Source organism: Caretta caretta, chromosome 20, assembly GCF_965140235.1.
Source record: "Caretta caretta isolate rCarCar2 chromosome 20, rCarCar1.hap1, whole genome shotgun sequence".
NCBI lineage: Eukaryota > Metazoa > Chordata > Testudines > Cheloniidae > Caretta > Caretta caretta.
The window spans coordinates 15,127,712-15,198,814 of NC_134225.1; the positions used below are offsets into that span (position 1 = coordinate 15,127,712).

General features: G+C 51.0%; 1 protein-coding gene and 1 long non-coding RNA gene across 4 annotated transcripts; one reads left to right on the forward strand and one right to left on the reverse strand.

The window, feature by feature from the left end:
• Positions 1 to 22,191: 22,191 nt before the first annotated feature.
• On the reverse strand, positions 22,192 to 43,702 carry SMUG1 (single-strand-selective monofunctional uracil-DNA glycosylase 1). 3 transcript variants are annotated; one of them, XM_048831916.2, is made up of 3 exons: positions 43,649 to 43,702; positions 32,809 to 33,044; positions 22,192 to 26,969 (listed from the first exon to the last, which is right to left on the reverse strand). In XM_048831916.2, exons 1-3 carry the CDS (start codon positions 43,695 to 43,697, stop codon positions 26,442 to 26,444), a joined length of 813 nt encoding a protein of 270 aa, XP_048687873.1. In that variant the 5' UTR covers positions 43,698 to 43,702; the 3' UTR covers positions 22,192 to 26,441. The 3 variants fall into 3 exon arrangements, with proteins under 3 accessions (XP_048687873.1, XP_048687872.1, XP_048687875.1); XM_048831915.2 differs by having other exon boundaries at positions 32,758 to 33,044; XM_048831918.2 differs by lacking the exon at positions 43,649 to 43,702 and adding an exon at positions 36,194 to 36,683 and having other exon boundaries at positions 32,758 to 33,044.
• A 1,071-nt stretch (positions 43,703 to 44,773) lies between these two features.
• LOC125627564 (uncharacterized) lies at positions 44,774 to 50,572 on the forward strand. Its single transcript, XR_007354054.2, has 2 exons — positions 44,774 to 49,015; positions 50,001 to 50,572. It is a non-coding gene; the product is annotated as an uncharacterized LOC125627564 (long non-coding RNA).
• The last annotated feature ends 20,531 nt before the right edge of the window (positions 50,573 to 71,103 follow it).

Sequence of the window (71,103 nt, forward strand, 5' to 3'; positions counted from 1 at the left end):
TGCCATCCCCACTCACACACACAGTCAAGAGCCACCCTTGCTGGGCTCAGCCTCATTGGCAACCTGTGCCTCGGTGTTAGGTGCAGTTTGGCTCCTGCCCATCCTCCAGCCTTGTAACTTTAGCCAGAGATCTTCTTTCAAAGCCCAGGCCCCTGAGCCAAGGGAGAATTTGTCCGGAGACCGGGTCATAGACGGTCATGCCTAATGGTTGGAGTCCAAATGCCAGAGCCCAAATGCCTGGTTCCAAGGCAGAGACTAGAACATGGCTGGCTGCAGGGCAGGGTCTAGGCTGGGGCAAGGCAGGAGCAGGGCTTGGAGCAGGGTGAGCCGAGAGAGAGAATCCCCAGGCATGTGCACTGAGCAGCCCCCGATCCCCTGCAGCTGCTGGGCGTAAGAGCAATCCCCCTGGCCTTAGCCTGTCAGGTGGTTGTGCTGCGGCCCAGGCACACTCACTGGCTGCCTGACGACTGGGCAGCTGCAGCTGCTGGCCCTCGTTCCTCACAGAACTCCCATCAGCACGCGGGCACTGCAGGGCCTATGGCACACAGCTGAGCAGCGCCAATTCCAGCCAGCAGAGGGCAGCGGCCCACCCGCCTTGGGGGATGTCTACACTGCAGCTGGGAGCGATGGCCCAGATAGGTAGACTTGTGCTAGCTCACGCGAGTGCACTAACAATAGCAGCGTGGTGCTGCAGCATGGGCGGTGGCCCAGGCTGGCCACCTGAGCTTGGACCCGGGGGTCCAGTGGGCTTGGAGTCGGGTGGCCAGTCCCAGCCGCAGTATCCACATCGATATACCTGCCCATGGCTGTGTAGAGGGACTCTAACACCAGGGGGGAGCTCAACCTTTTGCATATGGCAAAGTCCAGTTCCATGATATTTACACTCCGAAGCATATCTCCACAAACAGATGGAGTGCAACATCACAGCAGTGATCTACCCCATGGCCAGAGCTGGGGCTGCCTCCTTCGTACACTTCAGATATAGGACATCCCAGTTTAATTCCCCCCTCTGCCTGCTGTAGAGGAGAGATTTGCACTTGGGTCTCTCACATTGCAGGAGACTTCCTGAACTATGGGATGCTCCACAGTAGAAATCTCTCTTCTTGCAGCTGTTCTGCTTTTTATAACTAATTGAAGAGCCAAGGAACCACAGACTTGAACTTGGGCCTCCCATAGCCCTAGCAAGTACCCGGACTACCAGGCTATAAAGGCTTTAATGACAAACCGTTATCATCATGAACGACTAGCTATGAATGACAATGGACCATTCCATATAACCCCAGTAGCTAGGGCATGCTCCTGAGGAGTGTGCTGGAAGTGGAGTGGGGGTGGAAGGGGGTAAGTGGATGTGTTTTGAAGCCGCAATGGGGTGCTTAGAGTTTGCAATACAAGATTCAGCATATCAGATCTGGGTCCAATTTATCCAAATCCCACAATGTTGGATGGGATCATTTCTGGTCATCTGTCAAGTTTGGTGTGTGACGTGTGTGCACAGACCGACAGATAGATTGGTGAGTATAGGGATAGAAAGCAGAAAGAATAAATGGACGATTTTAGAAAAGAATCCAATATGCCAGCTTTTCCAAAGTAATTAGCAAAGCACCAGATGATCTTCAAAGCTACGTGCCCCTGCCACCCCCACCCCCCCAAAATAAAAACCAACAACAACGCTGGACTATAAAAGCTGTCACGTTCCCTCGCTGAGAAATTGCTGCCGGAATCGCTGAGGTGCACAAAACCCAGGGCTGGCAGAGGATTACACTTTGCTAGCTCACAATTTTCATCATCATTGGATGTTCACTGGATTGTTATGCATTTAAATGTTATTTAATTGGATTGCAGAGTAGCTGCAGGCCAGTGCGCGAGCCGTAAAGTTGATAGCCACTAACTGGTAATCGAAATTCCCAAATAGCAACGCATCCTGTCTGACTGGGGACATTTTTCTTCCCAGCAAGTGAATTTTTCTTTTCTTTAAGTCACAAGTTCTTTTTTTCCTTTTAATGCTGCCTCCCTCGGTCTTAAACTCACACCACACACTCAGACACGCAACACACATTCACACAGAGAAAAATACACAACTCTCAGATAGAATACACAACACGCTGTCAGAGATGCACAACAGACATGCACTCAGAAAAATACACAACACACACAGAATACACAACATACGCTCAGAGATCCACACAACATTGCACAAGCACAGAAACACACAACACTCTCACAAACACACACACACACACACACACACAAAGGCACTCCCACCTGCAGTGTAACTCACACAGCTGCATACACAGACCCAGCAAACCATCCTCCCACTCCCCACTGTGTCTCACTGGACAGGGAGGCTGTTTGGACAGATGAAGCCATGGCCTACCAGGTGCTGGGATCCAGCCCCGAGCGACCCTTTCAAAACCTCAGGCAGCTGCCCTCTTGCTCTGTCCCCGGGGCTTCCAGATAGGCTCACAGACACCAGCCAGACAACAGTGGGCAGGAGGGCTTTACAAACCCAGAGCCAGGGCAGAGCCTGTTCCCCACCCCAGGAGTTAGGGGGAGCATGAAGTGAGCCCCCAGGGGCTGGCAGGGTCACTGCAACAGGGGGGGGATACAGCTGATCCCCGAAGATGCCCTGCATGTTTCAGGGGCTTGGTCTCCCAGGCCTGCTAGATGGGGTCACCCAGCTACCCTGTTCTGACACTAATCCAGGGCTAGAAGTCGACTTACACGCCCATCTACTGATCGACTCATGCCCACCAATTGCTTCTCCTTGGGCTGCCCCTGGAGGGACTCCCTCCTCTGGCTTTAGCAGAGTGTCAGAGTGTTCTCTGCTTCAGAACCCTGTTCTGGGCCGAAACAGCCCAGGTCTGTCCAACTTTCAAGTATGCTGCATGGAGCGTCCCTTTGCTCAGCAGAGTGGGCACTGATGGGATCAGACCTGCCTGGGGTGGGAGGTCTGCCTGCCACAGGGGGAGCAAGTTTGGTAGGTGTGGGGCTAGCTGCAAATGGAACTTGTCCCTCATGCCTGTGTGAGACGCAGAGAGGGACACACCCCAAGAGATGATCTGAAGTGCTTTGAAATCTGCCCAGATCTATAGGAGGAAGACCCTGGTAAGCCTCGACCTCCACCTGAGCTATTTACTGTTTCCAGGATCTGGTTTCTCTGTAATGCTTTTGTTCTGATTACAATCGAACTTTGCTTTAGGAAGGCTGGTCGCTGGTTAACCCTGTCATTGCCCCTGAGAGAACAGGATGGCAGGTGCTTAAATGAAGTCAGACCCACTGAGAGGATCACAGCCTAAATTGCAGCCTAAATTCCTGGTTTAGAGAGAGAGTCAATGGACTCTGCCCTGAGAAAGGTGGTCACTAGAGACCTGACACCTAAGTGTGTGCCCTCAACGAGAGCATGAGGGGCTCAGAGGAGCAGTTACTCAGGATCTAGTGGGCATCTAGGCCAGCGGGTTGACATTTTCCCATTAAAACAAAATTTCAATGAAAAATAGCTTTTTTGGAAGAAGAAGGAAAAAAAAAAGAAAAAAGGGGGGGGACAGTTTTATGGGAACATTTCATATTTGATGAAATTTTCTAAAAAACAGAAATAAAAAAACAGATTTTTTTTTACTGAGAACACTAATTTTTATCAAAAACCAAAATTTTACCAAAAATCAACACATTTTGACTGAAACCTGAAATGGTCTTACTGAAAATAGTGCACAAGAACCAAATATAGTTACCAAAAGCTGATTATTATTTTTTTAACCTAAAACAGTTCAGAATCCAAAAAATGTTTCAGGTTTCATTTTTTCGATGAAAAACTGAAAACTTTTCATGGGAATTTTCAACTCAAACAAAAATGTTTTGAAATCCCTCCATGACAATTAACGCTTTTTGCAACAGCTCTGGAGTCTAGGACGTCAGATCAGCAGCTTGTGATACAGTTACATAAATTCAAATATTAAAACTGATGGCACCAATCATTTGACTCAGACACCGTAATGTAGTGTATCTTCTAAACGGAATCCAAAAGAATTGGATTTGACTTGACCTATAAAGCCCGACATGATTTGGGCTTTAGTCTCTGAGAACTCCCCTCTCTCCCTAAGCCATACCGTTGCAAGTAAGATCAGCACAAATCCTTCAAGTTTCTCCTTCGATATAACAAGAGGGGGATACTGGGATGGACTTTGGAACTCTCCTCCACTTGATCCTGGATTTTTTAACCACACAGGCATTCTGTGTAGCCTGTCGTCTTCCTCTAGCTGGTGAGGAGAGGAGGCTGAGGCAGTATTTTTGGCCAGCCCTTTATATTTATCTATTTTAAGGAGCCCACAGCACAGGATAAATTTGAATCCATAAATAAATATAGATTTGGTGGCTTCAGTGGCTGGGAATTTCCTACCCTGAAAGGGGATTCTCATTGAATGACTCTGAATCCCTGTTTAAAAAAAGACACCTACAACAAGAGGGGGGCTAGATGAATTTTAAAAGACAATTCACCTAACCTAGTCAATTTCAATGGGCACTGATGCTGAGCGGTCCCAATTAGTTTGTGCTGAGAACTCCCATCAAAGGGTCAGCCCAGCTTCCCCCAACCTGGCCTCCCCTGCCTGTGCAGGGCTGGGAGTGTAGATCCTCACAGACAGTCCCAATTGTGAGCATTAATCACTTTACAACTCACAGTGCATGGAGCAAAATTACCTTCTGCAAGAAAACAATTTCCCCTGATAAACTGTAGCTTGCAATAAACAGGCCCTGCTATTACATTTCAGCGACCTGATGCAGGGATCTAATTATTCTCCAAAATTGGGAGGTGATGCTTAAAAACAATAATTTGTCTAGTCCATAAATTTGGAGGCTAAAATATTTCCACTCAGAGCCAGGGAACGAGCACCCACTCCTCCACTCCAATAACAAGCCCAGCAGATGTGTGAACTAGTTGTAGGAGTGGTGAAACGGTGGCAAAGGGGACTGGCTGGTTCGCGGGGAGATTGGGAAGGCTGGGCTAGGGAGCTGTTCACCCCAGGAGCATCAGACCGGATCCAGCAAAGGTAATTGGTGGTGCAAAGGCATCGTACGGCTCTCGAGTGGCCTGAGTGAAATAAGTTGGGTGGGTCTCAGCCCAGTTCCTAGGGGCATCGGGGTCCCGCCACACAATCCACCCCCCGATCTCCCAGCAGTGAGGTGAGGAGTGGTGCCCTACGAGGTCTACATGTTGTGGGCGATTTGTACATGCGGCAAATATTAGTCATGTTACAGAAGCACCAAGCTCAGGGCCCATTGTGCTAGGGGCTGTACAAACTTAATGAGGCACAGTGCCTGCCCCAAATGATGATTTACACAGATACAGGGTGGGAGGGGAAAAAGATCCAGAGAGGGGATCAGAGTAACAGCCGTGGTAGTCTGTATTCACAAAAAGAAAAGGAGTACTTGTGGCACCTTAGAGACTAACCAATTTATTTGAGCATAAGCTTTCATGAGCTACAGCTCACTTCATCGGATGCATACTGTGGAAAGTACAGAAGATCTTTTTATATACACACAAAGCATGAAAAAATACCTCCTCCCACCCCACTCTCCTGCTGCTAATAGCTTATCTAAAGTGATCACTCTCCTTACAATGTGTATGATAATCAAGTTGGGCCATTTCCAGCACAAATCCAGGTTTCTCACACACACACCCCCATACACACACACACAAACCCACTCTCCTGCTGGTAAAAGCTTATCTAAAGTGACCACTCTCCTTACAATGTGTATGATAATCAAGGTGGGCCATTTCCAGCACAAATCCAGGGTTTAACAAGAACGCCTGAAGGGGTTGGGGGGGGGGTAGGAAAAAACAAGGGGAAATAGGTTACCTTGCATAATGACTTAGCCACTCCCAGTCTCTATTCAAGCCTAAGTTAATTGTATCAAATTTGCAAATGAATTCCAATTCAACAGTTTCTCACTGGAGTCTGGATTTGAAGTTTTTTTGTTGTAATATCACAACTTTCATGTCTGTAATCGCGTGACCAGAGAGATTGAAGTGCTCTCCAACTGGTTTATGAATGTTACAATTCTTGACATCTGATTTGTGTCCATTTATTCTTTTACGTAGAGACTGTCCAGTTTGACCGATGTACATGGCAGAGGGGCATTGCTGGCACATGATGGCATAGATCACATTGGTAGATGTGCAGGTGAACGAGCCTCTGATAGTGTGGCTGATGTTATTAGGCCCTGTGATGGTGTCCCCTGAATAGATATGTGGGCACAGTTGTCAACGGGTTCCTGGGTTAGTGGTTCTGTTGTGTGGTGTGTGGTTGCTGGTGAGTATTTGCTTCAGGTTGGGGGGCTGTCTGTAGGCAAGGACTGGCCTGTCTGCCAAGGTTTGTGAGAGTGTTGGGTCATCCTTCAGGATAGGTTGTAGATCCTTAATAATGCGTTGGAAGGGTTTTAGTTGGGGGCTGAAGGTGACGGCTAGTGGCGTTCTGTTATTTTCTTTGTTAGGCCTGTCCTGTAGTAGGAGACTTCTGGGTACTCTTCTGGCTCTATCAATCTGTTTCTTCACTTCCACAGGTGGGTACTGTAATTGTAAGAATGCTTGATAGAGATCTTGTAGGTGTTTGTCTCTGTCTGAGGGGTTGGAGCAAATGCGGTTGTATCGTAGAGCTTGGCTGCAGACAATGGATCGTGTAGTGTGGTCAGGGTGAAAGCTGGAGGCATGTAGGTAGGAATAGCGGTCAGTAGGTTTCCGGTATAGGGTGGTGTTTATGTGACCATAGAGACTGGGAGTGGCTAAGTCATTATGCAAGGTAACCTATTTCCCCTTGTTTTTTCCTACCCCCCACCCCCAGACGTTCTTGTTAAACCCTGGATTTGTGCTGGAAATGGCCCACCTTGATTATCATACACATTGTAAGGAGAGTGGTCACTTTAGATAAGCTATTACCAGCAGGAGAGTGGGTTTGTGGGGGGGGGGGGGGGGAGGTGAGAAAACCTGGATTTGTGCTGGAAATGGCCCAACTTGATTATCATAAACATTGTGAGAGTGATCACTTTAGATAAGCTATTAGCAGCAGGAGAGTGGGGTGGGAGGAGGTATTTTTTCATGCTTTGTGTATATAAAAAGATCTTCTACACTTTCCACAGTATGCATCCGATGAAGTGAGCTGTAGCTCACGAAAGCTTATGCTCAAATAAATTGGTTAGTCTCTAAAGTGCCACAAGTCCTCCTTTTCTTCCAGAGAGGGGAAGGAACTTGCCCTAGGTCACTCAACAGCCCAGGGGCAGGAATATCACCCAAGTTTCCTGAACACCAGTCTAGGGCCCCAGTCATTGGACCACACTGCTGAGGGAAAAGGAGCAAGAGATGGGCTAAGGAACTCCTCCAAACTCCTCTCATCTCCTTAAAGAGAGTCCCTGAGTCCGGATCAGGGTCCCAGCAGGCAGGGGATGCTCTGTATGCATATGGGAGGGAAGCAAGCATGCACCATCACTGCCTGGGCTGGTTTTACTGTGTGGCTAAAGGGACGGTGTCTCCAGGGCCTTCCCATGGGCCTCTTTCGCTGCCTTCTAATCACAGGAGAACTGCCGCCAGCTAACACAGGCCAGAAAGCACTTCTCAGAGCTGCAGCAGCTCCCGGCTTTGGGAGGGGCGGGTTAGGAAGAGCCTCAGAGGCAGAGAAACAGGATGGTGAGTGAGTTTCCCTCCAGGACCTGAAGCGAGGGCACTGCGCGGGAAGTGCCGCGCCCGCTCCAATTGGCAGACGGACGCGCCGGCACTAACGATCCAATCCAAGCTGCTCCCATTAATGAGGATGTAAATTTCATGCGGCGGAGAGAGACGTTTTGTTCCTCCGGCTCTGGGGAAAGCATCGTGCCTTGGTGGCATAACCATTAATGTGAAGTCTGTCGCCTTGAGATGAACAGAAGGACGTGGAAGGGGGAAACAGCGTAGGCAATTCGTGGTGGCGAGAGCTAGAGAAATGGCAGCCAAGCCCCGAAGAAGCTGGCCTCCAGCCGCGATCTCTGCAAACAGAGTCACCATCTGGACAGGGGCAATCCCAGCTGAAATGATCCATGGAGCAGAGTTTGCAAAACTGACATAGCAAGGGTGCTGTAGGTCAAATTTTAGGGTGCCGGGCTTACCCCTGTTATTATTCACATGACAGCAGCCAACCAACCCTGCTCTCAGCCCTGTTGTGCCAGGCTGCAGTCAGAACATCAGACAAGGCCTGCTCTGAAGAGCTTACAGTCTCCATAGACAAGGCAGAAAGCAACTTGCCCAAGGTCACTCCCCAGATTAGCAAGAGAACCAAGATACGTCGATTCCCTTGACCCAGGCTGGGCTGTTGGAATGGGAGGAAATGCTTTTCTCCTTTAGCAGACGACGCCCAGAGTCTCAAATGTCTTTAGGCACCTAACTACCTTTGATTTCAGTGGGAATTAGGCCCCTTAATACCTTTGATGATCTAGGCCTTAAAGCACTTACTAAACAATGCACCCCTTTTAGCTGCAAAAAAAAAAATTGCCCTTTGGGCCCCATTCCTTCATCTGGGACTCGGAACCTGCCTCCGTTGGTCTGTTGTGCTCCTTGAACAGGCTTCTGCTGGATTTTAATTTCCAAGGCCCAAACCAAAACCTTACATCAGACTGAGCCCAACCTTTGAGCAGCTAGTTCAAAATTCTGAATTTTGCAAAAGTTTGCCTGGCATTTGCAACCGGCTGAAGCAACCCCTGGAGCCGGGTGTCACCTCTGGAATGAGGGACACCTGAAAAGAATTTGTGTGTTTCTGCTGCAGGGTGCTAATGGCGGCCATCAAGTGGGTCTTTGTTCTCTAGACAGTCCCAGATCTGGTTAATGCCCATGAGTGTGCTAAACACCCTTCATTCTGGCTAACTAGCAGAAGGGGCCATTTTTGCTGTTGCTTTGCTGACTAGGAGGCCTTTCCAGGACATTCGGGTGCCAATTTGATGGCATCTGTTGTGCTTATGCATGTAACAGGGGAGAGCGTGAGCAGGGAGGGAATTGCCGAACTGCGACAGTGGCACGGTGCAAACTGTTGGACATATCACGGATGATTGTCCTGGAGGTGTCGCAGCCATTCACATGGCTACGCCCTCTGCTCTGGACTGGATAAGAGACCTAAAGATCTACCTGTAGTTGCAACATTGCTTTTGCTGTTTCACTATTGCCATAGGACAGAAGAAGACTGGCAAAAGCAGTTAAGCCCCATGTACACAGTGATAGCTAGAAACAATAGAAGCCACTGCCCTAGGCAAAGGGCTGCCTGGCGAGGCCTGATCAGAAGCTAAATGGTGTGGGCTGAGAGAGGTTCCCTGGTTGCAAATGCAGGGGCTGAGGGACAGTGTGGCCAGCTGTGTGGGAGAGAGGCAGGAAGCCAACAGAAATGGAGAGACACCGTCATGAGCCTGGCCCTGACAGACAGCGGAAGGACAGAGCTCCTTGGAGCATAGGACCACCTGGAGATGCAGGCTTGGGGATTTCTGAGCAAGCCAACTGCCTGCTGCTGTTTGTTCCTGCTGCGTTTCAGGCCCAGGACTCTCTGCACATTCTTTGTAAATAGACAGAATTGCACCAGGAATAGACCTAACTCGTATAATCCATTTCTCCCCTTAATGGGAACAACCGGCAAGGCCCCGAATATTGGCTAAAGCACTCAGGGCCAGGGGGCAATGTGCACCTCCAAATGCAGAAAGCAAGAGACACTCTTGCTGCACCTGATCTTTGATCTAGGAATCTGCGAAGCCATTTGCCCCTCTCGAGTCTCCCCATCAGCGCTCTGATGGCTTCCACCCCCTCTCCCCACCCGTCTAGTCCTTTCAGAGTCGCGTCTCAAGTTTCCGGTTAATGTCACATGAGATGAGAGGCTGAGATGGGGCAGGGGAGGAGGTAATGACTTCAAACAGTGGAGAGAGAAATCCGTGCAGACAAGAAGGGGAAGGGGAGTGCAGGGGCAGGGGGAATAGGACAGGACAGAGGCTGAGGCTTAAGCCTCTCTCCCTCCATCAGGAGCCGGCTCTGTTTTCTAGGGGCTTTTTGATCAACACTGACAATCCCCCCCACCCCCAACAGAGGCATTCCTCCCTAACCTCCTCCCCGATGCAGGGACCGTTACCACCAATCTCGGCGCTGGCAACAGACAAAATGCAAAGGAAGCAGCCAAGCTTAAGGAGTCATAATGTACCCGCTGGGTGATCCATCATCTGGCGTCATGACTAGCCTATTAAATGCCTCCTGTGAGGGTTGGGTGCTTCTGCCAGAGGGTGGGGGCGGGGGGGTCCTCTGGCTGCGTGTGTGTGTATGGATCATGCGTGCACATCTGCAGGACACAGTGTCAAGCATGAAAGTGCCACAAGAATAATCCTCTGCATTTCATCTCAGTAATTCTCTGCATCCACCTCCAAGGGCTTTACAGCCACCCACCCCTCGAGGCCAGAGGTAGGGACTGGAGGAATAACCCCATTGTGCAGATGGGGCAGCTGTGGCAGAGACAGGGAAAGGCTCAGGACTGGCATTTAGAATATCAGGGTTGGAAGGGACCTCAGGAGGTCATCTAGTCCAACCCCCTGCTCCAAGCAGGACCAATCCCCAATTTTTGCCCCAGATCCCTAAATGGCCCTCTCAAGGAGAGAACTCACAACCCTGGGTTTCGCAGGCCAATGCTCAAACCACTGAGCTATCCCTCAAATAGTTGAGGCAGCTGACTGGCCCAGAAAGGCAGGATGGTCCAATGGTTAGGGCCCCACGTAGCGGAAAGACCTGGGTTCAAGTCTCTCCTACGATGCAAATTTGCCATAGAACTTTGAGTACGACTACACAGCAAAAAAAAAATCTCCAGTAGCGAGTCTCTGACTCAGGCTCCATTGATTGGAGCTCTATGGTGCCAAAAACAGCAGTGTAGATGCTCAGGCTCTGAGACCATCACCAGGATACAGAGCCTGCAGTCCAGCCCAAGCAGGATTGTCTCCATAGCTTTTTTTAGCACTGTAGCATGAGCCTGAGTCAGCTGACCCAGGCTCTAAGTCTCGCTGCCGAAGGGGCTGTTTTGCTGTGTAGACATATCCTTTGGGTATCCCTACACTGCACGCTAAGCCTGGCCTCTGATTGGCTGGAAATCAAGCCCCCTGCCCAGCCACACCCAAATCGGTCTGATTCAGCTCAGCAAGCACCTAGTAGTTAGGACCCTGCTGGGGAGGGGGTGGGAGTCAGAGTTACAAGCCTGGATCCCACAGATCCAGCTTTACAGTGTAGACATACCCTTAGGCCCAGAGCCTCATGGGTATTTAGCCATCTAACTTCACTGAAATGATTGAATCAATGGGCATTAGGCAGTTCACTATCTTTGAGATTCTAGGCCTCAGGTCCTCTCTGTAACTGGGGAAAGGGGCTGTGCTATGAGGCCAGAAAGATTGAGTTGCCCAGATGCTATGGTGATGGGGGACCATATAAGCACCATAGATAGGCTGAGTTTCAATGGGATCAGGGCTCCTAACGCCCACAGGCTCCTTTGGGAAATCTCTCCCCATGTGGCCTATTATTTGGGGGACCCCCGATTTCAGATACCCCAGGCCTGAGTCTCAGAGTGACCAAGTCCCCCCACCCATTGTAGGTCCCAGTGATTTTGTTTGGGGCTGTGGGGGTCTCAACACCTCTGGAAATCAGGGTCCTTTGTGCAGTGGGCAGGACGCCCCCAAAGTCAAAGAGACAAAGCTTCAGAGGCCAAATGTTGCCGTACATGGCTTTCAGAGATTTTTAAGGCTACATGGGCCTGTTCTGCTCATGTAGGCTAGGGGTTCTCAGCCTGGGGGTTGGGGGCAGGTGTTAGGGGGTCCAAGTCCCTGTCATTATGGCTAGGTGTCTAGTGGTCCCAGAACTATTTTATGCTGGAAGATGATGGGGTCACACTCTGGAAAAAGCTGAGAAGCCCTGATCTAGCCTGAACTCCCACCGAACAGGCCAGAGACCTGATAGATTCGTAGTCTGGCTAAAGCAGCTTTTCCAATATAGATCTGAACCCATCAAGAGACAGAGAAGCCACCACTTCCCTTTGTGCCCATGGCTGAGCTGTCTCACTGATAAACGTGTCTCATTTGACTTGGTCTGGCTTCAACTTCCAGCCGTTGGCGCTTGTTCGGCCGTTCGCTGCTAGTTCAAAGAACCCTTCAGTATCTGGTGGCTTCTCCCCGTGAAGGTCCTTCACGCTGTGATCAAGTGACTTTGCAATCTTCTTTTGACAAACTAACCAGATTGCGCTCCTGAAATCTCACTGGAACAGACCCCAGCCCTGCACTCTGACCGCTAGCCAATATTCCCCCGTGACTGTCTGCATATTTGAGCATGGGTATATGGGGGTGCTGTGCACGTGCTACATGTGTGTCAGGGTGTACGGACCCGTACCACGTGTGTGATTAGACCACGGATCTGGTTACATGGGTTGTCATGAACTTGGAAGAGCACTGTGTGTACCCCCTCCACACAACCCAGGACCCCCTCCTCACCCCCATCCCCACCCCCATCCCCACCCCCTGCCACTTCCTGCACATGCCCCTATACTGTGCTACCCCATAGGCACCGAGGGAGAGGGCAGCTCCGCGCTTCTGCACTGGAGCAGAGAGAATGAGTGGGAGGAGGGAGCCATCCTCTGCCACGGCCCAGATGGGGAACTGTTCGGCTCAGAGCGAGCAGCCAGGCCAGGGGATCCATCCTCAGGGCAATGGATCCATGGTGCCAACCGCCCAACCCTGGGAGCAATGGAGAGGACAGGCAAACAAGCTTGGCCTGCAGGATGGACCAGCTGCAATTGGTACCGGGGACAGAGGGGACTGGCTGGGTCATGAATGAGGAGGCATCAGGGAAAAGAGCACAGGACCTTTCTGTTCTAGGAAGCACTGGTTCTGATCTGGCCCCAGGGGGACAGGCTGGCTCATAGGGTGTTGGGGAAAGAAATTTGAAGCCACTGGTTTTGATCCGGCTCCAGGGGGAACTGGCTGGCTCAGGAGCCACAGAATGAGGTATGGCTGTGGTCTTTCCCCTCTAGGGAGAGCGAGGGCTCACTACATGCCCCTTGGTGGGCAGAGCCTAGCCTGCCCTCCCTCCCTCCCCCAGCCAGAAGCACCGGGGCGGGGCCGGAAGTATAAGACAAAGGCCCTGCAGCTCAGCTGGGGTGGAATCCACGGAGGAGAAGGATGCTCCTGCTGTACTACCAGGCCCGGGAGGGGAGCCTACACCCGGCGGTCCCCTAGCCACAGAAGTGGGAGACCCCGATGAGGAGTGGCCCGGACTGCCGGCCACAGTGCCCTGGAAGTGAGCGGTACCAAACCCCGGGGAGGCAGGAAGTGGCCCAGGGGCAACCACGAAGCAGCTGGCTCAGCAGTGTGGCTCAGTCGGCGTGTTGCAGCTGGATCCGACACAGGGGCAACCAATCCTGCCTCTCCAAGGGCCCTGGGCTGAGATGTGATGGAGTAGGGTGGGCCCGCGTCCCCCGGCCACCCCAACCCGGGGCCGCCGACTCCCTACAAGTCACAGGGAAGCTCCCGCTCTGGAGAAGGAGCCTCCTGCTCCAGCTCCCTCCTAGACTGTCGCTTTGCTGGTGGCCGGAGCCCCGCGCCGGCTAAAGCCAGCCCCTGAGACTGGGTTTAATTGCAGGTAGCCTGAGCCTCCATAAGCCCAGGCCCACACCAGCTCCATAGACTGGAATTGCCTTGCTGGCGGCCTGAGCCCCACCCAGCCCCGGTAGGTGTTTGATTGCTGGCAGTTTGAGCCTCCCCAAGCCCAGGCTAGAGCCTGACCATGACGGTCGGCGCTCAGCCCTGTCGTGGGGCTGGGAACTAGAGGACCTGCAGGGCCTTGCTCCACCTCGGGGTGGAGATGGGGGCCCTAGACTGTTCTGCAGCTTCGTGCCTTGGCCAGACAAGCCCGACCGAGAGATGGCCTACGCCTTGGGACCTCCCGGCCTTCCCCCTCTAGGGACGCTTGCTCCAATCCAGTCCGGGGGGAACTGGCTGGCTGAGAGGGGGTTAGGAGAATGGGATATGGGGCCTTTATTCTACAGGTGGCACGAGTTCCAATCCAGGCCCAAGTCAGGGAATGGGATACTGGGCTTCTGTCTCGAGGGTGCCGCCGGCTCTGAGCTGGGCTCAGGTCACTGGGCTTAGATGACTGGAGGGAGCTAGGTATAGGAAATGGAGCCTTTTCCTTCTAGAGCCCGGCTTAAAAGCTAGCCCTAGTTCGAGGGACTTCTGGCTCAGGGGCATTAGGGAATAGGATACAAGGCCTTTCAGCTCCAGGGCAGCAGTACATGCCTGGCCTCAATTGATGGTTCTCATGAAATGAGTTTGCTGGGTCTCAGTCCCCACACAGACAGATGACCACGTCCCACAACTCCCCAGCGCAATGGGCTCATGGGGGAGGCTAGGAGGGACTGACCCCAGAGGCGCACTCCCCTTACACCTAGAGGAGTCTGAGGCTCAATGATGGATGAGGTGGGCGGGTGGTATCATGGTACTGCCCATGCTCTGCCTGCTGTGTGGGTGCCGGATCCACCGTCCCCCAGTAACCCCATGCTCTGAAAGAGCCATGCATGTGGCCCCACTGCTGACCCACAAAAACTTTGGGCCTGCAGGGGGAGGGACTCTGGCAAACATGGGGTTAAATGAGCTTCTTTAGGGTTTTCTCCCCTTCAAACTATCCATACTATGCCCACAAATGCAAGGCACTGGCAGCGCGAGCTTGTGTCAGGCAGAGCCCCAGGTATCGCTGCATGGGCTTCCCTGGCACAGCCTCTGCCAGACAATTGTGCCCTTTTACATGTTGCATTGGGAGCAAACATCTGCAGCGTGGAAGGACTGAGAGCCCAACGCAGAGAGGGGAAGTTACCCTGGCTCTCAGTGCCACTTCAGAGGCTGGCACTGGCTTCTGGGAGAGCCACACCTGTGCTCTTCAAGGGTAGCTTTGGACCCATACTCCCCTAGTTGCCAAGGGATGAACTGGACCTGTCCATGTAACCCTGCTTCCCAGCCTGGATGATCGTACCCAACATATCCTGATCTTCCAGCGATGAGCTGCTGTCTCACTGGTTGATCTGGAAGTGTTAATGCCACAAACTACCCTCAACCTCCTCCACTTCAGGGAGAGTTTCCGGACTGCCAGAGCCCATCCAGCTCATCACACTGGTAGCCTGCCTCGGGCAGGCTGGGAAGATTTGCACCAAAGGTGACTCATGCTCCTGCTGTCAGGCAGGTTCATTTGTTTCCAGCCATCTCAATTCTGGCTGTATTTGTTTAGCTGATGAATAGGGTTGTTAGCGTTAAACAGACTCCCAGCTCCGCAGTTAAGTGGGTGGCATTGTAATAAAATATTGAGAACATTTGCTCTCGGCAGCTGCGTTCCTGCCTGGATCCCATTTCAGAGAAGGCAGCCCCTCGACAGCAGATTATATGCAAACAACAAATGTGTGCATGCGCCTTTGAACCCAGCACCTGGAATGCCCAGACATAGCTGCCCCATCCAGGGAGCGGAGACAGAGGTGAGACAGCACAAAGAAAGGGGGATTGCGTCATCCTGCACAAATACCTCAGCATGTAATGCTCAGGTATTTCCATGCTTCCAGGTGCAAAGTTGTTCAAGGGCAGGGCTCTACACAAACTGGCCCCAATGTAGTTAAACCAGGGCAAAAGGTGAAGAGTACCATTTTGGTTTAAGACTGAGGTACTGTGGTTTAGTTTACAGCTATTAAGGCTGGCACCGAATTAAGGCTGGCATTGTCCCTGAGCCGGGTGATACAGCAGATGTGGGGAGCCTGCCGGTCAGTTTTCTGTTGGGGAAGAAATCAGTGACACGGAGACTGGGTATTTTCTCAGTGTAATTTGCTTAGCAATACGATATGCACCAGTCTGGGAGCAGAGGTGGCCCTGAGTGGCAGGCAGCCAATCCCCTCTGCTCAGTTCCCAGGGAAAAGCTCTGCCCCAGCAATTGCATCTAGCTAGGGAGGGTTAGCCGATGTGCCTGCAACTTGCAACAGCAGCCCCTAAAGAACTGTGCATCACAGAACAACAAGGTGGCACGTCTTCCAAGACTGAACACAGCTCCCATATGAAGAAAAAAGAACTGGCAAGACTGCGCAACAGCACCACCTGGTGACTCCTGCCATAACACTGGGTTAAACCAAAATAAGAATGTGTACACCACCTTCGGGGCGAGTTTCACATCACACCTTAAGTTAAACACATGTAACTCTGCCTGAAGAGAAATGCATGCCCCCGAGGCTCTAACTCAACCCACTTAGCAGATGCTCCTGTACAATTTGTCTTGTCTTGACTTGAGTTTTAGGTCTTAATTAGATGGAGTTAGCTCACAGGCTTGCCGCTCTCCCATCCCAACTTTACATCCTAGGCAAGGCCAGGCCGCAGCATATGCAAGTGCAGCGTAGGCGGGTGCCTGCATGAGTTTAACCTTCTAATGACAGCAAGGTCCAAATTGCTGCTCGGACATCAACAACCTCGCAGCACCAGTTCTACACCCACATCTCACATGTCCAACCTCCATGCACCCCCGTCATGTATTTCAATTACGATAGAGTCTCTAATTACATGATCACATCGCTATTTTTTCCACAGGACCCCAGCCTCACCCCATGCACAGGTTGGATCACCCAAGGGGCCTGCAATCCACTTTCTGTCCGATCCCACGTGCATAATCAGCCTGTGTTTGCAACATCACAGCCTGCTGGCAAGGGGCAGGGACAGAGACGGAGTGAGTGAGATTTGCGCCATTTTAGCAGGGGTGGTGGCTCACATAATTCCACGTATTCATCTCATCTCTGGGTCATCGGGTCACCCCTCCAACAGTGCTTTGTCACTAGATTACACTGTAAGGATATAAAGCTAGCCCAAGGCGAGCAGCCTCATTAGATGTGTAAAAGCAACTGGCCAGCTTGGGGTCAGTTCCCAGCAGTGCAGGTATCCTTATCACAAACTCCCAGGCACTAAAAGGCCACACACTGAACTGAGCTATTCTTTATTAGTATGAAAGTCCCACCTCCCGTCGCACCAGGCACGGCACAGACACAGAACGAGAGGTGGTCCCTGCTCCAAAGAACTTACAGCCTGAACAGACAAATGGCTGCAAGGGAAACTGAGGCACTGAACGGGGGAGGAACTTACCCAAGGTCACAACCAGGAATAGAACCAATGTGCCCTGAGGTCCAATCTGGTGCCCTACCCACAAGCCACATACAGAGGAAGGTAGCTTAACAGAGGAAGCTTCCTCTACCACTGCGGGGGGCTAGCAAGGGGGTGTCAGACTCCCAGAATGGGACTTGGCTCTGTTCAGCAAGCCATGCCTGTCCCAAGTCCCCCACTCCCCTTTGAGCAAAAGCCCCAAGTTTGATTTGACACCCCAGGCAGCGTGGAGAAGCATCCGGCATCCCACAAGTTATGTGAATCCTTAAGCGGCTGCGCCAGCAGATCCCCGGCTGCGAATTAAGTTAGCAGGATAGTGCAGATTGCTTTTGTCCACTCCGCTTCGGGCCATCCATCACCAGGCCTTGACAGCACTTAAAGGTCCAGAGACAGAGGCGCAGCGGCACTTAGCACTGAGTTATTTGCAACATTACAGCTTGGAAAATGTTATTAAGTGGAGAGATGTTTACACTCCTGGATTGGAATAAACCTCCGATCTGCACCGCAGCCGGCTCATGTGCAGCTCGCAGCTAATCCTTCAAAGGCAACGGGTGGGGGAAGGCGTGGAGGGCACCTTTCTCCAGAAAATTATACTTTCCCTCTCCCCCCGGCATACACACAGGTCAAGGAAGTAGAGGATACAAATTTCCCCAGTGGAGATCTTTCATGTATTGCACGCTGACTTGGGAGAAATGAGGGCGGGGAACCTGAGTGCAAGGAACTGTCTCTGCTTCCTTTAAAAGGAGACTTGGAATGGGAAATAAAACAGGCCTTTGCCCCTATAAAGGACTGAATGTGTTTCCCCCATACACACAGACACCCACCTCTGCTGGCTATCTCCAGATGTCCAGTGTGATCATTCCTTTTGATTTAGTTGGGGATTGGTCTTGCTTTGAGCAGGGGGGTGAACTAGATGACCTCCTGAGGTCCCTTCCAACCCTGATATTCTATGATTTTATGACTTGGAGAGGTGAATTGGGAGCTTTCTGAATGGCATCTTTAACATCTCATCTTAATTAATTAGCCTCTTACAGTTTGTATGGCAACTTCCACCTTCTTTGTATGTATATATATCTTCTTACTATATGTTCCATTCTATGCATTCGATGAAGTGGGCTGTAGCCCACGAAAGCTTATGCTCTAATAAATTTGTTAGTCTCTAAGGTGCCACAAGTCCTCCTGTTCTTTGTGCGGACACAGACTAACATGGCTGCTCCTCTGAAACCTGTCTTTAACAGACACATCTTTTCTCCCAAACACTCCTTGGGCGTTTGAGCTAAATAAGTCTGGAGAAAAGCAAACCAAAAAAATTAAAGGTGCATTAAAAAAAGCAAAACTGCTTCCCCTCCCAATCAATCAAGGTTTCACATGTGTGGCATGTCTGGAGTCACACAGCTCCCCAACCTGCCACAGAGACTTCCGGGAGGAACAGGAGTACAGGCAAGAACTGACTTGTTAATGCACTAACAAGCAGGGAATAAGACTTATTTTAAAATAAAAACCTGCGTCATCTGCCAAAACAAGGGGGGAGGGGCACCACCCTATTTTCCCCTGCTTTCAGACCACTTCTAAGGGCGTCAAATCCACCTTTGCTGTTAGCACCCCAGCAAACTCTACAAAAAGGGCCCCAGGACCGACCCCAAGTGGAGTGCCCCAGGGGTCGGTCCTGGGGCCGGTTTTGTTCAACATCTTCATTAATGATCTGGAGGATGGGGTGGATTGCATCCTTAGCAAGTTCGCAGATGACACTAAACTGAGGGGAGACGTAGATATGCTGGAGGGTAGGGAAGGGTCCAGAGTGACCTAGACAAACTGGAGGATTGAGCCAAAAGAAATCTGATGAGGTTCAACAAGGACAAGTGCAGAGTCCCGCACTTAGGACGGAAGAATCCCATGCACCGCTACAGACTAGGGACCGAGTGGCTAGGCAGCAGTTCTGCAGAAAAGGAACTGGGGGTGACAGTGGATGAGAAGCTGGATATGAGTCAGCAGTGTGCCTTGTTGCCAAGAAGGTTAATGACATATTGGGCTGCATTAGTAGCAGCATTGCCAGCAGATCGAGGGGAGTGATTATTCCCCTCTATTCAGCACTGGTGAGGCCACATCTGGAGTCTTGCATCCAGTTTTTGGCCCCCCACTATGGAAAGGATGTGGACAAATTGGAGAAAGTCCAGCAGAAGGCAACAAAAATGATTAGGGGGCTGGGGCACATGACTTACGAGGAGAGGCTGAGGGTGCTGGGGTTATTTAGTCTGCAGAAGAGAAGAATGAGGGAGGATTTGATAGCAGCCTTCAGCTACCTGAAGGGGGGTTCCAAAGAGGATGGAGCTCAGCTGTTCTCAGTGGTGGTAGGTGACAGAACAAGGAGCAATGGTCTTAAGTGGCAGTGGGGGAGGTCTAGGTTGGATATTAGGAAACACTATTTCACTAGGAGGGTGGTGAAGCACTGGAATGGGTTACCTAGGGAAGTGGTGGAATCTCCATCATAAGAGGTCGTCAGGGTACAGATGTGGGGATCCGTATGAAAGACCCCCTAAGCTTATTCTTACCAGCTTAGGTTAAAAACTTCCCCAAGATGCAAACTTTGCCTTGTCCTTGAACCGTATGCTGCCACCACCAAGCATTTTAAACAAAGAACAGGGAAAGAGCCCACTTGGAGAAGTCTTCCCCCAAAATATCCCCACAAGCCCTACACACCCCCTTTCCTGGGAAGGCTTGAGAATTATATCCTAACCAATTGGTTACAAAATCATCAAAGACCCAAAACCCTGGATCTTGGAACAATGGAAAAATCAAGGTTCTTAAAAGAAGGGTTTTATTAAAAAAAAGAAAGGTAAAAAATCAACTCTGTAAAATCAGGATGGAAAATACTTTACAGGATATTCAGATTCAAAACACAGAGGATCCCCCTCTGGGCAAAACCTTAAAGTTACAGAAAACAGGAATAAACCTCCCTCTTAACACAGGGAAAATTCACATAAAACAAAAGATAAACTAATCCGCCTTGCCTGGTTTACCTATACTGGTTGCAATATTGGAGACTTGGATTAGGATGGGTTGGAGAAGATGGATTTCTGTCTGGCCTCTCAGTCCCAAGAGAGAACAACCAGGTAAACAAAGAGCACAAAACAAAAGCCTTCCCCCCCACAAGATTTGAAAGTATCTTGTCCCCTTATTGGTCCTTTGGGTCAGGTGCCAGCCAGGTTAGCTGAGCTTCTTAACCCTTTACAGGTAACAGGATGTTGCCTCTGGCCAAGAGGGATTTTATAGCACTGTATACAGAAAGGTGGTTACCCTTCCCTTTATATTTCTGACAGAAGTTTTTAAGGCCCGGCTTGACAAACCCCTGCTGGGATGATTTAGTTGGAATTGGTCCTGCTTTGAGCAGGGGGTTGTACTATATGACCTCCTGAGGGCTCTTCCAGCCCTAACCTTCTATGATGCTATGAAGTCAAGGGGAATTTTGCCACAGAAAAGGTTGAAAAAAGAACTTTTTAGGCTGCGTTTGGAATCTCCAATTCCTATTAAATTTGGGAAATTCAGCTCCATCTACAGTACTTATGTGGCCCCTCATTACCATAACATCTGAGCACCTCACAATCTTCAATGCATTTATCCTCACACACACCCCTTTAAAGCATAGCAGTGCTATTACCCCTATTGCACAGATGGGGAAACTGAGGCACAAAGAGGCTAAGTGACTAACTCAATGTCACACAGGGAGTCTGTGGCAGAGCACTGAACCTAGCTCTTCCATGTACCAGGCTAGCACCATAATCATTGAGATATCCTTCCATGAAAGAGTTTTTCTATCCTTTGTTTTGCCCATTTCTGCCTGAAGGATTAGCCCTGGAGGGAGTTGGCTGTTTTTGTTTTTTGCCAATTTCGCATTTTAGTGCGCTTCGCTTTTACCCTGATTTTTTTCTTTTTATTAATTTTATTGCCTCTCTAAAAATCCAACAAAAACAGAAGCAGCCCAGAACCCAAACCCTGCATCTCAAAAATCTTTGATGTACAGACTCCAAAAGATTAGAGTGCATTTAGTCTCACTCTCACTCAGACTTCAAACCCAGCAACACAGGGCTGCATCTGGGAATGCTAAGATGATAGCCACCCTCTTGACCAACGCATGAGGGATTGAATCAGGGACCCCCAGAGCTAACAGTGTAAACCACTACAGCTTGAGCCAAGTCTCTACAGGGGAACGGGCTGTAACAACTCACATCCATTGTGCATCAGCACAGAGAAGACCCTGTAACACACACTCATCAGTGGGTTACGATGACACCCAAGACCTAGGATTGGCAGACAAGTGCCAAACTGGATTCGGCATCCAGTCAATGATCAGCACATGTCTGGTGCTGGACGTCAGGCTATGACCACATTCTGGGCTGGGCTGGTAAGGTCAAAAGAGGGTGCTGGACAGGTGTGTCACTCTGTAGCACCCTGGAACACCCATATTCACCACTGTGATATGATTATATGTTTGGTACAAAGTCTGTCTTGTGAGGTATCACTTAAAGAGTCTTAAGCCACTGAACACTACTACCATGCTGAACTGTATGTACGATCATTGTATAGGAAGTTGTGAAGTATTGCTCTATGATCAATACTGACGTGACGGGTTGGATCACAGAACACCCCTTGGGAACTGCCAACTGATGTGCCTAGACTACCTCTGAGCCCATTTTCCCTGCCAGCTTGGAACTTCAGTGCCCTGCCTCATTCGAGCCAGACACGCTAGCCTGCTACAAACACAGACCCAGGTCTGAACAACGTCCCCCAAAAGCTGCAGGCTTAACTGAAAATAGCTTAAGAAGTGTTCCTGTTTCCAACACCCAAATGCCCAGCTCCCAATGGGGTCCAAACCCCCAATAAATCCGTTTTACCCTGTATAAAGCTTATACAGGGTAAACTCAGAAATTGTTCACCTTCTATAACACTGATAGAGAGATATGTACAGCTGTTTGCACCCCCCTCCCCCCGCCAGGTATTAATACATACTCTGGGTTAATAAATAAGTAAAAAGTGATTTTATTAAATATAAAAAGTAGGATTTAAGTGGTTCCATGTAATAACAGACAGAAGAAAGTGAATTACCACGCAAAATAAAATAAAACATGCAAGTCTAAGCCTAATACAGTAGGAAAGTGATTGCAGATGAAATCTCACCTTCAGAGATGTTCCAGTAAGATTCTTTTACAGACTAGTCTCCTTCTAGTCTGGGTCCAGCAATCACTCACACCCCCTGTAGTTACTGTCCTTTGTTCCAGTTTCGTTCAGGTATCCTTGGGGGTGAAGAGACTCTCTCTTGAGCCAGCTGAAGACAAAATGGAGGGGTCTCCCAGGGGCTTAAATAGACTCTCTCTTGTGGGTGGAGACCCACTCCTCTCTCCTATGCAGAATCCAGCTGCAAGCTGGAGTTTTGGAGTCACATAGGCAAGTCACATGTCTATGCATGACTCAGAACTTTACAGGTGGCAGCCATTGTTCACATGCTACTTTGAACATCCCCAGGTAGACTTCTTATGTAGATTGCGGTCTTCCAAGGTTCCATTGTCCATTAAGTGTTTCTTGATTGGGCACTTAACTTGCAAATTCCTTTCTTAAGAAGCTGACCAAATGCCTTACTAAGGCTACTTAAAATCAAACAAGTACACAACCAATATGCATAACTTCGAATATAAAAGTGATACATGCATACAAATAGGATGAATATATTCAGTAGATCATAACCTTTGCAGAGATACGTTACATGGAATATGTAGCATGAAACATAGAATCATAGAATATCAGGGTTGGAAGGGACCTCAGGAGGTCATCTAGTCCAACCCCCTGCTCAAAGCAGGACCAATCCCCAATTAAATCATCTCAGCCAGGGCTTTGTCAAGCCTGACCTTAAAAACTTCTAAGGAAGGAGATTCTACCACCTCCCTAGGTAACGCATTCCAGTGTTTCACCACCCTCCTAGTGAAAAAGTTTTTCCTAATATCCAACCTAAACCTCCCCCACTGCAACTTGAGACCATTACTCCTTGTCCTGTCATCTTCTACCACTGAGAATAGTCTAGAACCATCCTCTTTGGAACCCCCTTTCAGGTAGTTGAAAGCAGCTATCAAATCCCCCCTCATTCTTCTCTTCTGCAGACTAAACAATCCCAGTTCCCTCAGCCTCTCCTCATAAGTCATGTGTTCCAGACCCCTAATCATTTTTGTTGCCCTTCGCTGGACTCTCTCCAATTTTTCCACATCCTTCTTGTAGTGTGGGGCCCAAAACTGGACACAGTACTCCAGATGAGGCCTCAACAATGTCGAATAGAGGGGGACGATCACGTCCCTCGATCTGCTGGCTATCCCCCTACTTATACATCCCAAAATGCCATTGGCCTTCTTGGCAACAAGGGCACACTGTTGACTCATATCCAGCTTCTCGTCCACTGTCACCCCTAGGTCCTTTTCCGCAGAACTGCTGCCGAGCCATTCGATCCCTAGTCTGTAGCGGTGCATTGGATTCTTCCGTCCTAAGTGCAGGACCCTGCACTTATCCTTGTTGAACCTCATCAGATTTCTTTTGGCCTAATCCTCCAATTTGTCTAGGTCCCTCTGTATCCTATCCCTACCTGCCACCGTATCTACCATTCCTCCTAGTTTAGTATCATCCGCAAATTTGCTGAGGGTGCAATCCACACCATCCTCCAGATCATTTATGAAGATATTGAACAAAACCGGCCCCAGGACTGACCCCTGGGGCACTCCACTTGATACTGGCTGCCATCTAGACATGGAGCCATTGATCACTACCCTTGTGGACTCGGAGAGAGTCCACCCTGCAGTGTCAAAACTGGGTTTACAATTGCTGGACCCGCGTCTCACAGTCGTTCTAACATGTTCTTCTGACTCAAGTCTGTGGCTTGAACTGTGTCCACATTGCAAAACGACAGGGCTTGGACCCAAGTCTCAGCAGGGCTTGGGCCCTGAGCCACCCACCTAGCAGGGTCCTAGGACTTGGGTCCTGAGTGCTTGTTGACCTGGGTCAGACTGATTTGTGTGTGGACAGAAGTGGGGGCTTGGGCTCAAACCTGAGTCGGAACCCAAGCTTAGTGTGTAGTGTAGACATACGCACTGCGACCAGTTCTGGCACAGAGCAATTCTCAGCAAGGAGACAGGAAAGCCACAAGCAGGTTCAATGTAAACCACACGGGGCCAGGTTTTTATACTGACGCTTACCGTGCTCCCCAAGTGGCCTCAGCGGGATTATTCCTGCTTTAAAGTACCACCTGAGAGGAGCGAGAGTGGCAGAGCCTGGCTCGTGGCAAGGAGGGGCAGAATGGCTCCTGGAAATGCGCCTGGCTAATGACGAAAGGCCGCGCGTTAGCACTGAGATGCCCCTCATGGGAGAACCCTCTGCTGTTGGTCATCCACTCCACCTGCTGTGCTGTGGAGGTGCTGGGCAGGCCTCCTTTCAGGCTCCCGCACCTACCTGGGCAACATGGGGATGTCCCGCACTGGGCACTGATGGGGAGACGCGTGCTCGAAGGCACAATGTCTGGGATCTGCGGCAGACGCAAAGTAGTGGAAGCTATTGGACTTATAGTGCAATCCACACGTACGGGCTTCCCCTCCTGTTCTCTCTTGCGGGTATATGTCCATGGATGCAGAGAGAGGCAAATAAAACAAAATAGAGGGGATATCCAGGCAGGTCTCCGGGGCTACCCCTCTTTCCCATCCTGGTCCTGATTCCTGTTATGTCACAAATACATTCATAAGCATATTTCCATAAAGCATTACGGGGGGCAACATCACAACTGAGATACGTGGTAAGTGGGAAACGCCCACAGCTGGCCTTTCAGCGGCAACAAAGGAACAACTGACAAGACAGATTTACATCAGGACCAGCCAGACATGTGCTGATGGAGCCATCAAGAAGAATTCATCTCTGAGACTCCTCAGAGAGGCCACATACCCAATGGGAGCTGCCTAACCCCCATGTCACAGCAAGGATCTTTCTAGCACCTGGAAGAAAGTATTAAAAAAGGGACAGTGACATCATCATTTGTCCTCTCTCCTCCCCTACCTACACTGAAAGAAATAAGAATGCTGGGAAGACAAAGGCTTTGAACTGAGGAGACTTGTCCCAGGCTGACAGAGAGATCCAGTCTGTGTATTAAGAACTGTAACCTACCTGCAACATCCAGGGGGGTAAGAAAAACTGTTTGATGTAAATCTTTCTTTGTCTGTTCAAGTTAGAATTTAGACTGCAAGTCTATTTTTATTTCTTATGTAACCCACTTTGACCTCTGGGCCTAAACACTGATAATCACGCAAGTTTATTAACTATAGGAAGATAGATTTTATTTTAATATTTTATCCTTAGCAATGAGTTTGTCTAAAGTGCTTGGGGAATCTGCTCAGATTACAAAGGCTGGTGAATGTCCCCTATCCTTTGACGAAGGGGTAAACTAATTAATGAGCTTGCACGGTTCAAGAATAGGTCTTGAGCAGTGTAAGACAGTATATTTCTGGGGTGCAAGGCTGAGGGCTTGGGAGATGTGCTGGTGTTTCACTCTGCATAGTTCAGGAGTGGCTTGGAGACCATTCATGCAACTTAGCTGAGTGTGTCCCTGCATGCTGATGCTGAATGATAACAGCTCCTGGAGGGGTTTGGCAAAACATGGTTAAGGGGGCACAGCAGTCCCACAGTTCCAGGTCGTACCCCAGGGATCCCATCACAACAGGACACCAGAGGGTGGATCTGGGCTGGTGTAAATTGGTCAGAACTCCAAGCTGCCTCCTGATGTCAACCACCAGCTCATCTCAGTGTTAAGGGGGCCGAGCGGCATGGGAACCAAACTGGTTTCTAACAAGGCGGGGGTGGAAGGATCTGACTTGCCCTTCCAACCAGGATTGGTCCCGGCCACAGCAGGTGGCAGAACTGAAGACAGGCCTGAACCAAACCCCCACCCCGTGAGGATCTGAAGGCTGCAGTCCTTGTCTCCATCAGACACCAGTTGAGAGCAGAACCCAAGGCCACCCCTCTGTAGTCCCCTATGGGGGATGTAGATGTGGGTTAACAAGATCCCAGGTGGTGGTATGGGGAGGTAGTGTTGATGCAGGAAGCCCCAGCCTTCAGGACAGGGCTCCTGTTATCCATTAGTCAGCGGCTACGGCAATAGAACTGTATGTCCTAGGTGGCCAGGAGCATCAGCCATGAATGAGACCCAGTGAGTGTCTTCAGCAGGGGGTGCCCTCCCTGCCCCAGGCTCAGCCCATCAGCAGGGGCAGGACACACAGCTCCTCTAGCCTGGCCTTGGCAATGGCCTCCCAGCCCCTGTTGGCCAGGGGGTTGCGGGGCGAGGGGTGCATCAGGCCTTCCACCCGAACCTGGAGGCCAGCCGAGGTCAGGGCCTTGCGGGCCCGCTGCTCGGCGAAGCGGCCCACGCCGATCACCATGGCAACACTGAGCAGGCGCACGGCCTGGGCCAGCCCGTCGTCGCAGACCTGCAGCAGGCGCTCACGCTGGGCAGCCGGCAGGTCGGCTGGCGTCAGGTTCTTGCCGCTCTGGCTCATGAAGAGCAGCGGGCAGTGGTTGTGGACGAAGCAGCGGCGGAAGAAGGCCTCAGGCTCAGGGCACAGCGAGCGGAAGAGGCCCCAGAAGCGGGCACCGCTCACCTCTGTCTGGGGGCACTCCAGCCCCAGGACAGGTCTCTTGGGGTGCTCCTGGGCTGGCTTAGACACCTGCCCGCGGATCTGCAGCCACTCCCGGACGTGGCGCACCTCCCCAAAGGGCACCTGTGGGGGAACAAGAGCAGAGTCAGAGAGGAGCCTGACCAGCAAGACCCCACCTCCTCCATCGGGGGAGCCATGGAGCCGGAGCCACAGCCATTGATGGGCTAAAGCCAAGAGCCCCAGGGAAGCCAAAGGAGGTAGACACCATGGGAGGCAGTGTGGCCTAGTGGCTAAAGCATCACGTTAGGAGAGTTGTGTGCTGATCCCGTCTCTGCCATTGGCCTGCTGGATAACCTAGGGCAAATCATTCCCCCTGCTCTGTGCCTCAGTTTCCCCTCCCACCCTTTGTCTATTCAGAGTGCAAGCTCTTTGGGGAGGGCTATCTCTCAGTCTGTGCAGTGGCCAGCATGCTGGGATGGTTGAGTCCCCATTCTGGATCTGGGCCTCTGGCCACTGCTGCTATACAAACATTGTCTAAAAACAACACTTATTTTATTCTAGTCCTTGGAATGGAGCCCAGGATTCCTGGCTCAAAATTCCCCACCCCTGCTCTAACCACTGGACCCCAGTCTCCTCTGAGAGCTGGGAACTGAACACAGGAGCCCTGACTCCCAGCCCACTTTATCTAACCCCTCTCCCCTTTACCCACTTGGTCAGAAAAAGCAGAGACAACCAAGCCCCCACCCGCAAACCCTCTGCCCCAGCAAACAGCCCCCCATGGAAGATCTGCATGGCCCCATCCCCAGAGCCATCCCTGCCAGGCCTGAGCAAGCAGCCAGGGCTCTTCTCTGCCCCTCCTCCCCCCTCTCCCCCCTCACCACCACCAGTTATGCAGCCAGGCAGAGGAAGGAAGCACTCCCTGGTAGGAAGTGGCCCCATCTCTAACAGGCTGGCATTAGGATCCCGCTGTACAACAGCCACAGAGAATTGATGCCACCACAGAAGGGGCAGGGAGGAGACATTGCATCACCCTTCTCCGTCCTAACACAGACACAGGCCAATGCCTGGGACTGACTGGGTGCCCCACTTGCCCGAGAGCCCCCCATGCAGGACTGGGGAGGGGAGACTTGGTACAATTACCCCACTCTCAATAAGGAGGTAACAGGAGTCAATCCCACAGGGCAGGATTTATCTCTCCCCACTGAACCTCAAGCTGCTGGTAGCCCCCCACCCCCTCACCACCAGGGGTACCCTCCCCCAGGACCACCCCCCAAAATAATAATGCAGGCTGTTTACTGATGGGCCAGATGGGGAGAGAGTGAGAATCACACTCAGCTCTACCGATGCCCCTAAATCCTGACCCGCAGCCCCCTGCTACCCCAGCTCTGGGCTTCCCCACCTCTCCCCCCACTCTGCCAGTGCCCCTCAATGCCAATCTTCAGCCTCCTGCTACCCCAGCTCTGGGCTTCCTCCCTCCCGCCCCCACTCTTCTGGTGCCCCACAATCCCAATCCACAGCCTCATGCTATTCCAGCCTTGGGCTCCCCCCAGTTCTGCCGATGCCACTCAATCCTGACCTGCAGCCCCCTGCCTCCCTCTGTGCCAGTCCTCAAGAGTTCTTAAGTGGAGACTCCCAGGCAGCTGCCAGCAAACTTATGTCACCTGGGGCCAACAACAACCTGGACCCTTTGCAGCTAGCTGAAAGGCTAATGAAGTGGGGCATGGAGGGGCTGTGCCGGCCCCTGGGGAGTGCCATTGGGATGCAGAGCATTCCACCACTGGGACCTGACCGGGTTCGGATTCAGTCCAGGTTCCCAGGAGGAGGCAGCTCGGGACCCGGGAGCCGCACTCCAGATCCTGGCGGGTTCATTTGCAGTTGCTCAGGCCGATGGGAGTTGTGGGGAGGGGCAGCGGATCTGTAGCCACTGGACCTCTAAAAATCCACTGCCAGGGGCCTCCATCCCAGCCGGTCCCCCTTGCCAGCAGCCTCAGCAGAGATGCCACCCCCCGCCCCCCATCATATCCCCCACCCCATACACTCGCCCAAAAGGAACCCAAATGCTCTCTGCTGGATGGGACCTGACACGGAGAAGCTGCCTTAGGACCGTTGGGACTGAGCACCCGGCTCCCTGCAGGGAGCAGCCCATCAGCGTCAGGCCAATGGGGCAGGAAAGAGCCTGTAGAGGCTGCATCTGGCTGGAGATGAGTGCGGGGAAGAGAGAGATTTGCAGGCAGAGATCAGAGGGGAAACGGGGGGAACTGTTACCATATTGGAGCCGTAGAGCTTCCCCCCTCATGCCGCCCGCATTGAGGGGTGACACGCTAGGCCATGAAGGATGGGGGTCAGCGGGGACCCAGCTGCAGAGAAGAGAGACTGGGCTATGTTAGCAGAGCTGCGGAGCGTGGGGGGGTGTGAGAGGAGACACAAGAGGCCACGATTTCCCCATACAAGGCACTCGCTGGTCTCTGCTGGTGCAGGGTTCTGTAGAGGATCCTGGTTATTTTCTCCTTAATGAGAATTTAGTGGCCGCCAGGTAGCCAGCTCTGGGGGCTGGAGTGCACAGCTCAGAGAGCAGCGGAGCAAGCTACGCACACAGACGCACCATTCGTGGGCTGCGGCTGCCGTCCACCTGTGGCCGGAGGGCAGTTAAAGCCCAGTCCAACCTTTGACTCTGCTGAGATGGGCAAGGAGGCAGCCAGTCAGCGCCCACTAGCATGGTGCATTAGATGGTGCAGCCACCTCGGCCCTCAGTTCATTTCACACGGGCCACCAGGCCAGACCTGCACCCTGGAGGTCAGAGGCTGCACTCAGCCCACTGCCATCTGGTCACCCGCGAGGGGCATGGTGGCTCTGCTCCCTGACACACACACACACAGCCCATGGGATGGAGGTTATTTGGAAAGGGAGCAGAGAAGGAGCACAAAGGCTGGAAGCATCTACGTTGGGTGGAGGAAGGGGAAGGAGGAGACTGGGGCAGACAGTACGGGATCTGACCCCGAGTTGGCCCCCGGGGGAGGCTCAGAGCTAACAAGTGCGAGATCTTCAAGCACGCGGCATGTCAGGAGCTGAGCTCTTTGGAGGATCTGGGTACGAGCATCACACTGGGAGCTGTGGATCTGGCCCTGGCGTGGTAGGAAAAACAAAACCTTCCTGACTCCTACAACCAGCCTTCTCCCTGGAGCATGAGAGTTGCTATCTATCTCAGGCCTCCATCACCACAGCCTCTGAGCGCCTCAAAATTTCAGATGTATTTACACACACAGCCCCCTGGCAGGACTATTATCCGCATCTGGGCAACTGAGGCTAAGGGACTTGCCCAAGCTCACACAGGGAAGTCTGTAGCAGAAGAAGGATTTGACCCCACATCTCCTGCATCCTAGGCTGGTGCCCTAACCACTGTGCCATGCTTCCTCACCCCCAAAGTGCACACAGACTCCTTGTTAAAAGGAGGCTGCCCCGAGAGCCAGACAGGGGAAGCCACACCGGGGAGGGGCTAGCATGGCAGGGGATCGGAAGGGAGGAAGATGGAGTCGAGGGAAGATGCCCAGATGTGGTTTCTGGAGGCAGAAGGGGGATTGGGAAAGCTGGGAACAAGGGCTGAGTGCAATAGACGGGGGCAATAGCATCACAAGGGGGTGGAAGGATCCTAACCCACAGCCCCCAGCACTCACCCTGGCTACAGATCTGCTGCCACCACCCACAGACTCCCAACCCTGCTGGCCCCCAGAAAGGAACCATGGACAAAGACACCACGGCCAAATGAAGCCGGCTGCTGCATTATTCGTCAACCCCCCTGCCCCCAAGTTTAATTGATACAAAATACCATGGGGTCCCACCCTCTCCCAGTGCTGGGGTCCTGCCGCAGCGGCCCTCGTGGTCCTGGCCCTGCGCTGCCCTGATCTGTAACAGTATTTCAGGAGAAGCCAATCTCGCCCTCTGCAGCCCCCAGCCCCCACAAAACACCCACTCCCCCGCCCTCCCCAGTCTATCGATTGCCCCTGGGTCTAATGTCAAGATAATGCCTCCCCTCACCCCTGCTTGCCAGATCTGCCAATTAGCAGCTGGACAAATGCAGCTTGGCGGGAGACATCCCCCTCCCCAACCCCCCAATATAAATTAAAGCGCATTATTGAATGATTTGTTTAGCTGATCCTTTGACCTCTGACCCCAGGACCAGGGGCTGTCAGAGGGGATCAGTGATGGAGCAGCTGTCAGCCACCGGGAGGGGAGAAGAGGCTTTGGGGAGGGGGTCTCCATCTTGCTCTCCCGTCCCCTCACATCATCCAGTGAGCGAGACATGGGCTCCTCTCCCATTTTCTGGCCCTCTGCAAATGGATTCAACTATGGGTAAGTGGGTGGGGGGGAAGAAGTAGTCACAGGGTGCTGCCTCTCCCCCTCTGCCAGTCACTTGGATAAACTGGCCACCCTTCTATTTAAATACCCACTGAGATCCTGAGTGTCGTACAGGCCGGATCAGGCCCTAGAGCTGGGACTGGGAGGGAGCTGGCTGGACAGACCCCTGGGTGACAGCAGGGCTAAGGTGTTACCCATGATCCTCCTGTGACATGGTTTTCCTGGTCAAACTCCATTATTCTTGTTACCTTAAAATCCCTCCCTGCAGCTTCGTATGGACAAAGGGTCCTTCTTCACTTCCTTTCCTAAAGTGCTGCTGTTAAACAGCTGCTGCATCCCACCCCAGAGGTGGCTGCATTTAGATTGGGAGCTCTTTAGACCAGAAACTGCATGCACTCGCGCTTTGCAATATCTTCGCAAGCCCTGAACTCTGACAGCAGCTTTCCGCTCTGCTCTGAAATGTGGCCTCCGCTTCCTGGCATGGCATCAAAGCAGGAGTGGATCTGCACGGCCAGGAGTGGATCTGCACGGCCCCCGACCAGTCAAACATTAGGGGAGGCGGCAGGGAACACTGGTCCCGCCTGGGCACAGGGAACCAGGATGTTAGAGCCTGCTATACAAGCAACACTTGAGGGAGCTGCAGCTCTTTGGGCAGATGAGCATTAACGAGCGGGAGATCCTGCTGCAGTGCAGGCGCCTAATTACTCCCCGAATTAATGTCATTAATATTAACCAGCTGCATCGTATCAATCAAGCGGCTCACGGCTCCCAGCTGCAGCCACTGAACAAAGCAAGCTTCTGGGCTACTGCTCCGGGCTATCCCAGTGTGGGGCTAGAGGTATATCGTCAAAATGTGTCATGGTCCAAAGGGTACAGCACTGGACCAGGACACCTGGGTTCTATTCCCAGCTCTGCCATGTGACCTTGGGCAAGTCCCCCTCCATGCCTCAGTTTCCCCTCCCGCTCTTTATATATGTAGATCGTGAGCTCCATGGAGCAGGGACGGCCTCCCGTTATGTGTACGCGCAGCACCGGGCGGACATCCAGATCTTGGTTGGGGCTTCTAGGCTCTGCTATAATGCACATACTAACGTTATTTGACTCCATGGAGCTACGGCTGATTGACACTTGTGGGGGTCTGGCCCCATTGATTTCCATGGAGCTATGGCCGATTGATACCCACTGGGTATTTGGCCCATTGGTGCAAATGTGCGAGGTCTCATCCCCCCCCCCGAGCAATCACCCGACACTGGCTGTGGTCAGTAGGTACAGGAGCATCTCATGGGCACTTCCAATGCACCCACCATGCAACTCAAGACACGTCCCAATTCTCCCCCTGCCCACAAGATTCCAGTTTGAATGTGGAGAGACTGGTCTTGCCTAAAGCCTTAAGGGGCTCTAGGGCCCATAACAACCCGGGGCGAGTTCCTGGCCCCACTGAAATCAAGGGGCAAATGCCCAATGGGGCTGGGACGTTACCCACAGTCGTTGCTCCCAATCCTCACCTTCCCATTCGCCCCCCTTGCCCAGGTGCACCCTGTGGGGCAGGCTGCCTTACCCCGGTCTGTGCCATCCCGAAGGGGCCGGGGTTCATGCCGAGGAAAAGCACCTCTTTGGGGGAACGGCAATATCTCCTCACGTAGTCCTCGTGGGGCTCCCAGGCGTATTCCAAAGGGTTGTAGATGTAGCGGACGGGGTCGAGGAAGGAGAGCTCCCTGAGACGCACATTCTGCTCCAGCTCGGCCTCCAGGAACTGGGTGGCCAGGACATCCCCCTGGGGGAAGGCCGGACCCACAGCGGTGGCACCGAGGGGCACATGCAGCTGCTCCATCATGCTGCCATCTCCTGCCAAACAAACACTAGCTAGTAAGAACCACCCGGCAGGAGAGGTGGGGGAGACGTGTGACGTTTGGGGGCCATTTTCAAGATCCCTTGTGGGGGAACAGATTCCCTCCCCAACCCCTTGCTTATCCACTGGGCTTGTACAGCTCCAAGCGCCTGCTGCCAGGGTGAAGAGGGGAGCTGGGTCATTGCTGGGGTTGCCAACAGAGGACCAGCTATAGTGGCAGCTTTGGGCACACGCACAGCTTGGTCCCACTCCGAGTCAGCGCAAGACCAAGCAAACTCGCCTGACAGAGGCCGCTGTGGATGGGTCATCCCCGCTGACCCAGGCAGATGGGAGCTGGCGCCCTCAGGGTCAAAGACTCCAGCCCAAGCTACCCAGTCCTCCTGGCCAGGAACCTGATTCAAACCTACAACCTCAAGGTGAAAGGCAGCACCGTCCCCTTGAGCCAGCAGGGTCCTGACCTGGGCCAGATTTTAACATGTGCTCTATACTGAGCACCCTCGAGCATCTGATGCCAATGACCTGGATTGGAACTGGGGACCCTACAGGTGAAAGGCCCCATATCCCATTCCCCAGTCTCTCCTAAACCAACCAGTCCCTTGACCCTGAGGCAGATAGGAGCCAGTATTCCCAACAGGAAAGGCCCCATATCCCATTACCCACCCCCTTGAGCTAGTCAATCCCCCAACCCTGCATCTGGAACACAACCAGTCCATCCTCTTCCCCCGTGCCCCGAGGAAAAAAGCCCCATATTCCATTCCCTGATCTCCCAAGCCATCCCTCCGCCCCCCACCAGCAGCCTGGGGCCAGATTGGAACTGGTGCCCCCTAGAGGAAATGGGGTAATGGGATATGGAGCCTATCTCCTCTGAACCAGCCAGTCCCCCCACTCTGGGGCCAGATCGGAGCCGTCGCCCCCTAGAGGAGAAAGGCCTCGTATCCCAATCTTACATCCCCAGGCAGCCTATTTTGTACCAGAATTCTTTCTGTGCTGTAACTCAGATGAGTGATTTCATTGTAGCCCTGGTTACAAGTGAACCAAGAAAGACCTCCACATAGATCCCTCCACGGGGAATGTGCTTTTTATAGCCTTTTTTATTACTGTAATTAGTAAAGCATTCGCTCAGATACAAACCATTACTGTAAATAATCTATAAATGCTTTGTGCTGTGATTAAACACACACACACACAACCTACAAAACCCAGATTCGCACTTCCGCACGTGAGGGAGGAGAAAATTAACCTTCCAAGAGCCCAACCATCAGGCGCTTGCAAGGAGCATTATCACTCAATTACGGTAGCACACAACAAAGATCAGGACCCCATTATTATTATTATTATTATGTGTATTACAGCCGCGCCTGGGAGCCTCAGTCATGGGCCAGGACCCCTGTGCTCTAGGCACTGTACAATATTTATTAGGTGTATTACAGTAGCATCTCAGAGCCCCAGTTATGAGCCAGGACCCCATTATGTTAGGTACTGTACAATATATTTAGGTGCATTATGATAGCATCTAGGCCAGGACCACACTGTGCTAGGCGCTGTACGTTTATTAGGTGTATTACAATAGCACCTAGGAGCCCATCAGATGAATGTGCTGGGAGCTATCCAAACAGAGAACAAAAAGACAATCCCCAACCAGAGAGCTTTCAGTTTAAACAGACAAGGGACAGCAGGAGAAACTGAGCACAGACAGGGGAAGTGAATTGCCCACAATCAGCAAGCAGGCCGAGCTTAGGGTTGCCAACTTTCTGATTGCAGAAAACTGAACATCCTTGCCCTGCCCCTTCTCTAAGGCCCCGCCCCTGCCCTCTCCCTCCATCGCTTGCTCTCTCCCACTCTCGCTCATTCACTCATTTTCACCAGGCTGGGGCAGGGGTGCAGGAGGGTCTGAGAGCTCCGGCTAGGGCTGTGGGGTGGGACTGAGGGGCTTGGGGTGCAGGAGGGAGTTCCAGGTTGGGGCTGAGGGGTTTGGAGTGTGGGAGGGGGCTCTGGGCTGAGGGTGCAGGGTCTCGGGTGGGGCCAGGGATGAAGGGTTTGGGTTCCGGGCTGGGGCCGAGGGGTTTGGAGTGCAGGAGGGGGCCCAGGCCTGGGGGTTGAGCCCTGAGGGAGGGGGTGCAGGCTCTGGGAGGGAGTTTGGGTGTCGGAGAGGTCTCAGGGCTAAGGCACGGAGTGCATTCGGGGTGTGGGCTCTGGGCAGCACCTACCTAAGGCAGCTCCCAGGAAGCAGTGACATGTCCCTCTAGCTCCTAGGCGCAGAGGTGACCAGGGGGCCCCCCATGCACTGCCCCCATTCGCAGGGGCCTCCCCCACAGTTCCCATTGGCCATGGTTCCCAGCCAATGGGAGCTGCGGAGCCAGTGCTCAGGGTGGTGCCTGGACTGCAGGCAGGAGCACCACATGGCGCCCCCCTGGCTGCCCCTCCATCTAGGAGCTGGAGGGACACGCCAGCCGCTTCTGGGAGCCGCATAGAGCCGGCCGCTGTGGCCAGCCAGACTTTTAGCGGCCCGGCCAGCTGTGCTGACTGGAGCCTACAGGGTCCCTTTTCGAAAACCATATGCCTGGCAACCCCAGAGCACGCAGGTCTGCTGATCCCTAATCCACTGTCCCAGCCACCAGGCCAGCGTTTCTCAGCCTTTGCAGTGCGGCAGCCCCTTAACGGAATCAAAAATGAGCACGTTTACTTTCAGAGTAAAAAATGGATCAATGCAAACAATGCTAGGCCTGTATAACTGATGCTTTGTGTGCGTTTCGAGCCATGGAGAGACAATACTTGATCTTGAACCGTCAGGAAGTGTGGGGGGCGGAATGAGATTTTCTTTGCTTAGATTGTAATAACATTTTCAACCCCTTTCGTCAAACTGGTGGAAACGAGGCGGCTTTGTTCCCAGATCCAGAAATTCTAAGGCCAGAAGGGACCACTGTGATCACCTCACCTGACCTCCTGTATAGTACAGGCCAGAGAACTAACCATCAAAGAAGGGCAGTTCAGGACCAGTATCCTTAGGACAGTGGGGGGCAAAGGACCTAACTAGCGTGAAGAGGGAGCTTGCTAAATTTCTGAATGGGCTTATCTGATGGGGTTGCTGAGACAGCAGGGACCGCATGCTGTGTCCCAGGAGATCTCAGCTGGTCCTCCATCCTACCTGAAGCAGGGCCAACAGGTGATGCTTCCAAAGAGACTGACACAACACCCCCACAATAGTAGGTTGTTTTCCACCCCCTCTTCCACTTGAGGATTTCTAAGCAGTCTGCAAACAAGAGTTAGTCAGGGTTTAAGCTCTGATTCAGGAATATTTTTCATACATCCCAAGACCGGAAGGGCCAATGATCCTCTAGCCTGACCTCTGCATAACAGAGGCCACTGAACTTCCCCACAATCATTCCTGTTAGAACTAGAGCGGATCTTTTAGAACAACGTCCAACCTTGATTTAGAAATTGTCAGTGATGGAGAACCCACCACGCCCCTTGGTAAATCGCTTTGATGGTTAATTACCCTCACTGCTAATAACATGCACCTTAATTCCAGTCTCAATGTATCCAGCTTCAACTTCCATCACTGGGTCTTGTTAGACCAGAGATGGGCAAACTACAGCCCACGGGACCGTCCTGCCAGGCCTTTGAGCACCTACCTAAGGCAGGGAGGCTAGCCCCCAGCCCCTCCCCCGCAGCCATGCCGCCGAGCAGGCAGCATGGCTGGCTCCGGCCGGGCAGCCCGGCTGCTAGTACTGCCCCTCCGAGCAGCAGGTTGGATAAGGGGCAGGAGGTTCTGGGGCGCAGTCAGGGGACAGGGAGCAGGGGGGGTGAGATAGGCATTGGAGTTCCAGAGGGCCTGTCAGTGGGCGGGGGTGTGGATAGGGGTCGTGACTTTCAGGGGACACAGGGAGCAGTGGGGGGGGGGGTTGGATAGGCATGGGAGTCCCGAAGGGCTTGTCAGGGAGCGGGGGTTGGATAGGGGTCAGGGCAGTCAGGGGACAGGGAGTAGTGGGGTTGGATGGGGAGGTTCTGGGGGGAGCAGTTGGGGGGGTCCCGGGAGGGGGCGGTCAGGGGACAAGGAGCAGGGGGGTTGGATAGGTCGGGGGTTCTGAGGGGGGTGGTCAGTGGGAGGGGGCAGATAGGGGGCAGGGGGCCAGGCTGTTTGGGGAGGCACAGCCTTCCCTACCCAGCCCTCCACAGAGTTTCACAACTCCGATGTGGCCCTGCTAAACCAAAAAGTTTGCCCACCCCTGTGTTAGACCTTTGCCTGCTAGACCTGGATCCCCTGTCGACTGGGATCAAGTCACCCCTGAAGAGTGCCAAATTCAGCTGACTAGGACTTAGACCACTCCAGCCCTGGGGCAGACAGGTGAAGGCACTCGGCCTGATGCAGCTGACCCCGAAGCAGGCATGAGCTCTTCCAGAGCAAACTGCACTGGTGCAGCTATGCCGGTTGTTGGAGTGGGAGCCACACCCCAGCCTAGAGAGCGCCTAGACTGTGGAGTACATGTTCCTCACCAGCATCTGGCCAAGCACCAGGCATGTGGCAAAATAGGAAGGCCAAAAGCATCACTGATTTTACCCCCCGATGATGGCCTGTTCCAGAGAGCAGGGTGTTTGCGAATGGGACATTCGTGACTCTCCTGTTCAAAACATTTGTGTTGTCCACTGGGAGGAGAAACAATTTGCTGGAAAAGTGTGATCCAGCAGAACTCCTGGGTTCGATCCCTGGCTCCGTGAGGGCAGTGGTGTCTAGTGGGTAAAGCAGGGGGGCTGAGTGTTAGGGCTTCTAGGTTCTATGCCCAGCTCACAGAGGGGAGGTGGTGTCTGCCAGTAAGAGCAGGAGACTGGGCACTATTCTGACCCCAACACTGATTCTTTGTGCAATTGTGAGTAAGTCACTTCCTCAATCTGCGCCTCAGTTTCCCCACCAGTAAAATAGGGATAATGACCATGGACCTTCCTTTGTAACACACTTTGAGGTCAAGGGATGAAAATGTGCTGTCCTATAAGCGCACAGAATTCGTTGCTGTTATTAATAAGTGATCGAGCAGCAATGTGGTGCAGTGGCTGCACTGGCCTGGGTCTTAGGACAGCTGGGTTCTGTTCCCGGCTCTGCTACTGACCCGCTGTGTTACTGTGGTAAAGTCACCTCCTCGAGCTGGGCCTCGGTTTCTCCTCACATCTCTGGTCTATTTAGACTGTGAGGTCTTTGGGACAGGAACTGTCTCTGTATCTGTCCAGCACCCAAGCACAGCAGGGCCCTGATCTCAGTCTGGGTAATATCATTAATCATGAGCTCAAAAAACAGAGCAAAGAATTGATTCTGCCCTCATGGGGGTATCCTGCCACCTGACCTCCTCCTAATCCGGAGAACCTCAAACCCTCAGTGCAGGGGGGAAGGGGTTGTCCCATCACCAAACGCTCTGCTTGCACCGAAATGTAATATCCTTGCCAGTTGCGCAGGGTATAAAGCCATCTGCCCCAGATGAAAACCACCTAGGAATGCCATGCTCCCAGACGATGCATTAGCACCATCCCACCTGCTGGAAAAGGGGATGCCTTCAACTTCTAACACAGGAAGGGGATGGGACACAAGGTTAGCGGAACAGGTTCCCCACAGAGCATCAGTCACAAGCCACTTCCCCAGCAGGGGATGGGGATGGTCTAGATTTGACGGGCTTTGGAGACTCTCGAGACAGCCAGTCCCAGCTTCCTCCAAAGACTAGATTTTCCTTAGTCCCTCCCAGTTCCCTGCAAACCCCTGTCCCACAATATTCCAGTTGGGCTGACTTTGTTACCACTGGTCAGCTAAGTCACGTGGTTTGGGTACAGGACATTATTTCTGCTGTCCAGTGGCGGAGGAAGCTCCCACCCATTTGGGTCATAGATTTGAAGGCCAGAAGGGACCATTATTGATGGGGTGTCAAGAAGGAATTCCCACCCACCCCCGCTCAGATTGGTTGGGACCTTGGGGGGGGGTTCGCCTTGCTTTGCAGCATGGGGCATGGCTCACCTGTTGGGATCACCTGGGCATATCCCACCAAATCAGCTCCCTGCCACTACAGGGGCCTCGGGCATCAGTGGCATTTCAGTCTCTCCAGTTCTCTGCCTGTGGTGCACAAGGATTTAGGATCTGTCTACTTGGGTGAGTTACTGCACGGCCAGCCAGGGTGTGAATCACCAGCGCCCCAGCTTGCCGCACAGGAACGTCCCGGGTGGACACTGCCACAGGGCAGCGAACGTCGCAGCTTGGCCAAGTGCCCCGCACTTTCATGGCCACACATCCCCTGAGGGCAAAAATGGTTTCATCTACCTATTGCCATTGGGCTCAAAACAGGAGTCACTGGTGACATTGAATGGCCTGTGACAGAGAGGCTCTAATGGACCCTTCTGGCCTGAAACTCTACCCTCCTCTGTAGCATCAGCCAATCTCACCCACTAATTCCTGCATGCAGCTTTCGGATCCTACCACAGGATGAGCAGCGCATGAGAGTCTCGCTATTTCCTTCTGTGGGATCCCCGTCCGTCTGCACTTGGTGACTCTTACCTACTACTCAGATGGGCAGCTCCTTGGGGCAGAGAACATTTTATTGTTCTGTTCGCACAGCGCCTAGTGCAGGGGCTCCCGGCCCGTGACTGGGGCTCCCAGGTGCTACAGCAATAAATAAATCAGAAAAGTAGCCACACTGCAGAAAGCTCAGGCCACCTCTCCTAAATCGGTGGCTCCCAGGTGCTGGCTCGCACCTGAGCTACATCATTGTGGAAAATCCATTAACTGGATCTTTACCTGACTCCCAGCCAGCCCGCCCACCCACTAGACCTCATTCCCCTGCCGCAGCCAGGGTTAGAACCCAGGAGTCCTGACTCCCAAGTCCCCTGCTTTCGTCACTAAATTGCATGCTCACTTCCCCATCTGAGTGAATTTAGGAGCCCGATGGACACAGCGGGAGAATGAAGTTGCCCAGATATTCACAAAGCAGGTACAGCTAGGTCAGCCCCCCTTCCCCATCCTCAGATTGCAGCTGAGCAAATAGGTTGCAATGAATAACTCTGCCTCGTTCCCTGCAGCTGCCAGCCAATCAAAGCTTTCTCCAAATAACTGGATTTTCCTTAGTGCCACCTGGTCCCCTGCAAGCCCATCCCTCAATATTCTAGCTGGACTAGTTTGACTACGATTGATCAGCCAAATCACATGGTGTGGTTCGGCTTCCCTGATTGGTTGAGCCAGCAAAGCACTCCTGGGTTGGATGCTCATGTTACAGAGTGCAAAATAGGGTGTCAGCAAATAACCCCTGGAATCTGCTTCCCCCAAACACCCAGGCCAAGGCAACAAGTGCAGAATCCCCTCCCACATCTCAGCTGGGATGGGGGCTGAGTCTCCATGGCCCATCCAGCCAAGGCCGCTCTGCTGGGACTGCCCAACTGGGGACAAGTTTCATGATGGGTTTTATGCCTTGTACATCTGTCTAGTGAAGCTAGGCTGAGGTAGCATGGCCCAAGAGCAGGGCACTGCCCAGGGATCCAGGACACCTGGGTTCTATTCCCAGCTATGCCACCAACTTAGGTCCAGTCCCTTCCTTTCTCTGTGCCCATAGGCTAGGAGCTCTTTGGGGCAGTGACATCTCACCATGGATCCGTGCAGCCTCCAGCATAATGGGGAACATAGATGGGTGGTCTACATGCTACTATAATACAAATAATGTTGAGACCTACCAAACTCACCATCATTCAGTGCTAACAGCTCTTCATCTCAACAGGACTGATCTGAACTGTTGACCTAGCCGCCAAAGGCCCCAACCCCTGAGGCAGCTGGCCTCTGCCCTGCTTAGTCTTTGCAAAACTAGTTTGTCCAAGGCCTAAGGGCTGTTGACATCGGCTGCAATGCAGCTCCTCTGACCTGGCCTAGATTGCAAAACAGGCCCAGAGGGGTCACTACCAGCAGATCAGATTACTTGATGGGCCAGCCTTAAACATCTGACAGGGGCACCACTCAAACCAACAAAGTGCACTGGGAATGGGTCCCTGAACCTTTCATCTCCAGGTCACTGGTGCAAACCCAGGCAGGGCCCACAATGACACAACCATGGGAGTGCTGCTCAGTGGGGAGCGACGGGGCAGCTGCTGGTTCAGTTCCTTGGGGGGACAGGAAGCCACATCGCAAACCCCATCAGCACAAGGAGCACTAAAGGGCTCCTTCCTTGGATCCTTGACCCCCTGCTAATGGGCTATGAAGATGAAGTTCCCCTCTGTCAGGGGCCTGGGGAGCATAGATGAAAAGAAGATTCCCTAGGCATAGGGGCAAGCAGGGAGGAGTGTAAAAACTGCCCCGCAACCGAACTCCTGGCTAAAGCCAGACTGTTGCCTACCATTGGGAGCTCCAATATCACAAAAAAGGCATCAGACGGCACCACCACCCCTAAGTCAATGGCATCGCACCCCATTTTGCCTGGTTCCTTGGCATCATCCTACAGCCCCCTATGTAGGTGGAATGGGATGCTCTGCTCACTACACCAGGTCTTCACCAGTAAAATGGGGGCAGGGAAGGGGCCGGGGGCACGCACAGAGCCTTCAGGGCCTACATTATGTGTGTCCTCATCCTGGGGCAAGGCCGACACCGAAGTGTGGAATGTCTGAGGGCCTGTCATGGGGACCCTGTAACGGCAGCTGGATCAGCAGGCCTAAGGCTGAGAGGGAACATGGTTTGGCGTGTGTCTGCACTCTCGCTGCTGGGATGGAGAGGAGTGGGAGCTGCCTGGATCCGCAGCAGGCCTCCTCTGGATCCCTTTTCCAGCCCTGGGTTCAAATCCACCCTTAATTCTCTGCTAGTCCCTACCGCAACACACTAGAGATTCTAATTCAATACCCAGCCCTGACCTCTTACTCCCTGTCCCAAGCGCTGCAGGGGAAGAACCCCGAGTTGCTCTAGGGCACCACCTCTAGCCAATCTAGACACTGCACGGATGAATCCCAACCAGCACGGGTCGTTTTGTACAAAGGGAACAGAGATGGAAAGATCTTGTAAACTCCATCTGTAGCAGAGCTAAAATTGGGGAAACATTTGGGACTCATGAACATTTTCATCCATGCAAATCACGTCCTATCACAGAGAACCAAATGCGGCACTTTCTATCTGTGAAAATACTCACCCGTCAAACTATATCCGTTGGCCCAGCTATGGTGCAGTCTTTGCTTCCCTTTCACAGATGGCCAACATTTTAAACAAAGACCCTTGATTTCAGGTGCCCAATTTTACACCACAAGGGGCTAAGCAGCCAAAGGCTCAGCTGAAATCCACAGGAGCTGTGGGCTCTCCACTCTTCTCAAAGAGCAGGCCCAAGGTGTCACAATCTGGGCATCCAAAATCAGCAGCCAATTTCAAAAACACAGACCTAACCGTCTTGCCGAAGGTCACACAGCCAGCCAGAGGCACAACCGGTGGAAGCCAGGTTGTCTGGTGCCAAATCCCCCGCTCTAACCCCAGCACAATCTTGATTTTTTGCTGCCTGGAAATAGCCCAAGGCCTTGTCAACTTAGCAATGTGTCCACTGGAACAATCAGAGATGGTACCACTGGCTCGGCCCCACTGAATTGGGCTGAGCATAGTAGGGCAATTCTCAAATTTTTCCATGCCAGGGATCCCTCCTCAAGACTCTTGGAGAGGCTTTCTGGTTCTGATCCCACGCTGTCCGTGCAGCGATTGAGACTTGGTTATGTATATAAAACTACTAGGGCAGGGCCAAGCAGCCAAAAGGAAGAGAAACTCATCTTAATGGAGCAGTGTGGCTGTCGGGGCTCATGAAACCCCCATTCCTTTGTATCTGTGGTGTGTCTGCCCGCTCCACAGGGGCCGGGCTCAAGGCTGAATTTGCCCCCTATTATCTGCAGGTCACTTTGCGCGTTGGTCTCCTGCCCATTTGCTGCCCCCAGATTTCTGTGCTGCTGATAAAGCCGAGCATGCTGGGTTCACGCCATGAGAAACGGAATGATGCAGACAGGGATGACTTGCGGGAGGGGAGCAGGGTGAGTCATATCAAGGAGCCTGGCCCAGGCCGCAAGCTAGGCCAGGGCATCACACTCAGGGAGGGGCAGCTCCAGAGAGCTGTGCCAGAGAGGGTGCTCCACCTCCCCACCGAAGGGGGGGAGAAAACAAACTCCCTCTCTTCTCTCCCCTTCTTAATTCCCCCTCCCAGCTTCTGCCTCCCAACTCCCCCCTCCGCTTCCTCCTTCTTCGCTCCCCCTCCCAGCACCCCCTTCTCTACCCCATCTTCACTCCCCCTCCCAGCACCCCCACGGCTTCCTCCTTCATTCCCCCTCCCAGCCCCTCCCTCCTCCCCAGCTCCCCCCTCCACTTCCTCCTTCTTCGCTCCCCCTCCCAGCCCCCTTCTCTCCCCCTTCTTCACTCCCCCCAGGTCCCCCCGTCTTTGCTCCCCCCCCTCCCTGCTTCACTCCCCCTCCCAGCCCCCCATGGCAGGGGGGGAGAAGGCAGACAAAGGGGGAGCTGCATTCTCTTTCCCCCACCTCCCTTTCTTCACCCCCCACCAGGGCAGCATCCAGCTCTTCCCTCCTGCCTCACCCTACAGGCCCCAGGGCTCAGCGCCACCCTCCCTCGCCCGCCCCTTACCTGCCTCCTCCAAGCTCAGGGATCTCCCCCTTAGTGACCAGCTTCCCATGTGCCCTCGCCATGGTCTCTGGGAGTTGTAGTCCTTCCGCCTTCCAAGCCCCCTTGACACTCAGCTGCAGCCCTTCCACCCTCGCACTACAGCTCCCAGCAGGCTCCTGAGAGCCACGGGGGATGCTGGGAGATGTAGTTCCGGGGGGCAAAAGCATGTGGATCCCTTGTTCACTACTACAGCAGCGTCACTTGACGTGTGTGTGTTTGTGAGTGTTAAGGGGACACACTGCTGGGGGTGTGTGGGTGTGTTATAAGGACAAATAGGTGGGTGGGTATGTTATAAGGACACAGGTGTTGTGTGTGTGTTGTAGGGACATGCGGGGGGGTATAGGGACACAGGGGTGTGAGTGTCACAGGGATACACAGGCGTGTGTGTTTTATAAGGACACGGTTGTGTGTGTGTTATGAGGACACGGGGGGGTTATATGCACATACAGGTGTGTGTGTGCTTGTTTTAAGGACACAGGATTGTATGTGTGTGTTGTAGGGACACACAGGGTTGTGGCTAGGTTAGTGTTATAGGGACATAGGCAGTTAGTTGAACAATAGAACCAGATACTTTTTTCTTAAAGAAAACCCAGTTTTGCCCATTCTCACAATTTTATCACAAGTCTCACAATGTTTGATGTAGATTGCTTTTTTAAAAGACCCAACTTCTGAAGTCATAGAATTACATGAGAAAGAAGAGCAAGTTTCTATGCCACATAATGCAGTTGCAGTGGGGGAGGTCTAGGCTGGATATTAGGGAACACTATTTCACTAGGAGGGTGGTGAAGCATTGGAATGGGTTACCTAGGGAGGTGGTAGCCCTGGCTGGGATGATTTAGTTCGTGTTGGTCCTGCTTTGAGGAGGGGGTTGGACTAGATAACCTCCTGAGGTCTCTTCCAATCCTAATCTTCTATGATTGTATGATTCTATGCTGAGAAAAGCTCAAAAACATGACCCTGGTGTGAGCCTAAAGGCTCAGCAACGAGAAGGCAAAAAAAAAGAACCCCAAATCAATCGTTTTTGATAAAAATCTTGTGCTTTTTTAAGCTAGTCTTGTGATTTTGCAAGACCTGATTAATTCATGATTAATTTTAACAGTTGGGGTCAGTCACACTGAAAATGTCCTTCCATTTGTTACTCTATAATCTCATAAAGACTAAAAAGGGGGACATCTTGGACATCCTAGGTGAGATTTTTCCAAGCCACCAACAGGATATATTATTGCTATCATTTGTATTGCAGCAGCACAGGACCCCCTTGTTCCAGACACTGTACAACCCCCCCACACACACATACACACACACACAGAAACACAAAAGATGTGTACTGTATACAGTTAGATGTGTATGCTAGGATTTATAGAGAGGGCTCAGAATATGGTTCCCACAACTAAGAAGATGTGTTGGTGTTTGAGTTCCTGTTTAAATTATAACTTTAATGCTGCTGGTGTTTTATTGTACAATCAAGGATGTGTTAGGGAGGCTTAAGCATTGGCTTTTTATTATTTTAAATCTAAATAAACAATAATACATCATGGCCAGCCCCAGCAAATCATGAGACTGATTTAAAAATTATGAGGTGTTACAATGCAATAATTCATCTGAGGTGATGGTGGTGGTTGGGTTGTTTTGTTTCTTTTTGTTTTTTCCTCTGGGTTATGAGTCTTTATTACAAACTTGAAAACATGACCAGTAATCTGGCTCCATGATCTGAAGCCTGAAGAAAAACAGCAAATGTTTTGAGATTCATGCTAAAATCACAAGAGTTATTTGTCCTGGATTGTGGCTGATTATAGGGTTGTTCTGTGTTTGTATGGCACAAAGGGGTCTGGTGCATGACTGAGCCTCCTAGGTGCTACCATAGTACAGTAATAAATAATAGAAAGAGGTACTAAAGGCTTGGAAATTTGGCCTGGAGATTTTTTGAAAATCTGGCCCTAATTCCCTGGTATGAAGTTTCTTGCTCCTTTTTCTGAAGCCTCAGATATATCTGAATCCCTGAATCACACTTGACCCTCACCCAGCAGAATCCAGAGTTGCTATGCACGATCTATGCTTCCCTTTCGGTCAATGAGACCGGGAAAAGCAGGCAGTCTCACCAGGGGCTGGGAGATTCACTGTGGTTCAAAGAACCAAGTCCAGGCAGAATGATCCTTATTCAATTATCCCATGAAAATGAGCCAGTCTAATTATTCCTTAGGTGAAAACCAATTTAAAACAGGAGTTAAAAATTCACAAATCACCCTAATGGATGAATGATCCCAACCGCTAGGTCTGCTTTAAACCGGCCTGATCTCCCCACAGACAAATACTGCATTTCCACGTGCTTTGAGAAGGGAGTGGGCAGGGGGTAAGACAGGGGGGAGCTATTTGAGGACCCCAAGATCTTGTTGTGCAGAGGACACATGGAAGCAGATTCACATCTCACACTTAGACCAGCAAGCAGGTGAATGGGGGCAAAATGCGCCCCTGCCACTTTGTAGATTCAGAGTTTCCAAGGCCAGAAGGGGCCATTGTGACCATCTAGTCTGACTTGGGGTATAACACAGGCCAGAGAACTGCCCCAAATTAATTCCTTTTGAGCTAGAGCAGATCTGTTGAAAATAAAAAAAAAATCCAACCTTGATTTAAAAATGTTTCATTTCACTTGAAACAAAAAAAATCGACTTTTTCATTTCAGTGGAAAATTTGACATGTTTTTGTTTCTAGGCAGCCTGAAGCAAATGAATTTCCCCCCCCCCCCCCATTTGAGTGCGGTTTGGTCACCAAACCATTGGTTCATAGCACACCTCTAATCTCAGTGTAGATTGTAAATTCTTCTGGGCAGGGACCATCTTTTTGTTCTGTGTTTGTAGAGCACCTACACAATGGGGCCCTGCTCCATGATTGGGGCTCCTAGGTGCTACCATAATACCCCTAATAAATAATATACAGTGCCTAAAGCCACAGGGTTGTGGTCTATGACTGGGGCTACTAGGCGCTATCGTAATACCCCTAATAAATAATGTACAACGCCTAGCACAATGGGGTCCTGCTCCATGACTGTGATGGGGGCTCTTAGGAACTACCAAAATACACCTAATAAATAATAATAATAAGTCAGACCCCTATATGCAGAGGCATCACAAATAGCTAGTCACTTTTGAAAATTCCATCCAGATTAAAAAAAAGACAGAACAAGCCCCCACCTCCCCCTCACCCCATAACTCCAAAATGCCTGAAGGGATTTTGCTCCAACATTCACCAATGGACAAAGACCAACTGTGAGGAAGTTGCTCCCAAAAGCTGAACGCGTGGGAAATTTAGGAGCATGTTGAAAAACAGAAAAGTGTTTTGTAGCTTCGCTTTGCACTGGCTGATGGTGCGACTACTTTGATACATAACTGGATTCCCACAAGTTGGGGTGGGTAGAGCTCTGGGCTGCCATTTGATCACCTTTCTAATGGAAGACAAGAATCCGGGGACTTTCACTCACTGCTGGCTCTTTCCATTCCATGTTCTGCTCTGATTAGAAAAAAAGAAAGAAAAAAAAAAGTTCTGGCATAAATACACCAGACCTGACGATGAGCAGAAATGACTGGATCTAATTATTGCTTCTGTCAACACTTAGGACTTATCAGCTGGGTTGGAGCAGTGGCCTTGTCCCCTTCCCCACAGCCGCCCCTCTGTGCGTGTGTGTGTGTTGTTAGCAGTGAGATGATGTTTAAAGGCCCAGGCCGAGGGCTCACCAAAGATCCAAACATTTCAAAGCATCAGACACCCGCAGCTTGCTCTGGACTTTCTCCAGACAGGGGCTGTGCAAAGCAGTGAAATGCAAGACTCAAGTCTGGAAGGAGGCATCTTCACTCGGAGTAGCTCACAGCTAATGGCCCACGTGGAGAGCACATTCAGCAGTGTGGGGGTGGCAGTGTGGCCTAGTGGCTAGAGTCCTGGACTGGGACTCACAATACCTGCATTATATTTCTAGCTCTACTGCTGGTCAGCTGCTGTGCCTCAGCTTCCCCATCTGTCAAATGGGGGTAATGATAATGAACTCGAGGTGTTCAGATACTATGGTGCTGAGCACCACATAAAATCTTAGGCCAGAAGGGAACATTGTGGTCATTGCTGACCTCCTGTATATCACGGGCCATGGAACTTCCTCAGAAGAATTCCTAAAACAGATCTTTTAGAAAAACATCCCATCTTGAGTTAAAAGTGGTTAGTGATGGAGAATCCACCATGACTCTTGGTAAATTGTTCCAATGGCTAATTACTCTCACTGTTAATAATGTGCACCTTATTTCCAGAATTAATTTGTCTAGCTTCAACTTCCAGCCATTGGATTGTGTTATACCTTCCTCTGCTAGACTGAAGAGCCCATTATTAAATATTTGTTCCCCATGTAGGTAGTTACAGACCATGATCAAGTCACCCCTTAACCATCTCTTTCTTAAACTAAATAGATTAGTCTCCTTGGCCTGGTCTACACTACGAGTTTATGTCAGATTTAGCAGAGTTAAATCAAATTAACCCTGCACCCAACCACACAACGAAGGCATTCTTTTCGACATAAAGGGTACTTAAAACCGATTTCTGTACTCCTCCTCGATGAGGGGATTAGCGCTGAAATCGACGTCGCCATTTCGAATTAGGATTAGTGTGGACGCAATTTGAATGTTTTGGCCTCCGGGAGCTATCCCATAGTGCACCATTGTGACCGCTCTGGATAGCACTCTGAACTTGGATGCACTGGCCAGGGGTACAGGAAAAGCCCCGGGAACTTTTGAATATCATCTCCTGTTTGGCCAGGCGAGCTCATCAGCACAGGTGACCATGCAGTCCCAGAATCGAAAAAGAGCTCCAGCATGGACCGAACGGGAGGTACTGGATCTGATTGCTGTATGGGGAGAGGAATCCGTGCTATCAGAACTATGTTCCAAAAGACGAAATGCCAAAACATTTCAAAAAATCTCCAAGGCCACGAGGGACAGAAGCTACAGTAGGGATGCAACACAGTGCCCCGTGAAACTTAAGGAGCTCAGACAAGCGTACCAGAAAACCAAAGAATCAAACGGACGCTCCGGGACAGAGCCCCAGACATGCTGCTTCTACGCTGAGCTGCATGCAATTCTAAGGGGGACCGCCACCACTACCCCACCCCTGTCCGTGGACGCCGATGATGGGGTACTCTCCGCCATGCCTGAGGATTTTGCGGACAGGGAAGATGAGGAGGAGGACAAGCTTGAGGAGGTCACACAGCACACTGTTCTCCCGACAGCCAGGATCTTTTTATCACCCTGACCGAAATACCCTCCCAACCCAACCAAGCCAGATAAGGGACCTCTGGTGAGTGTACCTTTTAAAATATAATATATGTTATAAAAGCAAGCGTTTTTTAATGATTAAGTAGCTCTGCGGACTTGGGATGCATTCGTGGCCAGTACAGCTACTGGAAAAATCTGTTAAAATGTATGGGGATGGAGCACAAATCCTCCAGGGACATCTCCATGAAGGTCTCCTGGAGGTACTCTAAAAGCCTTTGCAGATGGTTTCTGGAGAGAGCAGCCTTATTCCGTCCCCCATGGTAGGACACTTTACCACGCCATGCTAGTAGCAAGTAATCTGGTATCATTGCATGACAAAGCCGGGCAGCGTATGGTCCCGGTGTTTGCTGGCATTCAAGCAACATCCGTTCTTTATCTCTCTGTGTTATCCTCAGGAGAGTGATATCATTCATGGTAACCTGGTTGAAATAGGGGAATTTAATTAAGGGGACATTCAGAGGTGGCTGTTCCTACTGGGCTGTTTGCCTGTGGCTGAAAAGAAATCCTCCCCGCAGTTAGCCACGCAGTGGGAGGGGGGGCTACTGGCGCTGAGCTGTTGGCGTTTGGCTAGCAGGGATCTTCCCTGATACCAGCCATGCGGTGGGGTGAGGGGTAAAGCGATCATCCCAGAGAATTGGATGTGGGGGGGTCGGGGTTAGTTTGGTTTCTGCTGCTGCACGTTAACAGGAAAACTGCAGCACTAAATGGCCAACTCAACGTGCTTTACTTGGTATGGGAGAGGAGGGGGCTGCTGTTATGAAGGCTGCAGAAGCCGAAAGGCTATGGCTTACCATGACCGCCTGCAAGCCAAATTCTGTTACCTGGCACTGCGTGTGTGATCGCTAGCACCAAAGCCGCAGGCACTCAATATAAGATGCAAAATGCGACCTTGTACCAAAATCACATGTGCTCTGTAATGTGAATAGTGTTGTCCACCGTGAAAGAGTATAGCCATTGTTCTGTAAAATGTATCTTTTAAAATGCTTCACTCCCTTTTTTTCCTCTAGCAGCTGCAAATGTTTCAAGCCTCCCTCCTCCGTCCCAAAGGCTATCTCAGATAAGGCAGCGAAAAAAACGCACGCGTGATGAAATGTTCTCTGAGCTCATGCAGTCGTCCGGCACTGACAGAGCTCAGCAGAATGTGTGGAGGGACAAAATAGCAGAGTACAGGAAAGCGGCCGATGAGCGTGAGGAGAGGTGGTGGCAGGAAGATCAGAGGAGGCATGAGGCAACGCTGGGGCTACTGCCGGATCAAACGGACATGCTCTGGTGTCCGGTGGAGGTTCATGAATGGCAGCAGGATCACAGACTGCCGCTGCAGTCCCTATTTAATCGCGCTCCCTCCTCCCCAAGTTCCATGGCCTCCTCACCCAAACACCCAAGAACGCGCGGGGGGAGGCTCTGGGCACCCAACCACTCCACCCCAGTGGACAGCCCAAGCAACAAAAGGCCGTCATTCAACAAGTTTTTAAGTGGCCTTTTCCTTCCCTCCTACCCTCCTCCCACACCCCACCCGGGCTACTTTGTGAGTTATCTCCCTATTTTTATAATCAATTAATAAAGAATACATATTTTTAAACGATAGTGACTTTATTTCCTTTTGCAAGCAAGCTGTGATCGAAGTGGGGAGGGCAGGTGGCTTACAGGGAATTTAGAGGCAACCAAGGGGGTGGGTTTTCATCAAGGAGAAACAAACAGAAGTGTCACACAGTACCCTGCCCAGTCATGAAACTGGTTTTCAAAGCATCTCTGATGCACAGCGCTTCCTGCTATGCTCTTCTAAACACCCCGGTGTCTGGCTGCACGTATTCAGCAACCAGTCGATTTGCCTCAACCTCCCACCCCGCCATAAACGTCTCCCCCTTACTCTCACAGAGATTGTGGAGCACACAGCAAGCAGCAATAACAATGGGAATATTGGTTTCGCTGAGGTCTGAATGAGTCAGTAAACTGCACCAGCGACCCTTTAAATGTCCAAATGCACATTCTACCACCATTCTGCACTTGCTCAGCCTATAGTTGAACAGCTCCTTTCTACTGTCCAGGGTGCCTGTTCATGAGCCAGGGCTTTAAGGGGTAGGCTGGGTCCCCAAGGATAACTATAGGCATTTCAACATCCCCAGCAGTTATTTTCTAGTCTGGAAATAAAGTCCCTTCCTGCAGCCATTTAAACAGGCCAGAATTCCTGAAGACGCGAGTGTCATGAATCTTTCCCAGCCATCCCACGTTGATGTTGGTGAAACGTCCCTTGTGATCCACCGGTTCTTGCAGCACCATTGAAAAGTACTCCTTGCGGTTTATGTACTGGCTGCCCTAGTGGTCCGGTCCCCAGATAGGGATATGCATTCCGTCTGTCGCCCCACCACAGTTAGGGAATCCCATTTCAGCAAAGCCATCTAGTATGACCTGCACATTTCCCAGAGTCACTACCTTTGATAGCAGCAGCTCAATGATTGCGTTGGCTACTTGCATCACAGCAACCCCCACAGTAGATTTGTCCACTCCAGATTGATAACCAACTGACCGGTAGCTGTCTGGCATTGCAAGCTTCCACAGGGCTATTGCCACTCGCTTGTGAACTGTGAGGGCCGCTCTCATCTTGGTATTCTTGCGCTTCAGGGCAGGGGAAAGCAAGTCACAAAGTTCCATGAAAGTGGCCTTACGCATGCGAAAGTTTTGGAACCACTGGGAATCATCCCAAACCTGCAACACTGTGCGGTCCCACCACTCTGTGCTTGTTTCCCGGGCCCAGAATCGGCATTCCACAGCATGAGCCTGCCCTAGTAACACCATGATCTCCAAATTTCCGGGGACCGTGGTTTTAGAGAAATCTGTGTTCATGTCCTCATCACCGCACTGCTGTCGCCTCCTCGCCTGGTTTTTCAGGTGCTGGTTTTGCATAACTGCACGATAAAGTGCGAGGTGTTTACAATGGTCATAACTGCTGCGGTGAGCTGAACGGGCTCCATGCTTGCTGTGCTATGGCATCTGCTCGGGCAATCCAGGGAAAAGGGCACGAAATGATTGTCTGCGTTGTTTTCACGGAGGGAGGGAGCGTTAACTGATGACATACCCATAACCACCTGCAACACATTTTTGACCCCATCAGGCATTGGGAGCTCAGCCCAGAATTCCAGTTGGCAGCGGGGACTGTGGGATAGCTACCCACAGTGCACCGCTCGGAATGTCAACGCTTGCCACGGTACTGTGGACGCACACCGCCGAATTAATGTGCTTAGGGTGGACGCATGCACTCAACTTTATACAATCTGTTCCCAAAAATCGACTTCTGTAAAATTGGAGTACTTTTGTAGTGTAGGCATGGCCCTTGAGTCTATCACTATAAGGCAGGTTTTCTAATCCTTTAGTCATTCTCGTGGCTCTTCTCTGAACCCTCTCCAGTTTATCAACTTCCTTCTTGAATTGAGGCACCAGAACTGACCACGGGATTCCAGCGGTGGTCACATCAGTGCTAATTAAATAGGTAAAATAACATCTGTACCCCTGCTCGATTCCTCTGTTTATTCATCCAAGGATCACATTAGCTCTTTTGGCCACAGCATTACACTGGGAGCTCATGTTCAGCTCATTGTCCACCATGACCCCCAAATCTTTTTCAGAGTCACTGCTTCCCAGGATAGTCTCCCAACCTGTAGGTATGGCTAACATTCTTTGTTCCTAGATATATACTTTTACATTTAGCTGTATTAAAATGCATATTGTTTGCTAGTGCCTCATTTACCAAGCAATCCTGATTAATCTGAATCAGTGACCTGTCCTCTTCATTATTTACCTACCCTCTATTTTTGTGTCATATGCAAACTTTATCAATGATGATTTTATATTGTTTTCCAGGTGATTGATAAAGATATTAAGTAGTGTAGGGCCACAAACCGATCTCTGCAGGGTCCCACTGGAAATAGACCCACTCGATTACGATTCCACATTTTCAGTTACATTTTGAGACCTATCAGTTAGCCAGTTTTTAATCCATTTAATGTGTGCCTTGTTAATTTTATATTATTCTAGTTTTTTAATCAAAATGTTGTGCGGCACCAAGTCAAACGCCTTACTGAATTTTAAGTATATTACATCAGCACCATTACCTTTACCAAACAAACTGGTAATCTCATTAAAAAAAGATACCAAGTAAGTTTGACAGGATCTATTTTCCATAAGCCCATGTTGATTTGCATTAATCACATCACCCTCCTGTAGTTCTTTATTAATCGAGTCCCATATCAGCCACTCCATTATCTTGCATAGGATCAGTGTCAGCCTGATTACTAGAGTCATCCCAACGCTCCAAGACTTATTGAAAATAAACATTAATTGTCCAGGGATTCAGAGTAGCAGCCCTGTTAGTCTGTATTCACAAAAAGAAGAGGAGGACTTGTGGCACCTTAGAGACTAACAAATTTATTTGAGCATAAGCTTGAAGTGAGCTGTAGCTCACGTTAGTCTCTAAGGTGCCACAAGTACTCCTTTTCTTTTTATTAATTGTCCTTGGCCAGCTTTTTAAAAACCGTTGAATGCAAGTTATCTGGACCTGCTGATTTAAAAATATCTAACTTTAGTAGCTTGTATTTAGTATGCTTCAGAGATACTAGTGGAATGGAAAGAGTGTTATCACCATATGAGACTATATCATCTGCTTTTTCCCCAAATGCAGAACAGAAGTATTTATTGAACCCTTCTGTCTTTTCTGCATTATTATTTATAATTCTACCATTCCAATCTAGTAATGTACCAGTGCTGTTGTCAGGGTTCTTTTTGTTCCTAATATATTTTTTAAAAACTCCTCCTTATTGTCCTTAACTCTGCTGCCAATGATTTCTCCTTGTGTCCCTTGGCTTCCCTTATCAATTTTCTACAATTCTTAACTTTTAATTTATATTCATTACTATCAACTTCACCTTCCTTCCATTTGTTATATATTATTTTTATTATTGTTTTTTGCCATCTGCCTTCACTTTATCTCTACACCACATCAATTTTTTAACCAGCACAGCCTTCTTCCTTGATTGTGGGATTGTGCCTATTTTGGGCATCTAATAAGGTGTTCTTAAATGATTGTCAAGACCTAGATAGACTATACAGTCTTAGGACACCCAACAGGGTCATGCAGACATGCAGAATTGCTCAGACAGAGAAAAGAAAATGGCTCTGCTCTAGATTTAACAGAGGTGTGTTCAGTGGGATTACTCTGGTAGATCATTCATGGCCACTAGTGGTGAGGGCTCTGCACTGGAGCAGGAGAAAACCCTTGTGATCAAGGGCAAAGTTCCTGTGACCCTTGCTGGGTCTCATTACAGAGTAATACATCCAGTTTGTCAACAGCCCTGGTGGCCAAGTTAAAGAGGAAGGACACTTCTGTGGTTCAGGCGCTGGCCTGTGTTACAGGAGATCTGGCTTCAAAACCTGGCTCTGCCACAGACTCCCTGTGAGACCTGGGGCAAATCACTTAATCTACCTGATGCCTCAGTTCCCCCATCCGTGAAAGAGTAGGATGCTGGGCTGAGAGTCTGGACTCCTGCATTCTGTTCCCAAGCGTGACCTTGGGCAAGTCTCTTCTCCTTTCTGGGCATCTATTTCTCTTCCCACCCTTTGGCCAGTCAGACTCTGAGCCCTTTGGGACAGGAACTGTGTCTGTGCAGAGCCCTGATCTCAGCTGTACCTGCATGTTATTATAATATTAATAATAATTAGCTGCCATTTCACTTGAAATGCTGATGGCCCAAAAGGATTTTGCACCTGAGGTCCTGGTTTGTAATGAAACCTGAAATTCCTGGCGAAGGTTTGGCAAGAAATCAGCCCCATTCGGCAGAGCCCTCCACGCTGCCCGGCATTTCCACGCCAGTCACCAACAGCAAGTTCCACCTGCCAGCTTGGCAGATCTCCCCAGCCTAGGGTTGCAGTTTCTATGAATGAGGCCATGTCCTTTCCTCCCGTAAGCACCTTTTAAATAATACCCAAAGCCCTCACTCCGGCAATTCCCAGAGACATCAGGAGGAAATGCCGGGGTGAAAGTTCAACTACCCACTGGTTATAAATGAACTGCTGCCAGAAATCAATACAGCATCAGGAGAACAGCTGACGCCGACACAGCTCCCTGGGGCTGGCAGAGAGATGCTGGCTGATTTCAAAACTTCCTGGGTTTGGGGCAAGGTTGAGGAGGAGATGGGCTCTGCCAGAGCAATTCCACCTTCTCCTTCCTCTGATTGCTGGTGGGTGGACAATAGCTCCTAGGCCAGATGGGGTTCTAAGGGTGAGGAGCTGGGTGCAAAAAGGCCATCATCAAGCAATGAGGGAAGGAAAATCTGTTTCATATGCCCTGGTGTCTGATTGCCAGCCTGGGAGCCTTAGGGCCTGTGTTTACCCCAGGCCCCCAACAGTGGTCCAGCAAGTTCCTTCCCTGTTCCCACCCAGCCTGATGTGTGCCGGACACCCCATACACACTAGGGCAGGGAGGAGGGTTCACACCCCATGATCTAGTCTGTGTCCCTGGCTTCTCTGCTGATGCTGACAAGCGAGGGACAGGAAGGGTCCAAGCTGGCCAATTCGTGTCACACCGACCCCTCGGCAGCCATGACGGTCGAGTCTGACCTGGGCAGAGGCATAGGCCTTGTGTGCTGGAGCCATCCAATCCCTCCCCAGGTAAAAACAACCTTTGTGGGACCTGATCCTTCTTCCCCTCTGGACTGGGGTGGAGCTAATGGTTTGCTCCCTTTCGCTGGGGTTTTCCCCCTCCCTGGTGCAAAGGGGCGCACAGGGCTGTGTCAGCATTAGAGCTGCTTGTGTAATGTTTGCAACCAGTTTGTTTAATAGAAGCAGGGGCTGGCTCATGCCAACGTCCCTTTTCTTGTTCAAGGCAGTGTGGTGCAGTGGATAGGCACTAGGACTCCCGGGGTCACTTCCTGGCACATAGCGAAATGTCAATCAAGTCACACCATCTGTGCCTTGCTTTCCTTGTCTGTAAAATGGGGCTAATGACACTGATCCTTCTGGGATGAGAAGAGGCAACTAGTGCTGAGTGGCTGGAGCACTAGACTGTCACTCAGAAGTTATGGGTTCTAGGCCTGGTTCTGTCACCAGCCCAGTGGGTGACCATAGGTAAATCACTTTGTTGCTCCATGCTCAGTTTCCCCACCTGTATACTGGGACTGATGAATCATGATACTGATCTCCTTTGTGAAGTGCTTTGAGATCTACAGATGTAAAGTGCTATATAAGAGTTAGGAGGTATTATTGCAATGTTAATTTTATTTGCATACATAGTGCCACCAAATTCCGTTTCCAGGAATATTTTCCAAGAGCCAATCCCCAGGCCCTCAGACCCAGAGACAGAAATTGCTTGGGGAAGTCACTTTGAAAGATGAGGTCATTTAATTGGGGACAGGAAACAAAGTCATGTGACTGAGGCAGTCACTCACAAGGGTCGGAAGGTGGGTTTCCAACATGGAGCTGTGGATTGACTAGATTGCTAAGAGTCCTGTAAGGCGAGTGGGGTAGGGAGACAGGGAAGATGTGGTGGGCACTTGTTTGAGGAACAAGGGCTTCTTTGCTAGCATCCAGAGGAGTCACAGGGGCATGTTATTTGAGTTTATTGATGTCTATGAAAGTCTATTGTAACTTCATTTTGAACCAACCCTGTTTCACAAATAGTTTGGTTTTAATGAACCTCCTGCCATGAAAAATTACTGAGGGGAAAAAATTTGGAAATTGTCGAAATGCAAAGATTTTTGAGTTGAAAAGAGTTTTCATTTTGAAATTTAGACTTTAAAAGGTGGGGAAAAGAGAGAAAGGTCAAAATTGAAACAAACCCTTTGTAAATCTCAAAACAAAACGTTTCAACTGACCCGAGCTGAAAAAAAAATTCAGATTTTCAGTTTGCAAAAATTTCGAGATTTGACTTTTCATCTAATTCAGGACACGAAAATTTGTTTCTTATCATAAGAACGGCCATACTGTCACACCAATGGTTCATCTAGCCCAGTACCCTGTCTTCCAACAGTAGCCAGTGCCAGAAGCTTTAGAGGGAATAAGGAGAATTGGGCAATTTATCAAGTGATTCATCCCCAGCTTCTGGCAGTCAGAATTTTAGGGACACACGGAGCATGGGGTTGCATCCCTGACTGTCTTGGCTAATAGCCATTGATGGATCTATCCTCTGTTGACTTATCTCGTTTTTTAAACCCAGTTTTACTTTTGGCCTGCACAACATCCCCTGGCAATTAGTTCCACAGGTTATCACTGAATTGAGTGAAGTAGTTCTTCATTTTGTTTGTTTTAAACCTGCTGCCTATTAATTTCATTGGGTGACCTCTGGTTCTTATGTTACCGGAAGGGGAAAATACCACTTCCTTCTTCACTTTCTCCACAAAAAGAAAAGGAATACTTGTGGCACCTTAGAGACTAACCAATTTATTTGAGCATAAGCTTTCGTGAGCTACAGCTCACTTCATTGGATGCATACTGTGGAAAGTATAGAAGATCTTTTTATACACACAAAGCATGAAAAAATGGGTGTTTACCACTACAAAAGGTTTTCTCTCCACGCCATTCATGATTTTATACACTTCTATACATCCCCCCTTAGTCATCTCTTTTCTAAGCTAAACAGTCCCAGTCTTTTTAATCTCTCCTCTTACAGTTTCATACCCCTAATCATTTCCGCTGCCCTTCTCTGTACTTTTTCCAATTTTAATATATCTTGAAGATTTTCACAGCTCAGGAAAGCCATTTCCTGTCCTGCTTTAACTGTAAATTTGCAATAGGCCAGTTTACACTGTGAGCTCTTCAAACAGGAGCTGTTTCACAGTCCAGCACCGAGCAGCACCCAGCATGATGGGGCCCCGGGCTCGGCTGGGACTTCTGAACACATCATCATCATCAGGCCAGTGACTGGAAGTTTAAGCTAGACAAATTCAGACTGGAAACAAACTGCCATTTTTTGAACCAGGAGGGTAATTAACCATTGGAACAACTTCCCAAGAGCTGTGGTGGGGTCTCCATTGCTGGCAATTTTTAAGTCAAGAGGGGCTGATTTTCTAAAAAGCTCTGCTCTAATTCAAACAGGGATTAATTCAGAGCAGTCCTAAGGTTTGTGTTATACAGGAGGTCACAGCAGGTGATCACAGGGGTCCTGTCTGGCCTATGAATGCCCCTACAGGTTGCTGTAGACACCATGAATGCATCTAAAGAAATAAATGTTTGCAAAAAGTGCCGGAGCCGAAGGGTAAAAACCAGGATCCGATCACCAGCAGCAAGGGTCTAATTCTGGAGTTTTCAAAGGGGGCCTAAGTGGCTAGGAGTCAATGGGATTCAGGCACCAAACTTCCATCGGCTCCTTTGTAAACGCCAGCAGAAATACGCCCAATAAATCTCTGCCCTTGAAAAAGCTCGGCTGGCCGGGTCGGCACCGAAACAACCTGAGGTTTGTGATTGACAAAGATCCAAGAGGTTGCTAAATCCGGTGCAAGCTGTGAGGGAGGCCGGAGCTCAGCCCCTTCCCCTCCCCCTCCAGCCCTGTCCCAGCCAGCGTCCAGGAAGGGGTTAATGTTTTCAGCTTCAGCACCAAAGGATGTGTCCCCTGTTGGAGCTGGGGAAAGTGTGTTGTGCAAAGGGCACCATCTATCGCTTGAGTGAGGGAAGTGGGGCTGGAATGCCCGGCATGCAGAGGCTCATTCCGAGGGGAGGGCCGCATCTCAGGGAGGAACGAGGGAGGGAGCCTCTGTGTGTGTGTGTGTGTGTGCACACGCACATATTATTGTTTGGTTTTGCACGTGTGCACATGCATGTTAGTGCGTGTTCATGCATATGTGCACTAGTGTCCACACGTGCACGTTCGTGGATGTTTGTGTATGCAGGTGCATGTGTGTGCCCACATATATTATTGGTATTTTCCACTGAATGCATCCGATGAAGTGAGCTGTGGCTCACGAAAGCTCATGCTCAAATAAATTGGTTAGTCTCTAAGGTGCCACAAGTCCTCCTTTTCTTTTTGCGAATACAGACTAACACGGCTGCTACGCTGAAACATGTATTAGTGTGTGATTTTGCATTTGTGCGTGCATGCCCATGCATGCGACTGTGTGTTCGTGCGTATGTGCGTGTGTGTGTTCACGTATATTTGTGCATGCAGGTACATGTGTTTGCTTGTGTGTGTACACACACGTACATGTATTAGTGTGTGCTTTTACATGTGTGCACACCTGCCCATGCATGTTACCATGTGTTTGTGCTTGTGTGTGCATGTATGCATTAGCATATGTTTGGGCATGCATGGTCATGTGTGTGCTCATGCATGTATGTTTGTACTTGTGTATTTATGCATGTGTATATGTGTGAGCACGTTTGTGCATATGTACCTGTGTGTGCATGTGCAGTATTGCTCACTCCAGACATTCAAAAATCGTGAGTCAGACCCCCCCCCAAAACTCATGAAATAGGCCCACAACTCAGGAGCTTTTAAAAAAATATTAAATCCTGTTTGGGGCCTGTCTTCTGACTTTTGACCTCCTCGCCCTTGTGAGTGTGATAATCACAATGTTGCCAGCTCTCACAAATAATGTGGTTGTAGACTCTACTACTGGAGCTCTTAATCGAGGCTCCAAATGAGAATGGGGTCCCACCGGGCCAAGCGCTGCCCAGAGACAATCCCTGCCCCAGAGAGCTCACGGTACAAGGCAGAGCCGAGTGACGCGCTGGTCATGTGAGAGCTGAGACTGGAACCTACCAAACTCATCTCATATCAGGGCCATCAAACAGCCATTAGACGGGAACAACTTTCAACCGGTGCTATGCTGGGGAGGATAAAAACTGGTGACCTACATGTGAAAGGGTCCATGGCTCATTATTTAGTGACAGCCTGCGGTAGCCAGTCCCCACTAGCACTGATGTCCCACCTTGAAGAATGAGTCCCTTCCTACCCTTTGTCTGTTTAGACTGTGGGGCAGGGAGGGTCTCTCACTCTGTTGACTGCAGTGCCTGGGTTGAGGCCTTCTGGGACCTACCATAAAACCCTGGCAACCTAAAGAAGGAATATTTGTCCGCCCAATGTTTGCTTTAAATCCGCTCACTGGGAAATTTGCGGAGCGGAGCCGCACCAGGCACAGCAAACTCAGCTTTTCTTTAGCGGAGTGGAAATCCTGACAATGCTCCTGCACAGTGGTGCTCAGTCCCAGCTACAGGGGTGGGTGAAGAGAGGAAAATTCCCTCCTCCAACGAGCCAGCTTTGCTCAGCTGATGCTCTGCTTCATGCACAAGTCGCTTTGTTCCCTCCTGTGATGCCACTTGTGTGGTGGGGGAAGCCCCTGTTGAAATCCACAACATGACCTCTGCCGTCTTCTTCGAGTCCTGCATGCAGGAAAGCATGGCCTAATGGTTAGGCCCCAGTCTGGAGCCCAGAGGACCGGCGCGGCTGCATGACCTCACACAGGTCTCTCAGGGTATACCTGCATTGCAGCCGAGAGGTGTAACTCCCAGCTCAGGTCGATCCACTTGAGCCAGGGTGCTAAAAATAGCAGTGTGGACAGGGCAGCTCCAGGTTCGCTCCCTGAGCCCAATCCCATCTGAGATCATAGGTACATGCTGCCAGTGCTGTGTGCCAACTCGATCCACGCTCGCGTGTGCCCATCTCCTCGAGTTGGAAATCACACCTCCAGCCGGACCCGCAGCCTCTCTGTACTGTGGGGAGGGCAGCCCTGCCTTGCCTCACCAGGGAGTGGTGAGGATAAATACCATGAAGATTGCAAGGGGCTCAGATGCTGCGGTTACCGGGACCATCTTGGTACCTTGGTAAGACAGGACATTGCCATTCTCTAGCAGCTAGAGAGGGGTGAGATCTTGTGGGTCCTGGCTGGTTAAACATGGTGTGCAGAGCTAGTCTGTACTCCACCGCAGGACTGTTTTGGTTCTGCCCACTTGTTTGTATTACCCACCTGGTAGGACTTGTCTATTTAGACTGGAAGCTCTTTGGAGCAGGGATCATCTCTGTGGTCTGTGTTTGTGCAGCCCCCAGCACCACGGTCTAGGACCTACCATAATGCATCTAATAAATAATGTGTAGCACCTAGCACAATGGGATATTGGTCCATGACTGGGGCTCCTACGAGCTACCATTATACACTTAATAAATAATGTATAGTTTCTAGCTCCATGCCTGGGGCTCCTTGGCAGTACCATAACACACCTGTGATGGGGTGTACCAGGCCCTTTCAGGTTCCCTGCTGGAGGCCGCACAGTCCGATCCCCTCACCCCAGGAAGGAGCAGTGAAGGTGGGGCCTTTAGGTGTGCCTAGAGAGGCCTTGTGGAAGCAGCCAATCAGAACCCAGCAGGCTCAGATAAAAGGAGCTGCAGGGCTTGACCAGATTTGTTGCTGGTCACAAGAACTCAAGAAGAGACCTAGAAGTTGGGTTCCTGTGGTACTTGCATTCAGCGAGGAGGAAGAGGGCTACTTTCTAACAATGTCACACGATCCCCAGAGGTGATCCTCATGCTCTCGGTAACAGCACAAACTGTAGCAAAGGAACTGCTGTGGCTTTTCTCTCGGGTGGCCGTGCCCATGGAGATCCTCACAGACCACGGGACAAACTCTGTGTCCCTGTTGTTAAGGGAGGTCTGGGCACTCCTCAAGGTTAAATCCCTCAGGAACTCCATGTACCACCCCGAAACGGAGAGGTTTAATTGAACTCTGAAAAGCATCTTGAAAAAGTTTGCAAACACGGACACCTGCAATTGGAACCAACTCCTGCTGTATCTTATGTTTGTGGAACGAAAGCTGCTGTAGGCATCAACAGGTTTTCCCCTTTTGAATTTCTTTATGTCCAGCAACCCTGGGAGATCCTGGACCTGCTCAAGGAGACATGGGAAGAGCAGGCTTCCCGAACCCCAAATGTAGTGCAGTACGTGGTCCAGGTACGTGAACGACTAAATTGCATGTTAAGGTTTACTGGAGAGAATCTGGGGCAGGCTCAACAAGCCCAGGCCCAACATTAGAATAAAGGAGCCAAGGAAAGAGTCTACCATCCAGGTGACCAGGTCTTCTTGTTGGTGCCTCGCACTGACAGCAAGCTGTTGGCCAAGTGGCAGGGACTCTACAAGGTCATACGACGAATAGGAAATGTGGATGATGAGACCCATTTCCTGGATAAGAAGAAGGAAAGACAAATTATCTATGTGAACTTGTTAAAGGCTTGGAAAGCACAGAAGTGTCTCTTTATACATCCTCGAGACCAGAGACGACCCGTGTCTGCTGATAGTGGGGTGACAGAGTGAGGGCAGCCGGCTTCAGCAGTGTTACTGAGCATGCTCAGTCCAAGTAAGCTTGCTCACTACAAGCCAAGCAGTAAACTGGGGGGGGCACATGACCCCGCATGCCCCACCCCCATGCGTTGCCTTTGCTCGAGACCTGCCATACCGCCTAGGCCCTGCAGACGTACCCTAGCAGGGAGCTTCTCTCCACGCCTGCGATGAAAGGCTGGGAACCTGTTTGGGTACTTTGGTGATCTCTTCTTCTCTCAGCCAGGTCAAACCCACCTCCTGGTCCATCACATACAGATGAACCCATCTGCAAAGCCCAAAAATAGGACCTACCATGTTCCAAAGAAACTCAAAGGAGCACTATAACAGGGGGTTAACGCAATGCCAGAACTGGGCATCATTCAAGAGTCCCAATGTCCTTGGGGCAGTCCAGTGGTACTGGTGCCCAGATGGCACAACCTGGTTCTGTGTGGATTTCCAGGCCTTGAATGCAGCCTCACAATTTGACGCTTATGCCAAGAGTTGACGAACTCTTGAATCGGCTTGGGAAAGCGAAGAATAGTACGACACTGGATTTGACCAAGGGGTATTGGCAAATAAACCCTTACAGCTGACTCCTGGGGAAAAACAGCATTTGCCACCTCATTAGGGCTGTTCCATTTTCTAACTATGCCCTTTGGATTGCATGAGGCACCTGCCACCTTTCAACGGTCATGTACGTCGTCACCTCAGGCAATCTACAGCTGTGTATCTAAACGATGTAGTGGTTTTCAGTGAAGATTGGCAATCACGTTTATGGCACGTAACGGCAGTTCTGCAATCACTGGAGAAGGCTGGGCTCATGGTGAACCCAAAGAAATGTGTAAATTTGGCCTGCAGGAGACCACAGAGCTATCTTGAAGGGAATGGGAGAATACAGCCCCTGCAAAATAAAACAGAGGCGCTGGAAAAAACTCCCGTCCCGGAAACAAAAAAACAAGGATTGACCTTTTTAGCCCGGGCCAGTGGTTAGCTTTGGTTTACTCCCCATTTGGGGACATTAGCCGCACCACTGACAGATCTCACCAGGACATCTGCACCAACTATTCTACTCTGGACACAGGAGGTCAGGAGGCATTGCAAAAAATAAAAGACATTTTGGGGTAGCAACTGGTGCCGAGGCTTTTCACTGCCTTCTATTTTACACAGTGACGCTTCCACCCTAGACGTGGGGGCTGAACTGTCTCACGACTTTCGAGGGACAGAGCACCCAATCCTCTGCTTGCGCCGGAAGCTCCAGCAACGCAAAAGCAGGTACTGCCCCACAGAAAGGGAATGCTTGGCTAGTCGCTGGGCCGCGGTGGCATTGCGCTATTATCTCCTAGGAGTCCCATTCGAACTATTAATGAACCACACTCCCTTGAACTGTGGGGAGGGATAGTTCAGTGGTTGAGCATTGGCCTGCTAAACCCAGGGTTGTGAGTTCAAACCTCAAACGTGCATTCAGCAAGGAGGAAGAGGATTTGAGAACTTCAGCCCAGAGGGCAGGGTGAAGAGAAAGAGCCTATGTGGGAAAGGGCCCAAAGAAGAGCAGCAGCAAACTGAAGGAAACTGCATGTGGCTGCTGTATGTAGGCTCCCTGGGTTGGGACCCATAGTAGTCGGCCGGCCTGGATTGTACCTCCCCCCACCCACTGTGGTCTAAGTGCAGTGGTCTAAGACCCAAGAAGGGGACAAGGCTCTGTTGGAAAGCCAAAGTGAAGGGCAGCACTTAAAGGGGTCCAGAGACGGGGTTGAAGACCCTGGTGAAGGCAGACTGTGTTGAACCCTTCCCTACCCCCGGAAGGGGTTCATCCATTTTAGAGGGTGTGACCTGAGCCACTGAAGAGCCACTTAGTGAGGTCAACAACTTACAGGGGGCACCTGGGCAGGAGAGCTTGCACCATCACGCCCAGCCAACAGAGGCACCTTCAAGAGGTGAGTGTCCCTGTCCCAGCACCTAATAAATAATGTACAGCGCCTGACACGATGGGGTCCTGGTCCAGGACTGGGGCTCCCAGGAACTGCTGCACTGCAAATAATAATAACAAAGGTGAAATCTGCTTGGGTTGCGGACAAACCGCTGATCAGAAAATAACAGTGACAGGCATTTTTGCATTCCTTTATAGCTTCAAAACACCATCCAGGTGTTGAGACCAGCCCCGCAGGGAGGCAGGTGGTTTACCACTATTTTCACAATGGATGGAAGCCTGATTGAGGAGTAAACCAATGTGCCCAGGGCCACTGAGTGAGTTTACAGCGGGGTGGGGAATTCAGGCCTCTTAAATCCCCATGCTTATTCTACCAGCCCCCACCCCCACACTCAGGGCTGCTGTCCTATTCTTGGCTTCACGATGGACAGTTGGCCAGCTCGATGATTCTCCTGGCAAATGTCAGGGAACTCCTCCTCAGGCTTGCTGTGATATGTTCTGTGTCCCGCCCCAATCTGCCTGGTTTCTATCACCCCTGCCAGACTCTTCCAGGCTTTTCTCTAGGCCTCTTCCAGGCTCTTGAGTGTGCGGGGGTTGCAAGGGGAAGGAGATGCATCTTCTTGGAGAGTAGAATGATCTTCTGATGAGACTTAACACTGCCAAAGGCCTCCCTGCCCAATTCAGGAGGTCCTGGGAAGCAAGACAAGCGGCCCTTCCCAGAGACAATGTCTAGTACGTGCCAGGATCATGCATCCTATGGATTCCCAAAACCTCAGAGCACTGAATACTGAGTCATAGAGGGAATTGGCTCAGTTTCCTTATCTATACAATGAGGATAACCGTTCTCTGCCTTACCCAGAGGGGTTGAGGCTAAAATCCATTGTGAGGCACTCAGACCCTATGGCGATTGGGGCCAGCCTGCTACCTCGATAGATAGATCCCATCCACTTACTCTATACACATTCCTTCCGCCCTGCAAGAGCCAATCTGGCTATGGGAGAGTGAGCTGGGTCCTGCATCACACATCATCAGTCTCTTCCGCTTGCAGCATGTTCAAGAAGGAGGTCAGAGATATTAAGAAATCAGCTTGACTGCTCCCGTCCCAGCAGGCTCTTGTGACTCTTCACAGCTGCAAACCCCATCTCTTGGCCTCACCTGGGGCTCCATTGGGAAGGGGAGTACATGGGGGCCATAGCAGTGGCTCCCTTGGCCAGAAACTAGCTTTAGAACTACTTGCTCAAGCTACTTTCCTGACTCGAGCCTTAGGGGCAACAACCCACCCGCACTGAGATGCAGGAGGCAAGCAAAGTCTTGAGGAGCTAGGGCAAAGCACCACCTGTGGATCTTGGCAGTCAGCTGGGCTGGGTGGCCGCAGCTGCTGGGATCCAACCCCTTCCGAGTTACCCACGCAGCCACAATATGGGCCAGGCACTGGGAGGTGGCAGGTTCCGTTGGCTTGGTCAATCGAAATGGCAGTTACCAGGTGGTCGGTGGTGATTTGATCAGATCGCTATCGAATTACTAGTCAGCGTCGCCGTTGAGCCAGCCCTGCACACCATTCCAGAGTATCCTCCCAATCCCGGGGCGCTCCGGTGTCCCAAAGCTCCCGCAGTGTCAGTGAAAAGCAAATGTCAGTGTCACATGGGGAGAAGTCCTTGCACACGCACGGGATGCACAGGCAACTGAGACTGGGACATCATAAACTTCTTCAGAGAGACAGCTCAAAACCCCCTGGAAACCCTGCGCCTCCTGCCAGCTAAGATTAAGGGCCAGGTTCCCCATCGTGCTGCACCTTGTTTGTCATGCACACCAGAGTAGAATCCTACTAGATCACAACAGTTGTGTTTCACACTCACTTTGCACTGGTGCAAATGATTGCACTTGGGAAACTGGCCCAAAAAGACCAGACATCCCCATTTTACTGGGCCAGTCCCAGTTTTTCATCTGATGTCCTGGGAACGTTTTTGAGGACCCACAAAATGTTCTGATTTTTCAGTCCATTGGACAGAACATTTGGGTCTTTCCAAGGCACACAATTTTTGTCCAAGATGTATCATTGCACCGAGCCCAATTTGCTCTGGGCTTGCCAGGAGCCAAGCGTATGATGGAAGGAGGGTTCTGTGCGATGAACAGTGTCTGGAGTGAAGAAGAAAAAAACAGATGAACTCAGGTGCTAATAAAGCTGTTCTTTGGCCCTCAGCGATTAATAATAACAATGCCTAGCTCTTATCTAGGGTTTGCCATCCATAGATCTCAAAGCACTTTACTACAGTTATTTACAGAGGAGGCTAGTAACATTTTATAATTGGGAAAATTGAGGCACGGAGCAGACAAGTGACTTGCCCATGGACAGCCAGTCGACCAATGGCAGACAACGCTGGTCTTCTGAGTGCCAGTGCAGTGCTCTAGCCACTAGGTTACACCGCTTCACGTATTCATAAGTGTGGCCTCTTTTGGCCTGAGTGGTTAGCCAGTATTTGGGGCTTTGCTGGGTTGTTTCCATGAGGAGGAGAAATTGACTATGGGAGTCATGGCTATTCTTTAGTGTGATATTTTTTTTATTTCCAAAATATTGTGCACCAAAGTCCAGTTTTCCTGAGCACCACAGAAACAAACAGCAGCAGCTTTCTTGCTCAGAACGCACCACATAGAATCATAGAAGATTAGGGCTGGAAGAGACCTCAGGAGATCATCTAGTCCAACCCCCTGCAGGACCAACCCCAGCTAAATCCTCCCAGCCTGGGCTTTGTCAAGCCGGGCCTTAAAAACCTCAAAGGACAGAAATTCCACCACCTCCCTAGGTAACCCATTCCAGTGCTTCACCACCCGCCTAGTGAAATAGTGTTTCCTAATATCCAACCTAGACCTCTCCCACTGCCACTTGAGACCATTGCTCCTTGTTCTGTCATCTGCCACCACTGAGAACAGCCGAGCTCCATCTTCTTTGGAACCCCCCTTCAGATAGTTGAAGGCTGCTGTCAAATCCCCCTCACTCTTCTCTTCTGCAGACTAAATAACCCCAGTTCCCTCAGCCTCTCCTCATAAGTCATGTGCCCCAGCCCCCTGATCATTTTCGTTGCCCTCCGCTGGACTCTCCAATTTGTCCGCATCCTTTCCGGGGGGGCAAAACTGGACACAGTACTCCAGATGTGGCCTCACCAGTGCCGAATAGAAGGAAATAATCACTTCCCTCGATCTGCTGGCAATGCTGCTACTAATGCAGCTCAATATGCCATTAGCCTTCTTGGCAACGAGGACACACCGCTGACTCATATCCAGCTTCTCATCCACTGTCACCCCCAGGTCCTTTTCTGCAAAACTGCCACTTAGCCAGTCGGTCCCCAGTCTGTAGCGGTGCATGGGATTCTTCCATCCTAAGAGCAGGACTCTGCACTTGTCCTTGTTGAACCTCATCAGATTTCTTTTGGCCCAATCCTCCAATTTGCCTAGGTCACTCTGGACCCTATCCCTACCCTCCAGCTTATCTACCTCTCCCCTCCAGTGAGCCCTTGAGCTCTGTGCCCAAAAATTCCATCTTTCTGCTTCCTTTAAGGGTACCACTCACAACTGTTTCTCTGGGCTTCTGGCTGCCAACACACGCGCAGCCTGCAACTGGTCTCCTGCATTTGCAGTCAAGGAAAATCCGCAGCCCACACAGCCTGGGTCTGACCTGCCGTGCAGCCAAGTGCCTCGAGCAGTCCCTCCATTGTCTGCCTCAGTCTTTACTACACAAAGGGGCTGGTTTGCTCCTCTTGTTGAGCCCAAAAGAGCATGCTTGGCCACTCATCGACTTTAACAAAGCCTGCGGTTGTCTTGGGAGCCAAGGGCACCTCCTTGCAGCTGTTAACATCTTTCAGCGTAACTTTACAGTTATTCAGGATTTTGTGGTAAACTCACATGACTGGAAAAAACCCTCCCCTTTAAGAATTATACCCGTCACTATGTATATGTTATGTTCATGCACAGCGAAGTTAGATAAAAACATAAAATACTCTTGCTGGAGGTAACGCTATTTAATGTTTAGAATCCGGAACCTTAACACACAAGAATCAAAAGCAGAGAGAGACAAAGCAGGCTGCTCCCAGACGCAGAGAGACTCAACTCGCCCTACCTTGCTCTAGGCTGGCTCTTTGCAGACTAGTGCTTTGAAGACCCAGATCTCACACTTCCCTAGTGAGCCCCAAGCAGGCCAAGGAAACCCTTTAGAATTTATGGCGTGTAATTTTAACACAGTTTTCAGTACACCGCAGTCTTGGAGGCCAATTGCAGTGACACGAGTGCAAGTTGAAAAGTGAAGGGTTTTTTGCCGTTTGCAGCACTATTCTGTGTCTATTCACAAATGTCAGCACAAACGTGTCCTGGTTTTTTGATATTAAGAACATGGCTGCTGTGGCTGAGATTTTCATCTGTGGCAGGCAATGCTGGGTGCCTTCATTTCTGGAGTGTGCAATTTGAGACCCCTTAAAGGGCCCAGTTTGCAGAATGTGCTGGGCACCCACCCTGTGAAAAACCAGGCCTCTTTCAAGGGTCTCAGGGTGGGCACCCGAAGATTCTCTAGTCAGTCTTGACTCCTATAATTCACCAGCGAGTGCTACAGGGCCCCCTCTGTGTCACGCCACAGAGATGATGAGCCATTATGGTCCCAGAGGTGGAGCCTTTGCTTTTTAACTTAAGCTGTCGCCACTCCAGCTTTTAGGGCTGAAAGTCCTGGTTCAGTTCCCAGTGTGTCAGCTAAGAAAACAACTGTCTCCCCCTAACCTGAGATTGCTACAAGTGCAAGAAATTAGAAAACTGGCCTAATTTTTCTGTCCCCCCCCCCCACACTACCACCCTTTTTGTCATGTGCATTTTGTAGCCATAAAAATTGGAATTTTGCTAAATCATTTTGTGCTTGTGGGTGTGCAATTTTTCCTGGGGAAAAATTCATCCTGATTTCCAACCAGCTAGTTGGGACATTACAACTTTAGAAATTTTTATGAGGAAGTTCATTGAAACTTTTTTTTTTTCTTGGCCATATTCAAAGGGGCGGGGGCGGATGACAACTTTTTGCTGTGTGCAGCGTCGTTGCGGCCATGTCGGTCCCAGGACATCAGGTATGACAATTTTGATCCCACAGCACTCACACCATCCCTCGCTGCCATGCAGCCACCCCTGGGGTGGGACACAGTGGCTGGTTACCAGCAACACAGCAGGCTGGATCATGAAGTGAAGAATTGTTTACCCAGAAAGAACATGAAATTTGGGCTGGAAATTGCGTGCCCAGAGCTTGGGGCATCATAGCAGGATCTCAGCTTTCCTTAAACTAAAAGCACTAAACTAAAAAGTTTCTAGGACTCATGGTTGGGAAGAGAAGCTTGAAAATGTGACTTGAGTGTAACTGATATAGAGACATCTACCTGAGTTTGCAGAGAGCCTGAGCTAATTGCTCTGAGAGGAGGAACTGCCTCATGCATCTCAGTGGGTTGCTAACTCCCAGCCCCATTTGTTTCGGAGGAGGGGGCTACCAACCCCACCCCAGCAAGGGGTTGTGTGTGCAGCAGGATGGGATGAACAGAGCAGTCACAACCCCCTACAATCAGCTTCACCCCAGCTGCTGGGGGCAGGCTGAGAGCCCCTCTCCTCCACCCCTGCCTCTGTGGGGCAAGGAGGAGACCCTTGCTGCCCCCAGGGGAGGAAGGTTCATGCTGTCCTTCCAGGGGGGATGGAGAAAGCTGGTGTTGCTGCCTCTCTGGGAAGGGAGAGGGCTTCCTGCCACTCCCAGCTGGGGAGCGGAGCCACAGGAGATAGTTCAAGGAGGTTACAAGTTTATTCCTCCTGGGAAGGGGGGTAAAGCCCACCCCATCACTCTGCATAAGGGGAGCCAATCTGCATAGCACTGGGGAGGCAGTTACAGTCCGGAGCTGTCAGTGCAGCTCCTCTCACCAGCTAATCCCATTACGGCCACTAGCTCGGGGCTGAGAGGCTAGTAATTTGGGCTGATGCAGTGTTAACGATGTCAGCAATGCGGGGCAGCTCATTTGTCTGGACACTGCTTAGCGTTGGCCAGACCAATTATTCCCCGCCCGGGGCCTCAGCCAGCCAGCAACCCACATCGCAGCTAAGCATCATCGTGATGCCACGGGTCTGTCGTGATGGTGTAACCAGCCCCGCTTGGGGCCGCAGCAGGGTTTGAACCTAGGGTCTCTGGGCTGAAAGAACAAGACCCTGGAGCAACAGGGCCGCATCCCATCTGGGACTGATAGCTGACTCAGAAATCTCTTAACCCCTAGGGAGAAGTTGGGGGGACATGTCCCAAGACACGCCCCCTCCTGGGGTGCTACCGTATCTCCCCGGAATCGTCCGCATGGCAAGGGAGTATCATGATGGCACCACGGCAGGTCCCCAAGTCATAGCTGAGGCTGTGCTGGGCCCATGCTGGTGTGGGGAGAGCAGGTCTGCAGCGCATCAGGCACAGCCCAAGCCCCTTAAAATGGGGGGCAGCCTGCCAAAGGTAGGATGATCTGATGCTGGCTGCATATTAGCAGCATGGCCCAGTCAGTAAGGCCCTGAGCTGGGATTCAGGGCCTGGGGGTGCTAGTCCTGGCTTTGACCTGCTATGTGACCTCAGGCAAGTCACTCTCCCTTTCTGTGCCTCAGTTTCCCATCCTTTGTGTAATGTGAGCTTTTCAGGGTAGGGAATGTCTGTGCAGTTCCTGCTGGAATGGGGAGCCGTGATCCTGGCTGGTTCCCCAAAACACAGCTGCACTAGAAATAACACTAGGTTTGCCAAGGACGGGCTAGGTCAAGGGGAAGCGACCTGGTCACTCGATGCCCTGAGATACATTTATTTCAAGCAAAAAATAAATAAGCCCGTGCTTGTATTTCCCTTTGCAAGATCAGTTGCCTCCAAGTCTCTCTC

What these genes read in the sequence shown, in the direction of transcription:
- SMUG1 (XM_048831915.2), bottom strand. Translation starts at nt 43,697, where the DNA reads ATGGGAAGCTGGTCACTAAGGGGGAGATCCCTGAGCTTGGAGGAGGCA. An exon ending in CCTGAGCTTGGAGGAGGCAG is followed by an intron (nt 33,045 to 43,648) that starts GTAAGGGGCGGG and finishes TTTGTTTGGCAG; the next exon opens with GAGATGGCAGCATGATGGAG. An exon ending in TCGGGATGGCACAGACCGGG is followed by an intron (nt 26,970 to 32,757) that starts GTAAGGCAGCCT and finishes GTTCCCCCACAG; the next exon opens with GTGCCCTTTGGGGAGGTGCG.